Consider the following 72,089-nt stretch of genomic DNA (forward strand, 5'->3'; position numbering starts at 1 on the left):
AAAAAAGCTTTTGTGAAGAGTTTTTTTCAACTGATAGAAAACTTTTGCACCTCAAGGTTTAGGATGAGTCATCAAAAATATTGTAACTTATATGAAAGATTCGAAGGTAGGAATTTGTTTTTTTTTTTTTTTTTGGACAGTGGAACAAACGGAACACCAGCTCAAGTTTTTTCTGAGCTTATTTTTAGCTGTACAGTTTGTAGAACTAAAGTGTGAGCAATTCTAACTTTGCCCACCTACCATTTGGCTCTGGGTGCACAGAGTAGATTCATCAGTGCTTGTTAAGTAGGAAAATCTTTCTGTTACTAGAGCAGAGGGTGCTCAGGAAAACCACGGCTATGAGCTAAGAAGTTGAAAAGCTCAGTATAGCTGAGAGTTAACCGGCAGCTCTCTGTGGGTCCATCACCACCAGCAACACTTCTCACATCACCGCAGCCTAAAAAGGGCAATGAACAGTACAGTCACAACAGAGCAGTAACTGCAGGGATTTTTGCATAAAGACTGATTAAAATGCTTTGGAGGAATTTTTGCATCTGTTAAGTAATGAGCTTGTTCACTGATGTGTTGATGTGCAGCATTTACTGGATTTAGTGTTCGCAGACTTGGGGGCTGAAAAGTGAAGCCAATGCTGAAGGGCACAGCAGTTCAACACAGCAGTTCACAAAAAAATGTGTGACACTCAAAGAATTACTGCCAGTCATTTGGAGTTGTGCTTGAGATGACCTGATGAAAGCCAGTCCATTGTTTATGTCTTCACTGCGTCTACAAGGGAGACTCTCACTCTTCAGTGGCTAAATGTTGCAGTGGGTTCTCTTTCTGCCGCTAGCATCACACTTTGTGCTCAATTTGGAGCTGTGTAGAGTGGATTTATCAAAGCTTGTTAGCTTGAAACAGCTTTCTGGTTCAGAGAAGGATGTTGCAGAGGAGAGTGGGTCAGAAATATTACAACTATATAAAAGGCTAGAAAGCTTTGCAGACCAGGGAGTTAACTGACAGGTCTCTGTGGGTCGACCTGTGCAAGCAACATCTCTCACATATGTGCAGCTTTAAAAGTCAACCAACAGGAGAGGACAAAGCGGTAACTGTTTTCCTGCTTCACTGGGGTAATTGTAGTTTGTAATTTCCAACACCAAAGCTAGATTCTAATATTTTGTAATGTTTCTATTCTGTTATCATTGAGCATTTTTCCTTTCATTGTTACCTACAAATCTGAGAATACTGGAAAAAAAAAAAAAAAGCTAGTGTGCACATCACGCCTGAAGAGATCTTGGCAGAGCTGATTGAGGGACACATTTGCATTTAGCCGACCAAACCACTATTTTTATAGACCTCCTTTCGCAATTACATATTCTTTCTGATGGAATTAGCTCTTTATGTACTCCAATGCTTGTAGTCCATTAATTTAGTTTTATTGCTGCTAAATTGGATTCACTTACCCCCTCTGGCAAGGAAGCATAATGTGCATAAAAATAACTTATACCCCTAAACATTTGTTCCCACAATATTCAGCTCAAGCGCACTGCAGGTACGCCATAATAATGTCACTACCCTTCAAAATTCTTTCATCTTTCACATGTTTATTGTGATGCTAATTGAATTATTCAGATTTTTTTCACTGAGGTTCTTCAGTTAGGAGAACATATCTGCCAGGTTACTTTGAGTTTCTGAAGGTGTGATTTCTCTGAGGAGCTGGCATTGAGATGATATGATAATACAGTCACCTTCACCCACCACTGTCTTGACAATGCTCTTCCTCTCTCATCATTTAACATTATGTTTTAGTACCACCAGTGAGGCATACTGAGATTGGATAAGTGTTTTCAGTCTGCTGGAGAAAGAACTGTGACTCGGTTCACTTGGGGAATTGTGCCTGATTGCGGATTTTGGGTGAAATATGAAGTACATTTTCAAAGAGCTGTACAGATTGCTCTGTGGGGAGCTGAAGCTTTGACCAAGCTGAAGAAAAACAACACAATGTTGAATAACACAAGCAAACCAATGGATGCTGATAGCAGAAGTATTTTGATACTCAAATCAGAGAAAGGGTTTTTTTTTATCAGGATGGAAATCCTGCTACTTATTATGAATGGAACTTAAACTGATTCACTGTTTTACTTGCAAAAATATGTAGACACGGACAAGATTCAAGATTTTCAAGATTCAAGATCTTTATTTGTCACATGTGGTGCACCCACAGTGAAATGTAAATGCATACAGCAACCCTGTGCAAACTGTGCATGTAAGAGAAGAATGGAATAGATAAAAAAAAAAGTAAATAAATAAAATAAAGTGTATATAAGAAATACAATATGAAAATAACAATGAATATAGAATATGAGATACAAAATATAAAATGTACAATTTACAATTCATTTCATTTTGTAATGTCAGACATTATCTGACATAACAAAATTGCTGTAAATTAAATATTTAAAAAGATTGTTAAATTCCCTAAAATAATACTATGCTACATGTGAGGATATATAATACATGGAGATTTTTTCCTGGGATCAGTTTTGATAAAGGGCTTAATATGAATTAGTATTTTTGGTTGTCATTTTTTGCCTGTCTTGTTTTGAATGTTTTATATTTTGAAAAGTTTTACAATTTCTGTGTGTCACCAAAAGGGGACTACTGGCAATATCAGTCTTCTGTGGCGATATCAGTTTGTTTCACATCACTTTTCCCACATCACCTTGTTATATTAATATTGAAATTTTGAAAATAATATTTTCCCAAGTTTCATATTAGGAAAGCAAATTTTTTTCCGTCTTTCGGCTTTTCCCTGTACACAGTCACCATAGCCAGTCAGCTTCTTGCGAATTGCATGATTGATTTGGCTACAGTTTTTCTCAGGATTACCTTCCAGACACAATACTCCCATTATCTGGGCTTGAGACTGGCACAAGAGTACCACTTATGGGCACCTTGTGGCTGGGGTTCTTCCTCAGGAGTAGAAACATGGTTTCCCACATACCGGGTATACTCACCATTATATTAATGAGGCTTTATTAGGAGGGGGAAATACTATTGATGAAAGAATTACAAATGAGGCTATATGACAACATTGCTTGGATGTTTTTTTGTTTTGTTTTTTTTCTCTCCTATCTTCTATTCTCTTGGCTACTGGATTCTGCTTTGCAAATATCACATTGTTGTCAAAGTTTCCAACCCATTTGTTCAGTTTTTATGGAAATTAAGCAATGCAAGCCCAGTTAATAATGGTATTGGAATGCTGCCTTGAGGTTGCATAGAAGTCAAATTCACAAATACCAGACCTTTTTCAAGGTCTTATTTTCCGCTGGTTTATTTCCGGTATTCTTGTTCCAGTTTAAGTAAAATGAAACCTTCAAATCTCAGGCAATATGACTGACACAACGTCTGTCCAAAGGAAGAGTGGAAACAAGATGTTTCCACACCCTCTTCAACTTGTATTGGAATGACACTGTGTGATTGTGCTATGTGTAATGTTCAGAAAAAGATGAATAATACAAGGACAAAATAAAGAAAATGTTTATCATGCAGCTACATGAAAATAATAGAAAAGAAAACCATATAATGAAATAAAATTCCTCCCCACATGGATTTTTTTTTTCTTTTTTTTTTTTTTTTATACATCATCATCTTGTCTCTTGGAGCCATTTTCATTGAATTAATTGCAACTTTGAGCTCTAAAGACCGAAAACAGTGATACGTGGTGAATGCCTTCACCACACAGCTGAAAACATTAAATTCCACCACAGATCGACAGAGGGAGCATTAGTTTTGTTCTTTGGTCCCTGTGGAGACTTTTCACTTAACATATTTTTATGGATGGCATTCTTTATACACTTATCGTTTATGTGTCATCTTATAGGATTTTCAATTACAACATTTTATTAAAATAAATATTTTTGAAATCTTGTTGATTCAAATAAACTCAACATGTTGCTTTGACAAAAAGTGTATTTACATGTTAAAGGTACCCTAATCAATGTTTTTTCTGTTCATTTGTATTAAAAGAGATGATTACTCTACATTGGCTGGAAAGCTACATTCTCAATCATTTAGTTACATCAGTGAATGTCTGAACTAATCTGATCTTAATTATGTTAAAGGTCAATTTAACCCTTTTCAGTTTTTGTGTACTGGTTATCATTTCTATTTCTTCATGACATTTTGTGACTTTTCTTCATCTAGGGTCATGAACTGGTGTGTAAAATCTGGACACTGATGTGTAGTGGAATGTCTGTGCAGAGTTTGTATACAAGTTTGATGTGTAATGCGAACACTTTAATGCGGGTAAGTGCTGTAGCTGTTCAGATCCAAAATAAACATGTCTCTTTGATGTACTTTATTTTGATTGCCCAATTATTTGTATTTTGATTGCCACAGAATAACCATTCTGACCAAGAGACGTAGGTTTTTCTAGAGGAGGAAGTTTATCTCTGTTGTCCTTGTCACAGTTTTCATGTCATCTCTTTGACAAAAACACCAAAAAGGAGCTCCAGAAGGTTTACAGCTGAAGAAGCTTTATCACAGATTTTGAAGTGGGATAGTGCCGCAGACGAAGAGATTTCAGAGACTGAGGACAATGTTATTGATGATAACTGTCAATTTTCCTACGATGAGGAGCATTCACAGGACGAGTCTGCCTTTTTAGCTCCATCAGATGAAAACCAAGGAATGCAGCAAGCATCATCCATAGAGGGGACATGCATATCTAATAATGGTAATATAAAATGTTGAACATTGAAAATCTGAGAAAATGGGGCAAGTTAAATGAAAAAGAAAACAAAATTTGTTCATGAAGAGGGAAAAACTTTAACAAAATAGTTCTTAAATATAGAGTTGGCATTAAAATTAATTGTATGTCTCTTTTCCTCAATGTTTACATAATCTAAAATAGAGTTGTTATTAGTTTAACCTGTTTTTTTTTTTTTTTACATTTTTGAGTGGAACTAAACAGTACGAGTCAAAAAGACCCGCAACATAATCAATGTAATTTTTTTCTCCACATAACATGAGGGTTGAAGCTGTCTGTTTGAGAGGTCAGAGACAGTCTTTATCACCAAAGCATCAAAAAGTAAAAGAAACTCTTGTGTTTCAAATTATTTTTTCCCACGCCCTTGCAGGAATACTTACAGTATCTGTCCCAGTTTTCAAAGTCAGTTGTACAAAATTTGGCCACGTTACTTGTTTATCTAGCGTTCCTCTGTTTTGATGGATGGATTGTAATGGTTGTCTGAGCCTGAACACATTACATTTAGCCTATCTCCCCTTTTTTTCTTTCTTTTTTTCTGTGTGTGTGTGTGCGTGTGTTTATGTTTTTGTCTAGGGCCAAAATAAAAGTCTTGGCTCGCCCTGACTGCGATAAAGTCACAGAGTAAAACTGTGCGTAAAGGCATTACTTGTGATTTTTGTAATTCACAGCTAATATGAAACCAAATCACTATGCAGAGAATAATGAAGAAAGCAAAACACCAGAAATTCTGGTACATGATGGGCTTACACTCTGTTCTATTAAATGTTGGAAGGAGAAAATAACCTGCTCTTAGGATGTAAATAAAGTATTATGTTGAAAGGATTCACCTCAGATATGAGAAAAGAAATGAATAAATAATTGAAGCTTGTGAGATGTGATGTAACACCCCATCTCATAAGAAAGCAGTTTCCACACCATATTCATGTTTTAGTTAATAAGTTTTGGCTCAACTGTTTCTTTACAAAATGCAACTGTGGGCTGCTGCAACCTATTCCAGCATTCACAGAGGTGCATTGCGAAGCTTAAGTGCAAATTTCTAAACCAAAATTCTAAATTCAGTAATTCATCACTCAATAATGCTAAAAGGCTAAAGGAGATTACAAAATGTTAGAAAATAATTTAAAAGTAATCCTATCCAGTTATTTCTTTTGGTGTTACTCATGCAGATGTAATATCAGTTAATACAATCTTCGATAAACTGGCTGACAGATCTTTGAAATTCCATTTGTAATTTCAGCTATATCTGTCCTTTCATTCCAGTATTCAACTCATAGTGCAATTTGCATTTGCACTCTGAACCTGATTTTCCACACTGCCTGCTTTCACTGTACAAAATGGTTAAACATCAGAGAGGAGTAAGAGAATGGCTTCACATGATGCAGTTGGGGCTCCATACTGTGTTCATACCACCAGTCATCTGGCAGCAGCAGGGAGGGGGGTATTTCATGGCCTGGAGTAAGACATAAACCCTCTGAAATCCTCTGAAATTGCAACAGTCTACAAACCGGTGGGAGAAACACATAAGATAACTGACATTGATGCATCTGTTGAAATTCGAAAGAAAAACTAGAAAACTAAAGCCCAAATATTCTCCTATTTATCCAAAGAACCCTATTGGGCATCTTTAAAAAATGACCCAAACATAGACACATCAGACAAAAATTGTGGACATTAATTAGTTGTCATTATTTTGCTGTCGCCTCAAAGCAACTTCTGTCTTTTAGAACTTTTCCATGTTACATTCTTGTACAGAATATATCATTATTAATAATATATCTTTTTTTTTTTTTTTTTTACTATAGCAAACTTTTGTCTTACCAGACTTAACAGAGAGCTGTTAACCAACTTTAATCTGTGCAATACACTTCTAAAAAGCTGTTACAGGGTGTCATTCAGAGATTCAGAGTTGACCGGTTGCTTACTTACCACTGATTTTTATTTATTTATTTTTTTAAAGGAGAATATTTTATAGTTGTTTTTGCACCTACCATCTCTGCTTTTTTATTTTTCTATCTGGTGTAGTTGTGAAACTTACTAATATTGGTAAATTAGCTGGGATGCATCTTCAGAGATGCTGAAAAATTTTACAAAGCTGTTTATCTACTGATATTCAACCAGTTTAACCTAAGCGGAGGTTTACTCAAATCTTTTTTGAAGTCTGTTTCTCAAAGTCTAGGTGTTACTAATAACATGACTGGTGGTTCTGTTCTGCAAACCATAACAATATCGGCCATGATACTGAAATATTGAAAGTGAGGAGCAAAGCAGAATCCAGCTAAATCAATTTGATGCTAAAGGCCTCTCTTATCTTACTTCATCAAGTTATCACAGATGAAGACATCCTAAATACTAACATAATATATTAACTTTTATGTTTGTTACCTAGCAAAAGACCCTTTTTTTTAAATATCTCATCTTGCTCAGGTTTTTCTGTCTCTTTTTGGAGTTCTTGTTGAAACAAACAAAAAAATTAACTAAAATAACCAGGGGACATCTATAGAGAAACCCAAACATTTTCTTTTTGGGAAATCTATAAGAAAGCTCACTCAATAGATAAAAGACACTGTGAGTGAGCAAAGATTCAGTTGCTACTAACAAGCGTTTTGTCATCAAAGCGCATCACATTGTTCATGTCTGCCATGAGGCTGTCAGTCAAGGAGTTCTGCCTAAAAGAGCAGCAATATGGATTTAACAAGCAACAAGGAAAGGTGAAAATTGGGATAGATCATGTCAGAGTTAGGAGATTTTACAGAAGATTATTGCCTGTTAGGAAGCGTGTGTCTCCTACCTTAATTAGAATAGGAACAATAGTTTTACAGTAAGAACTAATCATCTCTAATGGCTTTTCTCCCTATATTAGGTCCCCATGTTCCCATAGTTACCCAACAGATAAGATAGGTTGAAAGCTTAAGAAATGTGGTTTTGTCTCGGTAATCAATTCATACTGTTTTCAGCAGCTACACACCTTCCCAATTTCACCTGCTGTAAAATGATTTGTTTTTAGTATTGTTCTGCCACGAAAAGCAGTCAATTGTATCTGAAAAACAACTTAGTATGGCAGTTTTGACTTGAAGGAATCAGTGCAGAATAAACAGTTCCAGAGCCTTGGAGCTGATGTCATCAAACGTGTTGTGTTGTTGGACCAACAGGTCATAGAGTACAATCATACTTATTGTACTGTCATACATGATGAACTACCACAAATCCTCAATTTGAGAAGCTTAAGCCGAAGAGGAAACATGCAAATTATTTGCTATTTTAATCATAAATGAGTCATTGCAGCTCTAGATAAAGCTGTGCTTACCCACCAACTCAGATCGAAATGCTTGAAGAAGGTTGATTCACAATGACAATATGAGTCACATACATGAAACATACACTGTCTATAGACCACACATAAAAATGTATTTTATTTACTGCATTAACAAATTGTATTATACATCATATAGACAGTGTTTTTTGTTTTTGTTTTTTTACTTTTGCTCCACAAACAACGGGATTATAAAAATAAAAGCACATGTAACATGTATTGTGGCAATGATGGGTTTTTTTTTTTCTGAGCAAATTTGGAATAATACAGCATCTATTTATTTTCTTTGTATTTCTTAGAAAATGTGTAGTAGATTCTGTTTTGTTCTGTTTTGCTTTTTAAAAAGGAGTGAGTTTGTTGTCAAATAGAAAGCTAATGGTGCCACCTTTCCCAGGAGTTTAAACCACCTGCAAAAGAGATGCGATCATAAAAAAAATAATAATAAAAATAAAAAAAATAAAAAATAAAAAAGTAAAGTAAAAAAAAAACATGCTGGTGTTGAAATGCATATACTTGTGAGATGATTAAATTGCTTGGGCAATACATTGTCAGCAACAGCTTTCATATATGTAAAAGAAGTGAAAGACTTAGTTTTGTGCAATCCACAAATGTCAGTACATTGGCGACATATCAGTAATAGTGGACTTTTTAAATTTATATTAAATTTATGTTAACATTATTATTTCCATCAGCCTTGAGAAAAGAAAGAAAGCTATGAGGCAAGAGGTGGCAAGAGGTGAAATCCTCCTTAAATCTACGATGTTGTACAAATTTATACGAAAAGCTGAGAAATGCACTCTTGAGATCCATTACGACAATGCAAAACGTCCCCCCAATGTCTCCTGCATGGTTCCAGAATTCTTCTTAACCATTTACAGGCTTGTGTGATAACTGCTCTGCCATCTGTGTGCCTGGCTGCTGGCCCACTTACTAGCTACATAATTTGGTTGTTTCGTATTCTATCGAGTTTGGCTGCTTGGCAGTGAAAGTCTGCAGTGCAGCCTGGATCCTGGCAACGTCCGTTGTGGACAGTTTGAGCCGGTGCCGCAGCAAACAGGAGAAAAGGTCCAGAGGCTGAGCTGCAGGGGGTGAAAGCCTGTTGACCCGATCCCGGATCTCCAGCAGCTGCAGCAGGGCTGAGTCCTGCGATCCCTGAGTATATGGGTAGTCCAGCTGTAAAATCAAGTCCTGGATCGCTTCCGGGTCAAAGTGCATACTGTAGCCATACACCTGGATGCTGTTGATCTTCATATAGCCCAGATTTCGTCCCGGTTCCAGGTACTCCAAAGGCTCATAGTATATAGTTCCATTTCCGTTTGATGCTGGCCCCCTGATTCGGCTCCGTAGATAAAAATGGACAGTCTCAAAAAATGTTTTCCACTTGTTGCCCAAAGTCAAAGTCCAATTGTAACAGTCATAGGGAAGATCTAATTTAGTCCTCTCCCAGTCTGGATAGTTGTTCTGGTCGATGGGCATGATCCAACTCTCTGAGTGGCTGCCCCCGAATGGATTGATGTATACAGACAACATGGGGTCCAGGGTGTTGTTCTTGGTAAGGCAGATCTGTAGAGATATCCCCAGGAGCATATGGACATGGTTTGACTTGTATTTATTACTTTTCAGTGTCAGCAGCATCCTTTTCCTCCATGATGGGTCAAACCAGTTATTCAGCCTGACGTCATTGCTGACGAAGATCCCGTGGATGCCGATCCGGTTGTCACATTTTTGCAGGAGGTAGCGCAGCTCCAGGTCCTGCAGGTCTGTCTCAAAGCCGATGTAATGGTCAGTGGAGTCAGGCACCTCATTGCGGCATATGCCCTGGCTCAGCATGTAGCCCTGATTGCAGGTGGCACACCTGGAGCGGTTCTCGTAGGAGCAGGAGGCGCAGGAAGTGCCTTCTCCCACTGTGCAGGGAATCACGCCTTGGCAGGGTGGGTGCTCGTAGGGGCAGGAGCAGCTGCGGGTTTCCTCCAAGTAGGAGCCAATGTGGCTGTTCTCGCTGCAGTACATGAGGGACAGGATGTAGTTCAGCCAGTAGCTGAAGGGCCTGCAACAGAGAGAGAGAGCAGTTTTAGGGTTTAAAGGTGCAAATATACAATTAAAGATCCCATTTCGTATAGTCTGATTTCAATATAATTTTTAATTATATTGATCTTGAGAAATGCATGACCTCTTGTCAGTCACTATGACTAAAATCAAGTTATCATGATTTGTATAACTTTATAATCATCACCGTGCCAAGCCAATGCCCCCTAGTTACATTTTTCACAATTTGTTATTTCTGAATGAATATGTTTAATCTTTTTTCATTCGTTTTCAACCGTTTATCCATTTCTAGGTGTAGGGGTTGCTGGAGCCAAACCCAGCTAACACTGGGTGAGGGCAGGGTCCATCACAGGGCCAACACATAGAGACAGACAGAGACAAACAACCACTCACACTCAGACCTACAGACAATTTAGAGTCACCAATTAACCCAAACATTATGTCTTTGGACGGTCTGCTTCACAGAGCTTAAAAGTGCCTTAACTGCTGTTTCAATTGGCCTTGTAAAGTTAGGGAAAAATTATACTGTCAAAGTTCAACAAAAAAAGGTTTGCTGCATCAGGGGTTTGATGGTTTCTCGCCTACCAAGCAACGCAATTTTAATTTGACTCTGATTATATCTCATCAACATTAAACGAATGTAAGAAGAACACAAACAAAACTACTAATTCAGAAAGCCATCATGCATGATGATCAATTTGCTACAAATTGTAGTATTTAGAGATAGACCTATTTAGCTCATAAAGGAAATAGTTATTTTGTAACACTGTTTAACATTATAAATTTAGATTTTTCTCCCATATATGGTTCAATCCATTCAATCCACAGTCACAGGACTATATAAGTAGCACTTCTAAAATTGCATGTGTTCGAGGCTACAAGTGCTAACTGTGCCAAAAATTCCTGAGATTTATTTTATGAAAAAAGGGAGCGGATGGACCTGATGAAAATAATATAATGTCATTAATCAGTCTCTCACTCTCTTTGTCTCACATCTGTCACATTTCTGAATTAATTTTTCTAGTTTTCATTTTTTTTTGTAGTTTTATTATTATACCATTTGCAATTGCAAATGGTATGATTCGGTGAAAAACAATGGCGCACATTTTATTCATTCACATTTAAAACACATTCTGGAAGGATAAAAAGAAAAGGATCATTTTTCCAGTTTGACTAAATAAGAGCTGGGCTGCCTAGCGTGCACAGCGTTGGGAGTTTCAACTTTAATGATACATATTGGATTAATGTGAGAAAAAATCAGGAAAGTTTCTTTCCACAATTTTACAAACAACCTTTTGAGCAAATCTGTGAGGCAAATATCAGCTTTCAAAATAAAAAGGTAAATATCGAATAAATACTTTCATTCACATTAGTTCGCCAAAAGAACAGAAGAACATTTCTCTCTCTCTCTCTTTCTGTTTTGGCCCTGCGCTTGACTTGACTTGAACTGTCCAGGGTGTATTCTGCCCTCATCCAATGAGCTGGGATTAGCTCCAGCACCCTCTGTGACGCAGAAACAGATAAGCGGTAAAAGATGAATGAATGCATGAATGATATTTGGTAAAGCATGTAACACTTCATGCTGAAGTGCATGCCTCTGTTCATAGGTTCACCCTAGAGTTAAAGCCAAGCCCCTCCTCCCCAACAATGACTATAATTCCGTATTCTCTCACTGAGTACAAATGTCCTGTAAATTAAAGTCTATAGAAAACTAAAAATAGCTATGTTTATCAGTTTCAGAATTTGTTTTAAACAAGTGCACAGAAGCAGTAATTTTAATTCAACACCACAGTGTTTGTGAAAGTCAGTGACATGCAGAGAAGAAAGAAAATAGAAAAGTACCAAGACATTATATGAAACCATCAGTTTTCAAATCTGGTGATGTTTTGTCAGACAACAGTTGGTATAATGTGTTAACAGTGCCCCAGTCATTCTGAAAGTCATCAGTGAGAGTGAGTTGTGCATATCTCACCTCCAGAGATGAGGCTGTGCACAGTGCGACAGAGGAAGCCATCCCGCTATCATAAAGTGCATTATGTCAGCAGGACATGTAAACTGTCACAGAGACGCAGTGTGCAGCATGCGCCAGAGAGGAGCCAGGCGTTCACTCTGCAATCTGTTCATTGTCTGTCAGCTCATTTCACACAGATCAATGCTGCACACTTTCCTTATTCCTCCTACTGCAGATTCAATTTTCACTTGTAAGCAAAACTTTTTTCTCCATGGAAGGCGCATGACCTTTTTTTCCCATAAAAATAAATATTTTTTTATTTTGTGAACCCAAAAAAAGGGAAAAAAAAATTACACACATTATTGCACACATTTCTTTTATCCTCATACGGAACTGCTACAAAAAAAAGAACCCTCACTGTTCTAATCTTAAAAGACTACTGGAGTTACAAAAGAAAATGGATTTGTGGTGTTAAGTTAAAAAGTGTAACATATTTTTTTCTTTGCCTTTCCTTCCTCTGATAAAGACTGATGATTTGTTTGGTCTAGACCTGCTCTATTTGTAAAGTGCCTTGATGTAAGTTTGTCATGATAGGCGTTATATAAATAAATCCAATTTGATTAAATTTGCTCCAATTGAACTCCAATTGAAAGAAAAAAAATCAGTACAGACAAAGCTGGTTCACTGGATGCACCAATAAGGCATCTTTACATACATTTTACAGCATATATTATATATTATATATTTATTTCCATATCTGTGTTAATTTGGCAACCGATTGTGATTTTTTTTTCCATCAATGTTTTGAATACATTTGTTTGATAATTCCATTTAGATTGTGTTCATTTGATTTTGTAAGTTGACATGTTGATGTCAATTGCATTCTTACATTCTGTCTCACCTTATTAAATATGGGGGAATGGGCAGTTGCTAAATACTATTTCGATTAACGCCATCTCATTCAGTACCAAGTTTTCCTAGGTCTCATTATTGACCTAATCTGTCAAAAAATTGCAGTCAGCACAATTCAAGACAACTCAAGTATTTTTGGGGTTGGGGTTTCTTGGCTGGGTCTTTATGAAGATTATAAATGATAAACAATGACTACAATCTGCATTTTAATACCTCACTTCTGAAAAACCATTTCAATCTCCCACATATCACAAAAAGTATATTGCTGGAACAAGTAAAGGATTGCATATTCTTTGATTGACACGTAGATGCTTCGGGCCAGCTGCTCTGCTGATGTTATTCGAACCAAGAGACCAGCGTTTGAGTAATATTGAGCCAATGTGGGAGAGTTTTGCAAAGCGGTCGGGACCGTGACTGGCTCCTTAAATCATGTTGCACGGGACAAATAACTGGCTGCCATGGCCTTGCAGCTGTTCTGTCTCATGTTATTGTGTTGACCTGGGAGCTCAACTGAAATGTTGGATTTTTAATTAGACTTTTACTAATTACACTTGTTCAGTCATTGTGTTTGGCTGGAAGAAAAATAAAAAGCTAATGGATTCGACTCCTGGTACGGGGCCTTTCTATGGAGAGTAGTCTGGTTTCTTCCCACTGTCTAAAGACAGGCATGTTTAGGTTAACTGGTGACTCTAAATAGTCCGTAGGTCCGAGTGTGAGTGAGTCTGTCTGTCTCTGTGTGTTGGCCCTGTGATGGACTGGCGACCTGTCCAAGGTGACCCTGCCCTCGCCCAGTGTGAGCTGGGATTGGCTCCAGCACCCCCGCAACCCAGAGAAAGATAAGCGGTTGAAGATGAATGAATGAATGAATGAACAGTAAGAGGAGGTGGTGGGTCTGGGGAAACGTAGCTGCATCTTAAAATCAGATTCAAGATTCTGATTTCTCACCTGCTGCTGCTAAAATAAACCTGGCTGTATATGACATACTGCATAGTCAAATTTCCCTTTCATAAACTTGAGTCTGCAGACTGTAGGAAAGCATTTTTGTGAAAGAAAGACAGAAATAGATTGAATGATCTCGTGAGAAGAGAAATTTCTGTACGATATTATTCACAGGTTTGGTTAACCCACGTTGAAAATATCCTAAACTTATCACACTCCTATAAAACGTCACAAACTTTAAATTCAAAGGCTTCAATTTCCTAGATGTAGAGGAGACCAGGGCCTATAAGTAGAGCCAGGTTATAAAGTGTGACACTATAGCTTACTACAGTAGGTCCTCAGCTAAATATCAAAGGTTTAATACAGTGTGTGTATTTCTATCTTGATGCCAGATGCCTATAATAACATGCTCTGCAAAGACAGAAAAGGCTGGAGAAAATAAATGAGCACTGTCAGTCATGGCTTGTATGAAAGGCTGAAGGCTGAAGGCTTTGTATTTCTTTTCTTTTTTCTTTTTGTCTACTTTCACACATTCTCAACAATGCACAGGCACACACACACAAACATCCACATCCATGTCTATAAAAGGTCAGCAGGAATACTTATCAGTTTCTCACCTCTCCCTCGGCATAACAATCTTGGGCTGAATTTGACACCTCTTGCTAAGGGTGAAAAGCTTGTTGACGATTCGGCGCGCTTTGCCTAGGAGCTGCTGGGCGTTGAGCTCTAGCTGCTTATAGCGCTGGTGAACGGCCGGTTCCATCATCCAGAAGTACTGGATAGTGGACATGTTCAGGGCGTAGAATGTGGGCAGCCTACGGACGAAGTTCTGAAACTCATCTGGAAAGTAGAAAAAAGATGGCTGATGAGAGAAGGCACGACCATTTTTCCTCCCTTCAACAAAAGGCCAACACGACAAATTAGAGAATCGCTTTGCAAGAGGGTACATGAGCTCAACAGCTATAGGGGCAAACCGGAAGTGATCTCGTTCAAGACACATATGCTAATGGAAAAAGGCAGAGTTAAATGCAGGGTTGGGGAAAGATTTTTTTTTTTTTCATTAATTAACAGCCAACAGCTCTCCAAGGGCTACAGTGCGTTGGCTTGTGTGGACATGATCACAAAGGATGATATTTGTCAGTCTCCCGGTGCTGCTGTCTGTTGCTCGCACAATGCGTAGTAAACAGAGTAGACAGCCAAAGCATTTAATAACAATATGGTCATTCTCATCGCAATCACCTTTCCTCAAGTTGAAATCAGTGCATGTGCAACACTTGCATGGCAAAATGGCCACATCAGTATGTGTAACTGGTTAGCGTTATGTGGATGCTATGGCATGTGAGCCTGGAGAAGTAGCTCAGAGGCCCCGGGTTCACACCCCAGCCACAAGGCAAACCAGAGGTAGGCTTGTACCACCCCATCCCTGGATAAATGGGGAGGGTTTTAGCCAAATCAATAATGCAAGTCACAGAGCTGACTTGCTGTGGCCCCCTCAAACATGGAAAAGCAGAGTGAGGAAAAAAGAAAAACTTCCCTTCCTAAAAAATATGTTTTGCTAAAAATCTTTCAAATTCAGTATTGTTATATCAAGGTTGAAGATGTTAAATAACCACACAATCACCACACAAAAAGCTTGATATTTACAGTAGTCATAAAACATCAAAAATCTGGTTGCTATGGAATCCAATTAGAAAACCAGTAATTGTCAGATATACTCTAAATTGGAATTTAGAGTTGTCAGATATCATTATTAAACACTGATCAAAAAATACTAACATCCATATCAGCAAACAAATCGTGATGATGTCTTTAAGGCTAAAGACATCATGCCAGATTTAATAAATAACGATCTGGTTTCATTCCCAATAGACTCATATCAGACAATATCAAATGCACACTTGATACCATTGATTATTCACAAAAAAATAGAAAAGATTTAGTTTTGCTGACGCTTGACGTGGAAAAAGGTTTTGATAAGGTCCTTTTGCCATTCAATTTTACAACAACTAAAGCATTTGGATTTCACCCTTCTTTTGTTTCATGGTTAAAAGTAATGTATAAAAATCCAGTTGCTCAAGTAGAGTTAACGGTACTCTGTCACGATGATTTCATATACACAAGGGGACCAGACAAGGGGACCCCTCGTCTGCATTTATTTTCACTTTATCTATGGAGCTGCTTGCTGAAGCAATAAGACAGTAAGATCAAATAAAGGGAGTAATCATAGGTCAAGAATGTAATAAATTGGCTCTACATGCAGATGATATTATCCTGTATCTCATGTCACCTGAATGCTCACTTCCAGAACTAATGAAAATAATAAAATAATAAAAGAACCTCTGACTTAAATGGAATCAAAGTGCAATAAAATATTTAGGGGTAATAATACATAGTGATATAAGTAAAATGTATGAGGTTAATTATCAGGAGTTAGAAAATAAAATCAAACAAGGTGGAAAACCATACCGGAGTCAATATTCAGTAGACACAGTCAAAATGATGGTACTACGTCAATTTATGTTTCTTTTCCAAGCCTTACCTATCTCAGTTACTTCACAAAGATTTAAAAAACTGAACAGAATGATAACAGATTTTATCTGGAACAATAAAAGGAAAAGTGTCAAACTGAAAACATTAAAATAATCTAAGGAACGTGGTGGATTAGCACTTCCAGACCTCCAAAATTACTTTTACGCCACTCAATCAGCAGTATAATGAAATGGACTTATGACAATACAAATGCTAAATGGCTTAAGATAGAAAAAGAACTAGCTCCACTTTTAATAAAGACCTTACCCTTTTTGTACAGAAAAATGTTTTGTACAGAAAAAGAGATGGCATGGGACCCTCTGTTTAGATCAAATAAAATGGATAACGTGTTAAAAGTTTGTGCATCAAAAGGACTGCAATTATACTCGCAAATATTAATTAATAATGACATCAATTCATTTGAAGCTATATCAAAAAAGTTTGATTTAGCTCAGTGAAACGTTTATACATATTTACAACTCAGGAATTACATTAACAACTTTCAGAAAAGAGAGGGCAACCAAGAGCAAATCAACTGACATGATTTGTGATAAAAAATATAATATAGATACAAAGAATATTCTTTCTAAAATATACAAAATAGTGGCAGATAGTGAGGAAACACAAGATTCAATCAGGACAAAACTGGAATTTAGAGTTGGGGGTACAAATGGAAGAAGATGGCTGTGAAAATTCATATAATGCAATTCATAAAACAACAAATTCTCGGTACTGGAGAGAATTATCATGGAAGATATACACACGTTTTTTTACTACACCAAAAATACAGTTTGCATTGTCCATCAGATAAGTTTCCTACTTTTGCCCATCACTAAAGTCATTCTGGAAAATATTTGTAGAAACAATTATTTTGATGTTCCAACTTAGAAAGACAATGGAACCACAATGTTTTATTTTAGGTCTTAGCTTATAACAGAAAAAAGATAAATATTTACATATTACAAATATAACGATATTTAAATATTTACAGGATACTTAGAATTGCATCTCTGCAACAGATACGGAGAAGCTAGTTAAAACCCACTCTACCTTTATTTGATAATTGGAAATCGATTATAAAGAATATCTTAGACATGGAAAAAATGTCATACAGAATCAGAAATCAAGAACTAGAATGGATGGAATAGGTGGATTGAACATATTGAGTAACATTTTAAGTAACATTGATGATCTCAGCCCTGAAGAATTTTTGAAGTTTAGAAGAGTCAATATCTTATTTGTAACTTTTTTTTTCTCTATTCTTATGAATGTATGTATTTATGCATGCATGTATGTAGGTATGTATGCATATGTCAAATCTATTTTTTTATGTTATTTTCCTTTTTTTTGTTTAATTTACTATAAAATATAAAAATATTGTGGGATTGACATATTCTAAATATGGCAAATATATACGTAGTGAAATCTAAGCCTGCAGTCCTGCAATAAAGTATAAAAAAAAAGAAAACCAGTCGTGTCAATGGCATCCCAGGTAATTTTTCAAAATGTACAACTTGTTTATGTACAACGATAAGCTTGATTAAAAAGCTTGCAGTAAAATATATTAGAGGGTATTTCAGGGTCTTTCCATGGCTTAATTTTCAAAACGAAAGACATTCCCTTGATGCATGCATTTATCACATAGTTAGTAGTTAAAAGGCTGATTGTTGTTCTGTTCATTGTCTTTGGGTATTACCAATAAATCCAATAGACCAAAAACCAGTAATGGACTAGTTTCAAGTCACAAGTCTTTGTTTGCTATGTATTTAATTTTTTGTTATGATTCTTTGATATTTGTTTACACTTTTTACTTAAAAATTATGTTGCTTGTGTGATTAGTTAGTTTTTAACCAGATCTACATAAATTTTTTTTTAAATTTTGCAGAAGGCTAACTTCCAAAAACGCCCATGTTCATAGTTAAAGAATCTTGTCTCCCAGTGCGACATGATGGCTATTTTTAACCAGTTTTGAACAGCAATGAAGTTCTGTAGAATCAAGCAATGAGGAATGCCAAACAATAGCCTGTATTTGCATTTAATGCATCTAGAAATTTTATGGTAAGTGTGAATGTGAATAATCAATAATTTTGCATGGATGCAAAGAGATTACTTCCCAATGTTTCTTTCCTCTTAAAAATGTGTTTACTTGTTACAATTCATGTTAAAAGATATGAATTAAACAATCTCAACATATGAAGGTAAGGATTTCTCCCATCCTCTGCCCTAACTGGCTGTAATACTGTATAAAAAGATATTAGCTTTCGTCTTCTCTGATAAATTTCGGCAAAAAAAAAAATAAATAAATAAATCATAATGACAAAAAAGCAAAAACAACACATGCATAATTTGTATCCAGCAAGCAAAACAGCAACTTAACCCTTCCCAGAATTGCCTGTGAAAGGTGGAAGCTGCAAGTTTCTGTTGAACCAGACCTCTTGTTTTTTTTCCCACCAAGACAATGATACCTCATCCCTTGACACCCAGTCTCTACCCACCATTATTATCTTGTCAGCCACTGAAGCTAGGATGGTAACAGTGCTTCCCTTTTTTTATTATTTTAAAAATTGAATGCACTGTCAGATTTGAAAAAGCATAGGCACAGGTACTGTTTGGGCATTACTATTATTATTAAAAATAAAATGAGCTTGGATCAATGGTAATTACATGAGTGTTGTGTGGCAATGTCTTCACAAAATGCTAAATTGTCAAGTTATGTTTAATAATTACTTTGTCTCAGTTGCTGGGTTTATTTTAATATTCCAATTCATGAACAATACTGAAATATATTTCGACTAAGACCTGATTTCCTGTAAATTATAACCACTTGTCAACGGCTCTTAATCTCATGCAGATTTTAAATATGCTATTCTATAAATGATAATTTCCTCAAAGAAAATTTTACATGTAAGTGACTCAAAGAATTTAAATACTCATTAGGCAAATAATCAATGGCTTCCCATATTTTCCATGTTTTATTTTTTGACAACCATAAAAATATGTGTTTACAAGCATTGCATTTTAGCTTTACATTTTGCTTTCTCTAAAGCTAGAGTAATAACATTTTGGTGGGCCAATCAGAAGGGAGGACCTGCGCATCAATGTAAGATTTCAGGTAAACAATCAGAGAAACCAAATCCTGAAAAGCTTTATAGTGGATCCAGATGGACACAGCTGTGGGCATTGACCGTATTACTGTAACATCACATGCTTACACATGTCCTGATGGTTCAAATTAAGGCTCAGTTTCTGAACAGGCTGTGAGGGTTTCTCTGTGGACTGAGAAGCTGCTGGATAATTAAAGCAGAAATCTAACAGTGAGGCCGGAGCAACTGTGGAAACTTCATTCAATGATCAGAGTCATGATTATTTATTGCTCTGCTGCTGGTAACGGCATGCCTGGGGATTTCTTAGCAGAAATTTTTCCTTATTCAGTACAAGACTGCAAGTGCTGATCTTCAGGGCACCTTGCTATTTAAGCTATTGCAGGTTATGTGGTAATCAAGTTGCGCTTTGTGGAAAGACATGTACAGAGTAATAACCATTCTGAGTCAGCAAGGTGCACAAAAAAACCTCCCAAAAAACAAAAACAGCTTAGGGCAGGGCTGGGAGTGTATGAAGGCAGTGAGAAGCCTTCAGAGCCTGTGGATGCATATCATTTCAGTAGTGATGAAGGGACTCAGACAGAGCTGTGTTGTGAGATACTGAAACACATTACATCCAAGACAATGGTCAAACAAAAGCCAAAGAATGCAGTGCTCACACTGTGTTTATCTTCACCCCTTGAACACAATTGTTCGACAATGGCTGATGTGCCCGATTGCACTGGCTGACATTAAATTAGGCCAGCTAATAAAAACAGCTACAACTGAGCTGTGAAGTATTAAATCACAGGTTACATCACAGGCCACTACCAGATTTGAGCAACTGTGATTTTTTATTACTTGGGCATGACAACTCTTCCTAAGGCAATGAAAACCCTTCTTTGGTCTGAATCACCACTAACCCTGTCAAATTAGAGTAAATGCTACTACTTTCACTCTGTGGACACTAAGATATGTGCACGTAATTTCTCAATATAAACTCAAATGGCTGGAGAAGGCAATTGTCTGACTGCCACAAACAAAGGTTGGTTACTCTGCCAATGCACATTATGAGATGACAGATTTTTTGACTGTTAAAAGGACTTTTTGAGATCCCATAATGGTACTGCTACTGTTCACCCTTATTAAGCCATTGGGTGATAGCATCAGCTACTGTACAGTCATGCCTTAAGTTTATGATACAAATTAATGTATTGTTTTCTATGTAATAGTTAATATTTTATGCCTATAGGTAATAGGGATGAGAATGTTGTTTTTATATCGTTTTTCAAGCTGAAACTTAAACTGTTCTTGCGTATACCAATGAATCTCCATTACAAAGACTGGATGTAATTGCCCCTCATTTTTACAGCCTTTCTGGCTTCTGTTTTCTTTGCTCATTGGCTCCTCTAAAAATTGGGTGTAATTTTCTTTCTGTGGAGTGCATATGAGTCACAGCCAATGCGAGAGCACAAAGCGGAAAAGACTGACCTGATTCCTGAAAGTCTTGGTTGGCCACTTTCCAGGAATCCAGGATTTGTAGTAAACTGGTTTCCATGGCCCTCAGATCCACCTCAGGGCAGTTGCACTGTGGATAGTCTAGGGCACACTGGCACCAGCAGTCATTGTCCCGGCACACAAACTGGCCCTCCTCATTACAGCCGATGTAGCTGAGAGCCGCCTGCACGAACCTGGTCCTTAGGTACTCTGGCAGTATGGCCTGAAGGCCTTAGGCAAGGACAAAAATGGACATATGGATGAATGAAGAGGGACATGTAGCAATTGCACAAAATGTATTTTTATGTGCTGTTTTGGATACCATCTGTAAATCAGCAAAGATAAGCAGTCATTTTATCTGTTCTTCTCTTCTTTTATTTTGTTTTTTGCCATGCTTGCCACATATGTTCGCAGTCAAATGCATAATGCTGAGATTCATTTAAAGTTTTATTTTAACAGCACAGCTCCGCTACTTTTGTTCTGAATCATTACTGTCTGGGAACCACTGCAGAACTCTGCAAGCATGCATGGGAAAGAGAAAAAAAAGAAAGCAAAAGAATGATTGAGGCTAAATTCTTTCTGACACTCTCATGCTACAGTTATAAGCTTGCCAGGGAACAGACACTGTGACAATTCCATCAGAAATTGGGGGAGTTCAATTATGGATGGCCAACCTTGCAAATGAATCTTGTTTTCAGGGCTTTGAACCAAAACGGAGCTGACAGAGTCGAGGTTGTCATAGTTACTGCAGCCGAGAGGGCCTGTCCTTGTTTCGGTCACCTAAAGGGAGGAAAACAGATGCACAATACAATCATTCAAACTGAGAAACAAAGACACTAATGTCATTAAATATTCTGAGAGAAGTAAAAGGCAAAAAAGGAGGGGAGAGCACATGACTGAATGTCACACTGAATAAGATTAACAACACCCACTCTCTTCGATATCCCCACTTTGGAAAAACTCAAAATATATTACACATTATTTAGATTCCTTCTTTGTGCAAATCATATTTTAGGATGACTTTGAGCTAGTGGCCTGGAAATTGAATTGTGATAAGCATCCCTGGAGTAAAGCGTGATGAGTAAGCTGAGGCGTCATCTGCCAAATTAATCTCTCCTTTGCGTTTACCCATTAAAATACCCACTGAAATATATAACATACTAAAATCCATTGTGATGCAGATGTAAGCATGTTCTAGTCAATTATATATTCACCTGAGGATGGATTTGATTTCCTGGTGCACGGGTTTACGTGGGGCATTTTATGCTGTTACAGGCTGAAATCTGATGATGCGAGTCAGCTATAAAATGTGGAGTATTTTTCGAATTGTATCTTCAAAGACTACTCCATTTATTCAATATTTCACCAGAATAAATTGTCCAACTCTCTATGGCTTTTTTTTAAGTCAGTTGTATAAAAATTTATTCAGGTTAACCAAATACATTTCAGGTAATTTCAGCTTTCGCACATGCCTGCAGCCAAGAGACAGCTTGATATAACAGAGGCATGACACAACCATTTTCAGTAATGGAGTCCCCTTTAACTAGTGCACATTGACATGCAGTAGATACTTCTCAACTTCAATACTGACAACTTTAAAAAAACAACCTCATGAAAACCTAAAAACATTTGGACAATATTAGAGAGGTTTTTCTAAATGTAGATGTTTCCATTACCTATCCTTATTGTGATATTAAGGTTTTGTGCTTTTTTTAGGGGTAGAGGAAACACACCGATAGATTGACAGACAAAGGAGGGTCCTTTGAACTCAACTCCCCCAGAATGCTCATCTTTTCACAACCTATGTGTGAAGACAATCACAAACTGTAATTCCAGCTGCTAGTGGTCACTGTATGACATGTGACTCAAACCTCTGTGCCCCCTCTCTCCCTCGCCTCCCTTGTGTCCTTTTGGGCCCCTCTCTCTTGGTTCCTGAATCCCCTCTGGACTTTACTTGTCTGAGTCCTCTCTTGGATTACTTCTCCTGACTCAGAGGTTGGCCTGACCTTCTTTGCAGTTCTCTCTTCCCGTGGTACCAACAGAAGGTCCTGCCAATGATTTCTAAGAGTGGACATGCTGAGCGCCAGCAGACTTTATCAAAGGTCTCCCTGCTGTTTCCTGCAAGCAACAAGCCTCAAGTTAGCCTCAACTGCTAACTGAACTGGAACACTAGCAACACAACCATCATAAAGGAACTAAGGAGGAATTCAACCACTCAAACCTCTGACTTTGGACTTTGGACTATGGACTTTGAAAAAACACAAGGTTGCTTGTCCAAGAACTGGATAATGTTCACTAAGCCAACCTAGCATAAAACAAGCACAGCTAAGAACAGGACTGTTTATCTTTGTACATGAAAATGAAGGTTTGGTTACTTTCTCTGTTGGGCTTTGTTGTATGTGTTTAGGTTGTTGGTTAACCAAACCAGGAGTTGATGTTGATTGTTGTAAATTTCACACATGCTTAAGCACATCACTCGCCCTGCATGCAACTAACCCTCACCATTTTTATCTTGGCCAACTATTTCAGCTGGCTTTAACAATGGACCACGAGACATGTAGCCTCAGCAGCCATTTTGTTTGCAGTTTCATTGTCTTCCATTTGTTCACACACACACACACACCCAGAAGTGAGCATATACATGTATATAGCAGATATTAGAATAGTACCAGCGTGTTTGTTTGCTGCTTATAATAAATGTTAAACACAAACTCTGATCTATGTGATTGCATTGCACAAGAAGGAATATTGCCAACCTTGGGTCTTGGGACCAACACAAGCCTACTACTGGTTTTACTTGTGGCTGGTGTGACCACTGTTTCTTTTACTAAATACTAAATTCATAAAAATATGCAATTTGCTTCTTATCTGGTTTGTGATTGAGGCCTAAATCACCCTTCACAAGTGATAATGGCACAGGGAAAAAGAATAGTACCAGCGTGTTTGTTTGCTGCTTATAATAAATGTTAAACACAAACTCTGATCTATGTGATTGCATTGCACAAGAAGGAATATTGCCAACCTTGGGTCTTGGGACCAACACAAGCCTACTACTGGTTTTACTTGTGGCTGGTGTGACCACTGTTTCTTTTACTAAATACTAAATTCATAAAAATATGCAATTTGCTTCTTATCTGGTTTGTGATTGAGGCCTAAATCACCCTTCACAAGTGATAATGGCACAGGGAAAAAACAAAAAAAATCTTGCTTACTTACGAGGAGTCCAGTAAGACAAAAACAGGTCAGCAAGGAAATCAGAAGATAGGCTCTGATACTCTTTTCAATGACTTTGCTGACTGTTTTCTGAGTAATCTAATACAATATAGCAGATTTCTGGTACATACACTCTGACAAAAACAAATCCTTCATACCTGGATAGTGGGTCAAGGTGGGATGGGTTTGGGGACGTGGCTGAGAGCAGTGACTGCTTTGATTTGTGACATCACAAAATTACATCAGTCCTCAAGGCTGGTTTAAAGGCTCAGTTTCTGAATACACCTTGACATAATATTAATATAGAAAGCAGCTTGCATTACGATCAAATGGAAATTTCATTCTATTAAATATGGAAACTTTAATACAGCAGCAGTTTAGCCAAATACAGCTTATGTAGTCTATTAAAATGCGGTGAAGTTGAGTTATGCTGGATAAAGAAGGCAGAATAGTTTTTTTTTTTCCTGTCCATTTGAAGGACTTGGGGGTTTAAAACTTTGCTGTGTCACCAAGAGGCATTCTGGGATGTACTTTAAATTAGTTTCTGGGCACGATGGTCATCCACACTCAGTTGATTTGCTCTCACACCACTACTTCCAGAGTTGGAGATTAAGTGCTCAGTAAACTGGTGTGGTGGCTTTTGTGCCCACTCAGATCTGAACGTGAGTGAACCGAATGTGATATGAGTTCATATAAGAGCAAGGAACACTATCAATGACGGCCCTTTTGCAGGTTTAATTAGACACGGTCAAATATATGACAGAAATGGACACAAACTCAATGAATATGGGCAAACATCTGCTATGAGTCCCGAAAGAAGTGTAGAAACAGGATAGATGGCAATGACATGCACAGAAGCAAAGTAAAATAAAATTACTCAACACAATCATGTCTGATTCTTGCCTCAAGCATGGAAAGTGAGCCGATTAAGCAGAAATTAGACTGTGTCAAAAAGAGAGATCAAAGTGATGTCAATCTTCACGTTTACAGGATGCCATACTGCATGACTACCATAAAAAAACACTTCAAATATTTTTCCTTTTTAACAAATGCTGAATCAGTTTAAGGAGTTGGGTAACAACTTGGAAGCAAGAAAAGTTAAGTTAAGTTAAGTAAGTTAAAGAGAATCCCTTCTGAAACTGACATGAGAAAAGCTCACAGCTTTTTTGGCATAAGTCTTAGAAGATGCAACTCCGCCTGAACCTCAAAGACATGACACCAGATTTGTGCTGACAAAACACAGACTCCCACGAAACACTGTAGAATTGCTACTTTGGTTCTCAATCTCAACTCAGTAATCCTTGACAAAAGCCTGATTTAGATCATGCATGCATATGTATAAAGATATATAAATTATATATCCAGGATTCCCGGGAAACAGAGTGCCAATGTGAAGGGAAATCCATCTCGTTCGCTGTCACTTGCAAATTATTGCCAAATACATGATATTGTCTTTTTCTAATAATTTTCAAAAGGGTCAGTAGTGGTAACCACATCATCCTGCTGGATTAATGGCAGTAATGGCAATATCCAGCCTGGAGGAAAAGGGGAAGACTTTTGCCATCGGCAGAAAAAATGTCTTTCCTTTTCAACATCTACTTTTGACAAGTACAAGGTCAATGAGGGAAGTAAGCTTTAATTTATATAGAACCTTTTGAATAGAAAGACATCATTTTAAATAGAACAGGAAGATAGAGCGAAAAAGAGAGTATACGAGAAGCTTCTATTCAGCTTTTTTTGTGACTTTGATTCATGCGTTAACACAATTAATTAAAATCTGAGAAGCCTCCACAGGGATCCGCAGATTAATTCCTAATACAGGCAGCTGACCACCTTAAAGGGGAAAACTGACCAAATGCAAATCTAAAGATGTATTTTTCAATGCATAGCAATGAGACCATCTGCAAAAAAGAATCCAGCGGAGCATAGCATGTGCACAGAGTCAGCCTTCCCTATTATATATTAACCATGAAGAAGAAGTAGGGGACAGATTTTGTTAAAAAGGGGAGAAAAACAAGTTATTCTAAAATTGTGACAAATGTGTGTAAATGACATGGAAAGCTTATGGGTGGGGGTTATTAATGTGCCGTAATTGAGTACAAGATAATTGTGCTGACTGTGTTAGAAAAACCAACAGCTGCATTTAATGGGACATTTAATTGCACTTAAAGGCTTTTCTAAAATAAGCAGTTTGTGATGCACATGTTGGGGATGACTTGTTCATCTCATCGAGATGAATTTGACTGCTCCCCCAGGTTTGCCTTATGTTGAGTTTCTTTTCTTTTTCTTTGCCTTCAGGATACAATAACCTAGTCTTTTTTGTCTTCACTGTGGACTGGTATGGCTGAAGGTCAATATCCCAATTATGATTGCTGTTTGTTGCATTGTTGTATGTTTCACATTTTATGACAATTAACAATACAGACAATATCATACTTAAAGGACCACCTGGGTGTTGGACACAGTGAACAGCTCTCCAGTATTGTAGAAGAGAAGCTCCTAACATCTTAAACATCTTGCATTAGTTTTGTATCTGATTTAAACAAAAAGCAGTGTCACACTATCGTTCAACATAGAGTTAATTGAAAGTAATTTTGTGATTTCTTGGTGCTTTTATGATCACAGCTGTGGAAAAATGACCAATTGCTTACATTTTCAGGTTTGTTTCTGCTAAGGACTGGTAAATCATCCATAGAAACCGAGCAGCAAAGTAAAACTATTTCAATGACATGCTGGAGAAGCGAGGTTTCTAAAGACCTCGAGCCAAAGCCATAGACTTTATTTAGGGTAACATCTTTGGTTAAGGTTCATTACAAACATGTTCTGACCTCATAGTGGGCTTCACCCAGAAGCCATTTTGGGGATGCCTGACTCCATCTACCTATGGGCTTAAACAAAAACGAATTATGGAGTCTTGTGGACTCTGGGGTAAATTAGCTTTCGGAGACCAGTTTTGGTATCAGGTTGTCACCATTATCATTTCTGCTGCAAGTTTAAACATGAGAGTCTGAGTCTGGCTTTTGGAAGCAGTTGTGGTTATTAGAGGAACAGCAGTTTTCAGCACCTCAATTTGAAGATTTTGTGCTTTATTTTCTTTTATATATATATAGTAGTATTATTATAGTATTATAGTAGTATATGGTATTGGCAGCATGGCAGCAAAGTGGCTGGCGCTGTTGCACAGTAAAGTCATGCGATCAATTCCCAGCCTGGGGCCTTTCGGTGTGGAGTTTACATGTTCTCCTTGTGCTTGTGTTTTCTCTGGGTAATCTGATTTCCTCACACAGTTAAATGATTGGTGACTCCAAATTGCCTGTAGGTATGAATGTGAGTGGTTGTTCATCTCTGTCTGTCTCTACATGTTGGACCTACAAATGACTGGTGAACCCTCCAGGGTGTACCCTGCCCTCGCCCAATATGAGCTGGGATTGGCTGCAGTAGCCCCTGTAGCCCGAAAACGGATAAGTGATAGAAGATGAATGAATGAATAAATGAATGCGGTGACCTGTGAATGCCACACGCCATACCTGATGTTCATGCATGTGCGTTAGCTCTTTATTTTCCTTTATTTTGTCACCAGTCTGTATACTCAAGCAACAAACAAATATTCCCAATTGAGAACTGAAGGCATGCTTTCTGGCTTTGTGTTACACTCTGTCAGAGAAAATGCAACCCAGCCTGCTGCCAGACATGTTGTTCAGGAAAAAACTGCTCCATGAAGAGTTGACATAGCATAGAGTTGACCAGCAGCCCCTGGTGCAAAATCGAGATTGCTTGGGACATATCTTTTCACTTTTTGGGGCAGGTGAGAGCCAAAGCTAGTATTTGTAACTTGCTTAAGCACTACACAGCTGCTGGGTTGGGGGTTTGGTTCAGTGTTCCAAACTGAGAGGTTGTGCATACACATCAATAGTAACACACACAAGTTCACTCTCAGTCTGGCTAAAGTTTCCCTAAAGTTCACGCTTACAATGAGAATATTACATATATTACAATATTAGTGATGCATGCATGATGACCACAAAGAAATGCTTCAGTGAAATAAAATATATCATCACAAGACACTGTACGTGTCCATTTTCAAAAAAAAACAGTATCTATATAAATATTTGCAGCTGATAAATTGAATAAAGACAACATTGTAAAAGGAAATTATACCTTAAATTATCAATTAAAATACCCAGGGGCAGCACGGCGGCATAGCGGTTAGTACTGTTGCACCACAATAAGTGCAGAGTTTGCATGTTCTCCCCATGCCTGTGTGGGTTTCCTCCCACCGTCCAAATATATGCATGTATAGGTTAACTGGCAATATTAAATCGGCCGTAGGTGTGAATGTGAATGCGAGTGGTTGTTTGTCTCTGTTTGTCTTTGTGTGTTGGCCCTGTGATGGACTGGCGACCTGTCCAGGGTGTACCCTGCCCCTCGCCTGATGTTAGCTGGGATTGGCTCCAGCAGCCCCGTGACCCAGAAATAGATAAAGCGGATGGAGATGAGTGAGTGAATTAAAATACCCATATTGTCTAAGACAGATTGTGTCTTGGATAGTTTACGGATAGCTTTTTTGTTACTGGTGTGTGGTGCCAGGGCAGCACAGCTTTTAGTATGTTACCATGGTCCATCTGTACAGATTGCTCCAAGGCACATGCATTATGTAAAAACTGCACAGCTTTAATATTATTATAAGACCAGTTAGGCTGATGAAGATTCATCACTGCTGCAAATCCCTCATATAAATAATTCCACCAAAACTGCATAAAATGTCACTTAGCAAGCTACTGTTCTCAAATGTTTGAGCAAGAATGGACTTTAAATGGCTGTATTTCCTGTCAGCTGGAATAGAAAAGTACTAGATACCGTTAATGTTTCATGAAAATCATTGCTCATTTCAAAATTGCCTTTTACTGCACCTTCAAGAACAGTCATTAGCTTAATCACTACGGCACAGTAAGATGTGCAAATCCACATTTGCATCTGAAATGTATTCCCGCCTGTTTACTCAGTCTTTGAGGATTTCAGTGCATCTTTTAAGATTGCTTTGTTGCACTGGCTTACACACTATCACCCAGCAAGGGATAAGCTCATAAACTATAAGCAAGAAAAAGCAGTAGAGGGAGAAAATAGCATCAGAATAAGATTATTGTATAACCTCATAGAGTAAAAATAAAGCCATTCAAAGCCACAGGGGAACATAGAGGAACCTTTGCTGGAAGAAGGTAGAATCTAATACTGTATGAATTGTTAAGTTAACTGAGTCCCTTTGGGGGAAAGTAAGTTATGCTATTTTTCAGAAAGTAACCAGAACTTGAAAAAGGACAGAGGGAGACAATTTCATCTCTTGTTCTGTCCAGGCTTCACTTCTTTTGCTAAGCTACAGATTAAAGAGGAATAGTCGAATAGCAAACTGAAGGCAGAAACTATCATACTTCCGTTTCTCCCATTCAACAATCTGGAGCCATGCCGACATATCTAACAAAACCTACAGGTTAGCTTATAATGAATTATTTATTCAGCCTCTTGACAGAAAAGCCAGATTCCTTCTTTTGTTTGTATGCTTTATTTAACCCTTTAAAAATTCAAATTCAAATTTTTTTGCTTAGTGTCCTGTGAGTAAGTGCTTTTGTCTTTTTTTCCAGAACACTTAGAACCTTCACACATTACAGTACATTAAAAGAGCATATTAACAATTAAAAAATAAGAGCTGATTGACTAGCTTCTGGTGACAGTACGGTTGGAATTACTATAATGACCCTATATTCTCAGCTTTCAGAAACCATGGCTATATCTCTGATATAGCAAACATTCACAAATGTGGTTGTGCTAACGTGCAGTGGGTGGTATGCTCCGTTTAAAAGGGTAAACTGCCCCCAACTAAACAAGTTATATTGTCTCCACGAGTTCCTTAGCAGCCATCGCCTGATTTTACTGAAGCTTCAGACTCCAGACACTTTTTTTTTTTTCTCTGACATATGAACCGTAGGACTGCATGACTGACTGGAAGAATCTTCATCCTCATGCAGCATGGGCTGCAAATAAAAAGAAAGGGCATGCTGCATTTCATACCTGCTTTGCACACAATGCCAGACTAAAAGGCCAGTAAAATAAGGCCCGTCCGTCCCCGTCTCATCACTGCTGTACAGTTGCATGACACCTCAACCTATGGCGCTAAAATTTTTTGACAAATGACGGAGACTCTCAAAGGAAATTACTGAAATGGAAGTGCTGATTCATCACTGTATGAACCAGCTGAGACGCGATGCCCCTCCCCCGACCTCATCCTGACACACTCATTTGTCCCATCATTGATTAATTTCCAGTGTTAAAGTGTGGCGTCCTACAGGCCTGGAGGCAAGACATTAAAACCAGGGTACTTGTGTTCTTTCTTAAAGGCAGCTCTCTTTTTGGCTTGGTCTTCATTGGGGTGACTTAAAAAAAAAAAAATGACTAAACTAAACATGTAAGGAATTAAAGGCTGCTGATGCTGTGAATATTTCACATCAGTCAGCTGAAAGTACCCCAGAGGTCTTTTCTCTATTCATCTCAATCAGAGGGGTTTTAAGGAGGACTATAGCAATCGGCTGTGGCTGCCAAATCAGCTCAATGTCCTATTGCCAATTCACTTTAGAGGATCTACAGTTTTATCTCGGATGGACTCTACAGTGGGGCATCAATAAGAACAAGTACATGAAAAATGGGCTGTGCCTCAGAAAGAAGCAATTTAGTTTGCATTCAAATCCAGCCACACATTCAGAATGAGGGAAAAAGAAATTGGTCTATCACCTTTTCCAATAGAGTTCTCGATTAGAGGCTCTTTGTTAATCATGTTCGTTGTCTAATTGGGATATGACCATACACTTAACTACTGCATAAATTGAGGATGACAAAACAACAAGAAAGCAGGCATCACAAATCATCTCAAAATGTATTTGGAAAGCTCCTTCAGGCAGCATTTCAATTCAGATTTGATTAACAATAAGAAGCTGAGAGTACCCACCAAATGTAATACACTTACTGCAATACTTTAGCAATACTTTAGCATTCGTAACCAAGATTTCAGCCAGCACCTGTATATGGCAAACTAACACTCACTCACCTGTCACTTCTACTATGCCGAACTTTCAGTCCTTTAGGACCCACCTGTTGAATAAATTTCAAAGAGGTGGGTCCTCAAATTGTTACAATGGGATAACACTTTCTGTTCTGCTGTTAAATCAGAAATTTTAACATGGAAGTCTGCAAGGAGCAAAACTCTTTTGATCATTACTGGCACAGCCTGAAAAGTTGCCATTTTCTTCGATCCAGCTTTTTTAGTGTGAGAATTTGTAAAATGTTCCAGCTCTTCTTTTTATTATTGTTTTTTAGCTTCTTGGTCAAAGGAATGAATATTTAAGTACATCACTCCAGATATTCAAATTTTTTCACAGTTTTGTGACATTTTCTTTGTTGGCAGATTGTGATTCCTTAAAGATTCCTTATACTGTGTCATCTTTTCTTTTCTCACTTGACTTCAGGTCATGCTGAATTACCTGATCCTTTTTAGTAAGCTCCACATTGTGGTTAATATTAGGGTAATAATTGTGTCCCTGTCCAATGGGAAGAGCGGTGTGAACAGGCCTTTGAAAGGAGGTGCGCCAAATACTGAAACCTTTTGTATGACTGCAGGGGGAAAGGATTTCAGGTATAGCTGTTCCCGGTCGAGGTTGGCTGTAGAGGATTCCCTGCTTGGTCAGTGTGGAGAATGCTCACAGCCATTGGAATGACAGAGAATGAAAGAAAGGCAGCAGCTTGCAGGACGGGGAAGCAGTAAAAAGAGCCTCTTGCTGGTTGTGGTCCTGCTCCACAACCAGCAAGGAGTTAATCTGGAAGCCAGGAAGAGGAGATTGGCAGTGACTTGGCCACCACTGCCAACCCACCAGGGTGTTGCGGTTAAGGGTCAAAACACCCAATGTACGGTGGGTATCGCCTGATGGCCCAAGATGAGTGAAACCAAAGAATTGTACCAACTAGACCAAGACCTCGACAAAGTGTTAGAAGCCACATTAGCAGGGAAATCTGAGCAGGAAGTCAATACTGTTGTGAGGTCCAAAGAAAGGGGGGGGTGAAGATTCCAATCTCCCACACCTCTCAAACCTCTAAGAGACTATTGCCTCCAACAGAGATTTCCCAGGTCTCTGTTAAGTGCCGTCCTGGACCCTTATCTGAACCTGGCATCTACAGACCCTGCTTTCCCAAGACAATAGATTGCAGTCAGCGCCACAAATCAGCATGAACCTGCGTCATCCCGCAGAGAGGTACCCCTTCTCTGACCCTCCACTCAGGCTGACTCGATAACCTTATCAGGCAGCGAACGCAAATTGCCGCTCTGGAATGCATCCATACTCATAAGGCCACCAGGGTTGATATAATAAGAAATAGGATACTCAATGTCTCAACTGATAAAGTAAGAGACTGCAAAGAACCGACAGTTCGAACCGTTTTTCTACAAGCTAATTTGGCAGAGATAGGACATACACCAAATAATGAACTACTCCAATCATGTGGCCACAGCACCACCTGATGGCGAGCCATCAGAATCAATGGCGTGTTGCCACCACACCATAACCTACCTACTTGAATTCCACTCATAAACGTCTGAGAAAGAGAAAAAGAAAGACACTTCATACACTGTCCATAGCCACGTCTCTGATTTGCCACAGCCAGTCAACATATGCATGAACATCATCTCTTCTTAGTTCATTTGTTTGTGTGCTCTGTGATGTCATGGTAGCCTAATAATAATAATTGTGTTTTACAATGAATCAGATAAAACCATGTCCACCAAAGTAACCACAACAAGTAGAGAAAACTGTACTTATCAAACGATACATTTATCCTTGTTTTACATATAACTAACCCTAACCCTAACCCCAAACTTGGGTGAATAAAAGGCGTAGTTAAAATCTAAATCAAACACCACCCCTGCTATGCCCTGAAGGGAGAAATTCAATTGTACCAAATGTCGCGCCGACAACCAGACCACACCCATGAGTCTACCCCAAAATAAAAGTAGTCAAAATTAATTTTTTTCAAGTAGTTTTGGTAGAAGTTCTGAAGAGGAGAGCTCCCCCAGAATAGAAAAGAAACTAAGAAGTCAGAATTTAGTCGCTAAGCTACAAGGGCTAAGTTACAAGTTGAAGCTGAAGCTGCTGGAGACCAGAACAAGTTTGGCTGCACGGCACTCAGCCTCCAGTGTCTCGAGTTGCCGTGGTAACCAGGGCTTCTTGTGCCGCCCGTGACTCCAGTCTGTTTTCATCAGGAAGGATAATTCAGATATTAAATTAATAACCAAGCCAATCCCACGAAAGACAACACTGTTGCTGAAGAGGGACGAGTCTGGCTTGGGAGGCCATGACGAAGGACCGCGATGCAGCCGCTCTCGTCGGACATCTGCTCTTTGCGTGGCCAGTTGAGTCGTCTACCAAGTAAGGTGGTGTTTATTTGCTTCCCCAGCGGGTTGTTCTGAGTGGTGCGAGGCATGGCTATTAGACAACATTGTATCAAATTGTAGCTTTAGAGCTCTCCTTCCTCAGACAGACTCCCCCTTCTATTTTGATAAACGATCTGCCATTCATTCGCCCAAATCCTCAAGAATAACCAGCCACTTAATTATCATGGTTATATCATGCAATTTCATTGACATATCCAAGCTCACCTGTTTCACCTTGCACCTGTATATAATGAGCATGTTTCCCCTTCTTTTTAATGAATAAAAAACCCCATAAATTAAGCCATTGTTACACTCCTTCCTTCAGTAATTGTTCTTCAGTCAATCCAAAGTAAAGAACATTCCTTCTAGATTGAGATTTGATAAGAGGCAACCCTATACACAGTCCAAGGCACAACAATAACCTACAAGCTGGCGAGAGTGTTTTGGAGTTGAGGAGAAGAAAGGCAACATCAACGTCTGCACATCAGCCAAGCAGAAGAGAAAGGGAAATCCATTGTTTGAGCGGAGAAATTAAAAAGCTCACCAAGAAATTCAAAAGAGGGAAGGCATCAATGATGTGGCAAGTCAAATGTGGGAATGCCTCTGCAGAAGCCAAAGAGCAGAAAGCACTCTGAAGAAGAGGAAGAATGGGGAGAACAAAAGATCACAGTTCACCAAAGACCCCTTCCAATTGGACCAGCCCTAGAGAAGATGTGGAGGAGTTCTTAAAGAAGACCCACAATGACACCTCCAGAAACCAGGGCCTGAATGCCAACCCAAGCATCAACAGCACAAAGATCCCGGAAAAAGAACTCAACATCAGTGAACTTTGCTGGAAGGAAGCCCAAGAGGTGGTGAAGAAGGCCAGAACAAGATCTGTCCACAGCCCAAGTGGCATACCGTACAAGGTATATAAGAAATGCCCAATACTCCTTTGATAGCTGTGGAAACTGTTCCCGACCATCTGGAGATAGGGTACCATTCCATTATGCTGGAGGAAGCCAGAGGGCCTGGAACCAGGGATTTCAGCCAGATGATCCGTGAGGGCAAAATAAGCAATGGAAACTTGACTGTTGTCTGGCTGGATTTGGCCATATGCAATGATCATATGATCAATCCCTCACGCCCTCATCCATGCAGCATTAGACCATTTCCACATCCCTCAGCACATCAAGGGAATGATCGCCAGCTACTTTGGCGGAAGCAGCTACAATTCAAGACAGCCCATTTTACATCAGGAAGGAAAGGGAAGGAAAGAAAGACAGCAGCGTGCAGGATGGAGAACGCAGCAGAAAGAGCCTCTTGCTGGTTGTGGAGCAGGAGAGAGGAGTTAATCTGGAAGCCAGGAGGAGGAGATGGGCAGTGACTTGGTCACCACTGCCGACCCACCACTGGGAGGGTGTTGCGGTGTCAAAACACCCAGTGAACGGTAGGTACCACCTGATGACAAACTCTCCAAGGCTACCTTAATTTAAGGTGAATGAAGGAGAAGCATATTCAGATGAATCTGTCAGATCAGAGGTTTTTGCTTCCAATACATCCATTCCTGTAACTAGCACAGGAAGCTGTCAGCATCTATGGGTCTATATATGGGTGTTTTTGCAAGTTGCTCATTTCAATGACATTCTCCAACATTAAAATGTTGTTTACCACAAACAAATATAAACACATTAAAACCATGTGAAGAGGCTGATACCTTTGACAGTAAAGAGAATTCAGCGAGCAGGAAACTCAGCCAATTCACTTTATTCAGCTGGATAACAACTGACAGAGTGATGAATGAACACTCCCTGAAGCTATTAAGCAATAAAAAGATGCAGGGTAATATTTACATCACAAGCATATTTTGATATGCATAGTGATGCTGTTCCACAGATATGCCCATGAATATAAACACGAAGGACCAGGGACAGAAAGAAAAATGCCTCTCACTTTATCTCGCCTCCTGGTCCAACTTCTTCTCACTGATAGAATAACAAAAAAGAATAATGATTTGCTTATACAGTATAATGTTATGATATTTTACTTCAGTTTTATCAATCGCTTCAAAGAGATGCACTGCTCCTGTTAAATGCTAACATTTCATAACATTGGACAAACGAAGCTAGAGTTTTCCAAGTTCACAGCAGTCAGAAACAGCAAATAGATTTTTTTTAACAGAAACACTCAAATAAATGCTGATACTTGCATACTCGGCAGCACAGTGGCATAATGGTTAGCGCGATTGCCCCACAACAAAAAGGTTGTGGGTTTGAATTTCTGTGCGGAGTTTTCCATGGTCTCCCTGTGTTTGCGTGGGTTTAAAACTGTTCAAAGACATGCATGTTTCAGTTAATTGGTGACTCTAAATTGCCTGTAGGTCTGAGCGCGAGTGTGAGTGGTTCTTTGTCTCTGCCTCTGTATGTTGGCCCTGTGATGGACTGGCGACCTGTCCATGGTGTTCCTGGTGTGTGCCGGGATTGGCTCCAGGAAGTAGAAGATGAATGAATGAGTGAATGCCATGTAAATCTACATCCACCCTAAAATACATGCTTGTAAATTGTTACACCATACAAAAAATCATCATAGATATTGTTAGTGTATTGCACAAATTTTACAATCTATCAACCATCTGACCTTACACCTTCATAGTTCCATATTTTGTGTATGTGTGATGATAATATATCTCCTTACAGATGACAGTCAATATATGAGATCTCTCTCGGTATGGGACCAATAAATCTGCATGGCACATTTTGCCTGAAAGTTTTTAGGCGTATTTATGCATTTAATTATAAGAGTTTGTCCATTATTCTCTGATTAATTCTGTAATTCTGCTCCCAAGTTCTCCAAAGTTCTCCAAAGTTCTGAAACTGTGTTGAGGAAACACAGACTGCCACTGGGTTTTTAGCTTTAGTGAGGTCTTTAAACGCATTCACCATGAAGTGTTCATTCATTGAAAAGGTTTATCAGTCCTTTGGGGGTTCTGGCCAGTAAATGAAGAACTGCAATTGCCTTATGTTCTTTTCAAATATCTTTTAACAACCTCCAGTTTAATGATACTCTGCATCTGAAAATGTGGCTACTAAGGACCTACTGATGCTACATAAACTGCGTACAGTAAGTGTTAGTAAGTGCTAAGTACTTGGCAATTACTGATCACTGTGCAATGTAATTTTTTCTTAAATTGATCTAATACTTATTCCCAGAGGGGAATCTCAAAAACACAAGAACATTAAAAGCTGTTATCCTGAGTAAGTGACTCAGTCTATTAAGCAATAAGTAACATTAAAAAATCACAACTTTAATGTTTCATGTACATATTCTTACAAAAAAAAAAAAATGACAGAACCAAACCAGAGCATGCAGATGTTAAATCACTCCATGCTAAGTCATATTTCATCATCAAGTTTCCATTATATTTTGTTATGATATTGTTTTTTTTCTTATGCACATCTGTACCCATTTGTAGCTATTTGTATCACATTGTTCATAGTTTGCTCACTTCATTATTGTTGTCTGTGTCATCAGAATGTCTTTATACTGTTTTTTTGCCAATTGTATGGTGTCATTGCTTGTCTGTTTTGTTTTTTTCTTTTAGACTATAAATCTAAATCTATGAATTTCAGTATAATATTTTAATTTCAGAGGTGCTCTAGCTTGGGGTTTTATGATACTTAAGATAAGTGACCATTTTAATCACACTGTAGATGTAAAAGAGACGAGTTGAATATCAGCAATAACTATAAAACCTTTGTGCAACACATCAGTTTCATGCTTTTTATTTGGATTAGGTTGAATGGCATAGTTTCTATTAAATGAATACAGAAACTAAACAAAAGACAATAGACTTGATACAATGTCATGTAGGCCGGTCACTCAACAGGGACTATTATAATGTTTGCAAGGTAAATTAAGTAGTTGAAAGAGTGTGTACAGATTTAAAAAGTGGTTTAATCCCAGGGGCATGAGAAAAAAAACAAAAACAGAACTGCCCCCTAGTAAAAAATACTGTCGCTCAACTAACCAGGGTTTCATTAATTCTTTTGTGAAGCAGCTAATTCAGACCTTTTCAAAATCAAATAATTTTGTTTATCAAATGAAAAATTATCTAATTTGAACAATATCTTCATAGAAATATTTTAATCAATGTTGCTGCAATTCAGGAAAAAAAAAAAAACCTAAATATATCCAACACTTTTTAAATCTTTGGCCAGTGAGATATTTTTTAATTACTCTTGTGTTCCATAGAAACCCAGTGAACAGCAGGTGTTTACCTTGATGGCAGTGGAGGCGATCTGTATGTGATGCAGCTTGTGCAGAGTGCTTTCCCTGTCGATGAAATAGGAGGCAGCCAGCTGATGCAGAGCTTCCAGAGTCACAGCTGTGCCATTGGATTCACTCACTTCAGTCGTCCGACTCAACTTCCGTTTGTCCACAAAGATCATTAATGACTCTTCCCCTATGAACACAGACACATGCACAAGCTTCATTTGTGACTCACCCCTCTAAAAACACACCCATGCACACATGCAACATTCTCAGTGACACAGTGGTAAATGTTAACCAGTCAACAACTGCCAGCGCTCAGTCTACAATCACACAGACAAGGCAGCAGTATGTCTGAGGATGAAAATGTGCTGAGTAGCTCAATAGTCTCCACATATTTTATCCTGTTTGCCAATTCACTGGCAATTAATCAGCAATTCTGCACAGAGTTTCTCTTTCAACACTGAGCATTGGTTCCTGAGGTTGGAAGGGGGTTTTATAGCAAGGTCAGGATCGGCACTCTCTCTCTCCAAACCAGGGTTGTTTTTGGCAGCCATTTTAGATTTTGTCTTAGTTTTAGTCTTATGAACAAAAATGCTTATTAGTTTTAGTCAGATTTTAGTCATTTCTAGAGTAAAGTTTATGCACAAGCAACAAAAGATTAAAATAGCCATCCATTGACCTTTTTTTATTTTTTCTTTGCCAAACAATTCCAACCATAGATTCTCCATGTTAAATCAGAGAATATGAGAATACACAACCACAAACCACCACAAACATACATTCACAGCAATATTTTGACAAATCTTTAGTGGTTTCAACACAATGCACAGAGCTTTAAATCTGCAGTGATAACTGAAAGCAAGTATTTACTTAAGATTCTTTTGTGGCTTTTATTTGGTAGCTGATGGTCAAAATGAACAGACAAATGACACAGTTTCAGTCAGATGTTCTGTGATCTGTGATGTGCTGTTTGGGCCGTCTGGATGCCCAAAACTTCAAAGGTTAATGCAACTTTTTTTTTTTTTTTTTATGTTGTAAAGGTTGGTCAGTAAAAGCAAAGAGAACCACAACTTGTCTCATTTACCTCCCAGAGTAGCGGAGAGCAGGAAGTGGGTTCCGTATTTTCTGATGATATTGTCAGTGATGGCACCGAGACTGGGCCTCCTGCCCAACTGCCTAATGGTCTGGAGAAACTCTGGGTCCAGTGGCAGGGAAATGCCATTGTTCTCTTCTCTCTCAAGGGCCAAGCTGTTCACCTTCCAGCGGCCAAACTCCCTGCAAAGTCACACAAACACATGCTCATTGGAAGAAAAGGACACATACCACACAGATGCCACATGCAGGCACAAAGAGGACAGCGTTTCCAACAAAAGTCACATTATTTTTTCGTCCACCGCTGTCAAAAGTGACACAATGTGATGGCTGTTTTCAATACTTCCATTAATAAATAAATAACCCAAAACCCACCTAGTTGATCTGATTTATTGCCTGGACACAGCTTGCTCCTAAGAAGGAGGCTCATCTTCAAAACTGTGCCTTACCAGGTGTTAAATACGATGTCTGTACGACCTCTGCGTAGGGTTTATATGGACAGAAAATACAACCGCTTCGTACATAGACTCACTACTATAAAAAAATAAACATCTTCTGCACCGTTGAGTTATCGAAAAAAACAAACAATCAAACAAACACAGCTTTGTAACAAAAGCACAAACATGCAGGTGTCCAAATGTCTTTTTATTTTTTTGGTAGGGGGTGCATGACGCAAATCCACTTAATATTCTGTATCAAAATTTCATGCAGAGAAATATTTGGTGCTGTTTGTTTTTGGCACCTAGCTGCTAAATAAGTAGAGAGATAAATGAAAAATAAAAACAACCATGACTCAGATGGTCTCACAAAACCTGAGACACACTGATGAGAAGCTGACTTAGTTTTGACTTCATTACGGCTCTTTATAAAGAATAAACAAAGGGATTATGTAACACTGTTGATTGAACAACCCCTCGCTATTTTTGATTGTCTCATTTTAATCATGCAATGATGCAGTCTAAGAGATTGTATAACAAGACAGACTGAAATTAAGTTGTCATGAATTTAGAGGAAAAAAGCAGTCTGAGGCCAAAAAGCACTGGCCATTACTCATTGTGTCCCCAGTAAGAGTCGAATGTGGGACCTTTTGTCCCGTGTTACACTCCGTCTCTGTCACCTCATTTCCTGTGATCCCTCTGCTTTCAACTCTGTAATAGAGGTACAAAATGCTGCCAAAAGACTTCCTGAAAATAATAAGGCCAGGATGGTGTCTCTGCTCTATAATTATCAAAATAGGAATAAGAACTTTATGTCACTCCACTATTTCTACCACCATCCCATCCAAACCAATTTATTAGATTATGGACAGACATGTAAAACCTTATGTCAAACAACATTGAGTTATATAATACCCATACCTACCTATAGCAACTGAAGATCCAACATCTTTATCTCCAGATTGGTCTCCACCTTCTACCAAGACTGTTTAACACTAAACTGCTAACCAGCTTGTCATAAATATTGCATACAGCACTTTTAGCTGTCCAGCTTTATGGAAAATGGCGGGAAAGGTAGGATTAGGCCAAAGCAAAAAAATTCATTTCATTTTTTACCCATGAGAGACCTAAAGCAAACACATTACCAATGGCTTTGTTTAAATTACACTGAAAACATTTAGTAAAATCTATAAATATAATCATCAGCATCTGATCCATGCAGATTCTTTTCAACTAATTTGATCTTGTCTAAGAGACAGAGTGTCATCACAGCTTTCAACATCCCTGTGATGCACACTATCATGGCACTGACAACTGCATTCCTGAAATGTCAGATTATGTAGCTCCTGGGAAGAAAGTCCTTTAAAATTTTCTCTCTGAAAAAGAAACATTTTTTAAAAATGTGAAATAGACATTTCACGTTCTCTGCCCCCTACCCCTCAATCCCATCAGCCTACAGGCTTTTAGCATCCATCCACCCATCCATTTTCATCCGCTTATCATCGTGGGGTTTTAACATCCCCTCATGCAAAAGACTGATACACATAAATTCAACGCACCCTGCAAATGTCTAAACAAAGCTGCCCTTGCTGTAACAACATTGCTACACAAAATATCACAGAGTCCCTCTTGTTGCCAGCCTGCTGCCAATCAATTTCCCACCAATAACAATTACCCCTGAGAAAAGTACGAAGCAGAAAGCCACTCATTAAGGCCTGTTTCATGTTAGGTCTCTATTAGAGCGGCCATTAGTGTTAGTGTTACTCCTCTGGGGCAAGCAGAAGAGAGGGAGAGCTTAACTGTAGTGGACATGGCATTTCTATATGTGACTTGCTGATAGGCAGTTATCAGTGATGTCATAGCTGATCAACTCAACCTCGCCTTTTGCTTCACCTCATACATACACACACAAGATGATCTTGTTTTTCATGGAGGACTGCACATTTATTTCACCTTTAACACTCCTGAGTGACTGAAATTGCACACACATGCACAAGCTGGCGTGTTCATTTAATCTGCAGCTCTGTGCAACAGGGGGTGTTGCAACGCATTTACCTGTCAGCATGCCTCCCTCTGAGGCATCAGTAGAAGCGTCTCAGATCCATCACAGCTTACGTGCAGCTTGAAAGTACTGCTTGGTGCCCGAGAAAATAAATCGGGCATCCGTTAACTAATCAACCTAACGAATAGCCTGCTGATGCAGTTGAAAGGCCATAGGGCATAGCAAAATGCAAATTAGTCAGTCTGTTCACTGTGTCACTGAGCATGATAAAGGAATGCCTGAGGTCTCCTGAGACAATTACAGGGGAAATTACATTCTGAAGAACATTCAGTGTTTTCAGATAATGTGATTTGATTATTTCAAGATACTCTTAAAAGAATGGAAACCACAAAGGGGGCACTTCATGTCTTTCAAGCTTCGAATGACATGACTTGCAACATGCATTGACCTCTTCATGAGTTTGAAATTGCTGGCATATCCGTTTTACAAAACCTAATTTATGGTTAAAATCACTTGTCTGGTATAATCCATGCTGCTGGGGTTTCACACTAAAGGTGATTTATTATTTTTTTTTCATCATACAAACATCTCAATGTCACATTGCAGAAAGCAAAGAATTCTTCCAGTAGTCTTTCCAGGTGTTGTCAATATTTGTATTTGTAAAATGTTTCCAACAGCGAACAAAGTATCACTAAAGAGAGTTTTCTCCCATTTTTCTTCTTGCTCTTTTACTCAGATGCATAATGACTTGAGAGCAGTTAGGTCCAGATCCTGTTTTTGTAACCAAACTGTTGATTCACTCCGGTTTACACATTGAATACATAATGTTTACATGCTAAAGAAAGTGAGGAATGCATGAATAAATATATATTTCTTTAATTATTCTTAAGTGAGGTATATTTATTATTATTTATGTTATTATTATTATTATATTATTATATTTATTTTTAAGCTGCATCATTAATATAAAGGAATCCATCAATGTAATTGGTTGGCTCAGGAAAGTCTAAGTCCACATTTGACTTTGTCCGATATTGTTGTCTCTATATGCTTTTTATAATTTTAATTTACATTTTGCCAGTTCATTTTGATAGGGAACCTTATCATTGATTAGATCATGCTCAGTCTCTGTTTCCACAAAGAAAATGCCATATTTCCGTTTTCTATAAAGCAGATGCAAGGAACAGATATTGGCACATATTGGAAAACTCATTCAGCAACTTAAATGAGATATGAAATATTTTGTGCGATATGCTCCAATGTGAGCGTATTGCACATCAGTCACATATAAATAATATCTTCAGGGTATGGTTTTGACTGATTGGGGAAAGAAAGCTAATAAAGTCAGTGAGGCCTGAATTAGAACACATTGTTGTATTTTGTAGCTGTTACCCCAGATACCAAAATAACTGCTGTGGAAAACAATTGGTTGATGTAGACTCAAAGTTATTTCAAGGACCTCCCCAAAGAGAGTTGTGCAGAATGGGAGAAAAGTCCTTCATGCTCCATTCAGTAAGGTACACAAAATTACAATGTATTTGGAGGACCTAATAAACAAATCAACACCAATTGGTTTGTTGTTTTCAGTGGTCCACATATATATATATATATATATATATAAACTGTCAAACAATACATTTTTAATCAGATAAATTTAATGGTCCTGTGGATTCTTTTTTTTATTTTTTTTTTTGAGGGGGGGACATATAAATACTTTATACATATTAATACTTTTTAAACGAAAGAGCAGATGTGGTGTGATGTGGTGTCCAGATTGCTATATATATATATATATTAGACACCCCTCTATTTCTTTCTTTCTTTTTTTTTTGCAAACAAACAGATATCCACAATGAAGTGTCCCTCTTATTCATATTTTAGCCAGCTCCTGAGACAGCCTCATTTGTTTACTTGTTTATCAGAGAGGAGAGCTGTCAGGCTGCTTCTTATGTACAATGTTACCTGGAGTGGTGAGATATTAGGGAGCCAGCAGTGTGAGCTTTTCATGGGCTCCTCAATGAGCTGACCACTCGTGATCGCCCATCACTTCTGACCACCTCTCCAGGGGACAGTCCTGCATACTAATGCTTGGCTTTGCTCTTTACTGCCAGCCACCATCTTGGATAGTGGCTTACGGCAACTCTGCTTGGACAAACTTCATTGGCACACTGCCTGATATGCGTAGCGAGAGACATTTTTTTTCCAGATTATCAGATGCATTATTGTGTTAAAATACCAAATTAATCATGCAAATAAATTAACCTAGAACAATGCATTATATTTGACAGCACTATACATGCCCAAACAAATCTCTGAAAGGCCTGATTCAGAATGCTGCTGCACGAATATTAAAAGGAACTAGGAAAAGGGATCACAGATCTGTCTTAGCTGCTCTTCATTGGCTCAGAATAGAATTTAAAATTCTTCTGTTAACGTATAAAATTTTTAAAAGCCAAGCTCCATCATATCTGAGAGAGCTCATAGTTCCTTATTGTCCTAGTAGGCCACTCTGCTCTGTAGATGGAGGTTTATTACCCCTCTCTCTCTCCCCCTTGCATGCACTGACATACTACTAACCATGTTTCTCTGAAGTCCCTGTTTCTCCCAGATCTAACCATGTCTAAGTATTTAAGTATTTACGAACCATGTTTTCCGGAAGTCTCTGTCTCTCCTTGATTTGATTTGGCATACATATATACATATGGTATCTATATACATACATATAGATTTTTATTTATTTATTTAATTTTTTTTTTAGCTTTAAGTTTGGCCAGTCTGACCAGTGTGGGAGGAAGATGAAAGAAAGGGGACAAAACATATGTGTTTCTTTCTCCTACTCATCCAGTCACTGTGGAGACAAATAATGAAAGAAAGTGAGATCTACACAGCGAAAGAGTTTGTAATGATGGGGTTAATAGCGTGTGGTTGTGAACGCTTCATGGCATTGCCACCAACAGATTTACAACATCAAACAAACATCACACCATTAATTTGTGAATATCCCATTAAACCTACTGAGAGTTCATATAAACAAGGAAACACACTGTTTCCTGTTCATTTTTTTTACATAGCCCGTCACACATAGGATCTAGCTGACTGACTGATAAAGAGGTCAAACTGCCAAAACCATTAACCAAAGTAATCATGCAATTGCTCAATGCATGTACAAAGACCCCTTGAGAGACATCAGAGGTGCCTAGTATTCATTTATAATAGATGAAAGACGTGTCAATTTAGTGTCGTTTATGCAAACAATATTTTAAGATAGTGTATCTATATATCTATATATATGTGTGTGTACTGTTATCAATTGGCCTATCTCTGACTCAATGTGGTAGGTTTAGGTCATGGGTTGGGTCAAATAGCTTTATCTGGCCTTATTCCCGTAGAGCTGCTTGCTTGTTTCCCTCGCAAGCTCTGGCAACACTGGTCTGAACATAATACAGAGATTCTTGAAGGTTTGACGGCTTAAATCTTTTCACCTTTTCTTGTTTTAGCATCATAGACAAGCTATACATTTACATGGGTTAAAATGTTAACAAATTAAATAAAGACACCTGAAGAGAAATATCTGAAGACAACTGAAGTGAGCTGCCATTACTCATTACTGAAGAGTCTCTACAGTTGCCAGGCAAACTCACACCAGTAAAAGTGCTTCAGAAACTCCCAGCTCCCAGCCAAGAATTAGTCTGTCAAATAGCCCTCTCATGAAAAATCTATTTGTTGAAAACTTTAAATAGAGATAGAATTTAAATGGAAATCAAACAAATGGAAATATAAAGTCATCATCACTGTGCCAAAATGGAGTTGCTCCCAGGTTTTTTTTTTTCAAACTTTTTCTTACTTGCATTCTTTATTAAAGTGATGCACCAGATGGTTTGTTACTAAGAACCATCTGCAGGGGGGCTTTGTTGGAACATGTTTGGAGAAAGGGAAGCCGCTTAAAAAACAAAAAAACAACACTTGGCAGATGATTGGATGAACTATCAAATGATGTAGCAGGACAGCACTGAATAGGAGCTACATCACAACAAGTTGCAGCTGTGAAGCTTTAAAAGCCACTTAGCATATCAGAAGGAGATTCTTGCTGACTTTGGCTGAGGTCAGTCATAATTCTTCACCCATAAAACAGTTTGGGGTCTCGGAAAATAGATTTTTAATTCTAAATTGAATCTTTATGTTAGGAAACAATATTAGTTTGGAGACTGGAGCAAAATAATTCTAAGTTGTATCAATCCTCTGGTTTTGCCAATAAAGTGAATAAACATATTCCCTAAATATCCAAGCATTTCGTTGATGGCTGCAGGACACAAGCGACCACTTTAGGCACCAAGTCAATGACAATGACCTGCCTCCATAGGTTTTTTTATCATGTTGTCATGGAAGACTGCATTAGCTCCTCAACAAAACCAGTCAAGATCAAGATGCAGTTTAGATCAATGCCGATTAATCGTCATTATAGTAATAAAATAGCTAGTAAGCATTTTTTTTTAAATAAATGCTTTGGTAAAATCAACAATTTTACAATTATGGCATAATTGATTACATACAATAATTTCCAACCAGAAGCACTACATCACAAATCTTTGTCGTGCGTAAGTGAATTACTGAGTCATTGCCAAAAATACGTTAAAGGACCTTTGACCACTAAACATAAATCAGTGTCAAATCAGGTCATCCCAATGTCATTGTTTGTATTGTACAATGTGTAATTTGAAGAATTGATGAAGATATCATTTGCGAGAATGAGATGGAGATGGCATTGGTTGTTGTCATCTTTTATGATTATCAGTGTTAAAAGCTAGTTGTTGTTTACTTTTTCTTGGAGAAAAAGAAAAACAACAAGCATTTTTTACCATTTAACATTATTTTGTGAAAGTGAAATACTGTACAGTCTGAAAAAAACTAAAGAAAAAAAATGCAAACAAATCTGCCAAAACATTGTAGGAGAGTAACCTTTGTTTAAAAAGAAAAGAAAAAAGAAAAAAAGGAATTGCCTTATTTATTCATGGATTCCATGAATATCACTACACCTCTGAACAGAGAGCGAGGGCATATCAGGAAGAGAAAGCCTGATTTGCAGGAGGGTTTGCTGACATCAAGACTGCTGATCCCTTTTGTACTGCAATTTGTCATAACAATGTTGACAAGAGGCTTCTCTCCACACAAAATGAGGAATGCTTGGAATCACATTTTGTACATAATTGGGCTTTCAGATGCCGTCTATACACCACATGGACACAAATGTAAACCAAAAAACACAGATGCAAGCTAGAAGACAGGCAGGCCAGTGGCTATGCTAAGCCCTCCTCTTTATGACACAGGTCTTGTGTTTAAAAAACACCTACATGTGGTGACATATGCAGCAATACCTAATTGTATCGCCACATGTGCAAATTTGCACACTGCATATTCATATCATCACAATTTTATCATAAACATTATTTAGCAAATAGTAAATCACTTACATTGAAAGTTGTACTGATATCAGCTCCAAACCGTTGTAACTCAATATGTGCATGGTGACATCAGTTCAAAGACGACAGACTTTACTCAACAAGACTAAACATGTAAGCTTTGTATTGCTATGTGGAAAACAAAAGAAGAAAAGGGAGCAACGAGTTGCAATTTGACGCATTGTTATGTTGATATATGTAAAAAGAAAATGTGATGAGGAGTGGAGTGCAATGATGAGCTTTGCCAGCGGAGGAGAATGGACTTGGGTCACAACAATTTGAAGTGAAATGAAGAGGAGAGTTTAACAGCAACAATGCTTCATTATTCACCTTATTTTCAAACACAGAAGTAAATAGTGACGAACTTCTGCATTTTTGTGCAGCACTTCCGGTCAGCCGCTTTCCCTTACAGTGCAAGCTAATGTTGATCAATAGTGTCATGGATACACGAAAAAGAAACCTTACAAAAACAAGATGGGAGGCTGGTAACACATCCTCAGATGCTTATTGACTGACTGTACCACTTCCAGTCAAAGCAAAGCCGACCTCCACACTGCTGGAGTCCTTACTACATTGGCCGGCACGATCGAAACGGCCGGTTGTTCCTGCAGTCATGCATAAAATAAAAATTCAATTGACACTTGAAAATTAGAAGACATTTTATTTAACACCAAGTTGTATGTGAAATTATATACACTGAAAATCTTTTGGTACCATTCAGTTATTGAAATATAATCACAAAAATAGAAGAATTAATGAAAAATAGAGGTGGCAAACACGAACTGTTAAGAATAAAGCGAGCTCATTCAAGAAACACCCTCTTTCTCATAAATTGTAATTGTGTACTTAATGTAAACATACACATTATGTATGAATGCATGTCCTGCGTACAAATGATAGCACAATCAAGGCACAGTGGTCGGTAACTAGATTAAAAAAAAAAAACAAAAACAAGTGGACATGACGTTTTTGCCTAAATGTACATTGCCATTTTTACTCAGCATCCTCATGGATGAACCACAGGCAAAGGGATTTATCGTCTTTCAGCGGGGGATGCAGATCATATTGCGCCTTACATCCACATTCAGTGGCTTCCCCTCTAGGTAAACTTTGGATTTATACCAGTTATTATTGTAGCCCCTAATCGCACAAGAGACCCCAGTCTTCCTTGAAGCCATTACTTAACCAAAAACTAAACAAAACAAAACACAAATATCTCTGTAGCTGCAGTAGACACAAGTTAGCTAATAGCTACACAGTGGTGAAGAGTGCTGGACCGGAAGTGTCACACAAAAACCCGGAAGCTGGCTGTGTTCTGTCTTGCCTCCGTGTTTCTGTGAAAAATAAGGTGAATAACACACTGGTCAAAGTGATAGCAATGAAACTGAAGTTGACCCAAATTATTCTTTTAAAGGCTGCACTCAACGTACACCCTGATGTGGCAAGTGGGATACAAAAGAGCTGTGTCCCAATTCTGGGCTACATACTATAGGGGCCTGTGTTTGTATTTTGGATTTCCCTATATTTTTTTTTTTTTGCCAAAAGACATGATCTTATATTGAATGTTCCTTCAAGTGCAGCAGAGAATGATGAAAATAATATGACAACAAAACACAGACAGCCCAGGAAATTACACATTTAAAGCTATAAATCTTTTAAGTTCTGCTTGTAAACTCTAATTGCTTAAGTTTGCATTATGGCAATGCACACAGACACAGCGGCTCTGTGCTTTTCATTCCGGTGTTTTGTGTTTTGTCTAGTATTGCATCTTTTTGTCCTACCAAAATCCACATTCGGTCAGGCCAGCCGGCATGATCTTCTGAGGACCTGAAATGGCTGTGAGAGGAATATTACGACCGACTTTCTCTGCTTCGATGAGATCCTGGCAGACATAGCCAGGAGCCCCAGCTCTCCGTGGATCACCATACCCGAGGGCAGGCAATGGAGACAGTGTAGAGAGAGGAGAAAAAACTGAGGCATCAGCAATCCGCTGACCAAAAATCCTGATGCTGTACATATTGTGGTAGGCGACTTAAGCCATATAGACTGGAGGAGCAAACAGACTGAATAAAGTCTATGCAAATATCAAGCAGAGATAAAGGGCCAAACCACTACCACACCTAGGCCAGTCTGATCACCTGTCATTGTTATTAATTACGGCATACACCCCTCTAAGGATAATGAAGGAATGAAGTCAGTGAACCAAATCATTTGAGTCCGCACTGCTTCCAATGAGTCCACTGACCTGGGTCAGTGAAATGATTCAGATGAATCAACTGATTTAGGACTGTTTCAAGTCAGTGAACCGGCTCACCCAAATTATCTGATTTTCTACTTTTTTCGATGAATCCGCTGACTTGTCTTGTGTACTTACAGATGTTTGTGTCAGTCCCAAGCCCAGATAAATGGGGAGGGTTGTGACAGGAAGGGTTAAATAAATGTGCCCAAATCAACCATGCAAGTCACAGAGCTGACTTGCTGTGGTGAGGCCAAATAGGGAAACAGCTCAAAATGAAAGTACAAATAGATAAAATAAATAAATAAATAAACGAGTAAAAGTAAAGTAAATAAACAAATAAAAATTATAGAAAAGAAGAAGAGTTGCAACTGAGCAACATGGGGCTGTAGACAGTTTTTTGAGATTTTGATCATGACTGATGAGATGTGCAATCTATGGACTTGAGTACCTCAATTTTAAACTAAGTTTATTGTATTCCCACACAGTGATGCTCTGATTTTAGGTTAGACTTCCATGACTGTCAAGCTTCCCTTTTTGTTTTTATTTCTTCCCCGGTCTTCACAGGTTTTTCTAATTCCCCCTTTTCATGCCTTTGTTGCTATTGGTGTAAATGTCTAATGCACTAGCTAAATGTGTGTCACTTGTATTATTAATCAAACATTGAATGTTATGTTGCAGGATGATGTGAGCTCATTTGAGATTGGTTTGATCCACCATGAAACTACTATCATGGTGGATCAAACCATGAAAAACTTTGTGGTACTGGTATACATGGCTACGATTTTATCACCAAGGCCTACAAAACCAACATCATGATTTACATCTGAAAGACAACAGTCATTATTCACATTCACTTTAGTCAAAAATAAATATAATCAAAGGCCATTAAAGCCTCTTAAGTATTGAAGAAGTATCGAAGAATCATGTTACCAGCATTGTTGCAGACAAACTTCCCTCAGTTCAATGAAGTACTTTTAATTCCTGAAGATCTTAGCCATAAATTGCACTGTTGTAACATTCACTGCACTGTTAAAAACCTGCTAAAAGCTATCCCTTGTTTACATCTGTTTACCAGCCTGCAGTCCTTCTCCATTCAGCCTTTACATGCACATTGCTGTGCTTCTTTGTATGTTGCTCCCAGAGACTAACAGTTACTGTTCAGTATCCTTTCATACTGCTTAAAAAAAAAAAAGAAAAAAAAGAAAAAACAAACAAAGAGAAAAAGTTGCCCACGTGTAAAGAAGAAGAAAGGCTCCTCTGCCAGGCACAGCACAGAGAGGCCAAGAATATTTGCTTCTTCTGATCTCACTCAATTTTCATCAGGGCAAACTTTGAGCTTTCAAGAATTTTATATTTTCCATTCAACATTAAATCATTATTCCAAGTACACCTACAGTATTATCTTTGGTGCGGTAAATGAAAGGTATTGTGTCTCATTGAGCTGCATGATGATAGACTCCTTGATGCTCCCCTATTTTATCTTCCCTTTTCTTCTCTTCATTGCTTCATGCAGCTGTATACCCATTTATTCCAGCCCATTTTATCTCTTTTGAATGCGACTCCCCATCTAAAGCATCCAAAACACAATGGCACAGTCATAAACATGAGACAGATAAAGCACAATGCGTATGCTCTCTCAAAATCTGAATAACATGATTACACACTGCAGTACAGGTATTGTAATATCATGCCTCCGCACCCTATACTCTCCACAAACATGTTTGTGTGTAATTGAAACACTAATCGCTCTACAATTATGAGAAATGATTCCTCGCATTAAATTAAGACAATGGAATAGCCTGCAGGCTGACAGGAGAAAATAGGAAAAAACAGCAGATGAAGCATGTTGTAAAAGTTATGGCTCATGAAGAAGAAAGGAGGAATTGACGTTTTGACTAATATGCTACTGTCTGTGGATAAGGGTGGACCGCACAAATGAGAAGAACGTGGCACTGCAGCCTGTCCCCCAAATCTTCTCACTGGGAGGAGGGAAAGATTGACTGAATAAGTGAAACAGCGTTTGACGGTTTAGCCCTTGTTTTCAACGCTTTTGAATATATTCATTCATTGCCCCATTATTACATTTCATCAGACTCTGAGACTCAGACCCAGACCATCATTTTATGATGTTAAAAAGCCCATGTCATTAATTTATTAAATTATTGATTTTCCCCCAATACTTCACATTGCAACACTGCAACAGAAAGCTCTTTGTCCCCAAGTTCTTTAATCTGGTATTTAATAAGATACACACATGATGGAAAGCAAAGAACTGACTCCAAAACACAGAGAGAACTTTGTTTATTTGTTAATTTGTTTATTTTACAACAGAGTCTTAGAGATCCAGAATGGGGAGCCTGGATATGGAAATCCAGAGCAGCAACAAGGAGGGCAGGAATGGAGCTGACCGAGGAAGAGGAGCAGATGAATAGAACTGGGGGATAACAAACAAACAGAAAAACTACAAAAAAAACAAAAAACAAAAACAAACAAACAAAAAAAAAAAAAACAACGACAGAGGGATACAATCCTAAACACACGAGTTGAACAAACTGTAGAGAACAGAACAAAACTTCTAATCCAGGTTACTTGGATTAGAACACTGGATGATCAGATTGGGTTTACTGATAGCCAGACCAGGTTTAATATTGGAGAGGGTGTAATCGGTGTGGCCAACAACAAATATAGAAGAGGAAAGGATGGGGTGAGGGGTAGGTCGGGAGCCTCCTGGCAATGCACTTATAGGAATGGTCCCTATAGAAGTCCTCAATCAAAGGGAGGTCCAGGATTAAGGACCGTGGTACCCAGGAGTGTTCCTCAGGGCCATACCCCTCCCAATTCACCAGAGACTGTAGAACCTTCCTCCAAAGCTGAACATCCACCAGGCAGCAGACAGTGAAGGCAGGGTGGTCATCAACAAGCTGGGCGGGTGGAGGGCATTGGAAAGGTGGGCACAGAGGCTTGAGTTGAATGACATAAAACGTGGGATGCATCCTCAAATTTTCCGGTAGAGCTAACAGCAGAATGATTAATCCATAATAGGAAACGGACCAATGCAACAGGGTGAGAGTTTTCACGATTCAGTGAGAAGAGAAATGTGAGTGGACAACCACTTGGGATGAGCGAGTACACCACTATCCGTAACCGAATCCAAATCTGTTCAACCATCTACATTATCTGTATCCATATTTGTACTTGTAGGGGGCGGAACATAAACCAGAAGTGGGTGTGGTTTATACAAAGTTGTATTATTAAGCCTGAAATTGATATGGGCTGGTTTCTATATTTATTGTAAGCCTCAATATGTTTTTATTCACAGCTTAATGTGCATTGCACCAAGGTAAGATTGAGCCGACAGGAAAAAAACCTGACCCGGTGAAGAAACAGTGAGAATGAGAAACGCGATGCAGGCTGCATGCAACCCTGTCCCGTCACACACCGCTTCTGTTACCAATCATAACTCCAAAAAGTGGGGCAGATTTGAAACATTAGGGTTATAAAAAGCTATGTTAAAATGATGACGTAGTAGTGTGGATGTAGCCTGAGTTTTGATCGCTATTAGGTTAAATGATGATCTTACCAAGGGACAAGTAGTTGTAAATATCGATGTAGGTCACCACCATTCAGTGGGATAATTTCTCCATGAAAATGAAGGCAAACAGAAGGGACAGTGAGAAAGACCCACCGTTTTCATTGCACCGTTTTTTTTTCTCTGGTACAGCTAGTACCGGAGCTAGTGTTAAAATAATGATCTGACATTAAGAAATAATGTGTTAAGCAAACTAGTGAACAGTGTTTTTTAAATTGTGCCGCAGATTGTTTTCCCCGGGCGTGGCTTTCAGAGTATGATGCGTTGCGCTCTGTCTCTATCACAGGGCGCCCTGAGGAGGATTTTCCTTCAGCCTGAGCACAGATATTGACTCGTATCATTCGTATGGTACTCATTTCAACCGAGTATCCAGCTCAACCCTAATAACCACACTGACTGGCCTGGTTGGTAGGGAGGGCCTGGTTCCTGTGACATTTGGCAGATCGTCAGGTAGCCTCCTGTGCACATTCCAGAGCCATGTGGGTGTCATGCCAGACCTTCCTGAAGCGTTGAATGTGGTCCTGGATGGACGATACTATCTGTACTACGGTCCTGTCTCCTTGCAGAAGGTCTTCCAAACCCTGAACACTAGCTGAGGACCCCAACCGGATACCCAATGAGGTCCAAAGGAATTCCACGTGATCAACTAAGAGTTCAGCAGTTTAGAAAGTGCCAAGAAATGGACAGATTAAGAAAAATTATCAAAACTGGTGAAAATCAGTGTTACCTCTGGAGACAGGGAGTCCAGCAGTCAATGGCAATGTGGGCCCACTAGAATGGGTGTTCAGGAAAGCTGTTTTTTCAGCTTTAAAAAAGCTCTGTGTGCCTCAGGAGACCAGCACAACATCACATTAATAAAAGTGAGTCCAGTGAATGCTGAGGCAACGTTCTTGTAGATAATGGCAAATCCTAGGAACCACTGCACTGGAGCTCCTTACGAGACTTCGGCTACTCCTCCACCACTCTGGTCTTTTCTGGGTCTGGTTTGATGCACCCATTCTGAATGATACATCCTAGGAGAGACACAATATCCACATGAAGCTGCCTTCACAATCTGTTCTCTAGCAACCTGGCAAGAACTTGGTGAACATAAGCAATGTGTTCCTCCATAGACCATGAGTAGATGTTATGTAAGTTAATAAAGTCTCAAAGACCATCACTGATCAAGGTCTGGAAAACAGCAGGAGCACTATAGAAGGACTATACTGTATATTCAAAATTGCCTAGTTGCATGTTAAATGCAGTTTTCCATTTGTTGTCGTCCCTAATCCGAACCAAGTGGTTGGCATTGCAGAGGTCTATTTGAAGAAGACCTTGGAGACCTCTAGAGAGCCCAGGGTGAAATATATCAGTGGTAGTATGTACTTATTGTTAAAAGTAATCTTGTTTAATCCACATAAATCAATGGAGGGGTGTAGGGTACCACCATTTCTTTTCCACAAAAAAAAAAAAAAAAAACAGCACCAAGGAGAGAGGTAGAAGGCCGAATTGTCCCAGCAGCTACAGACTCTGTAATATATTTTCCATAGCCTCCGTGTTGGGGTGTGACAGATTGTACAATCTACTTGAGAGGAGAGGTGCTCCAGGTGAGAGAGAGAGAGAAAAGAGAGAGAGAAAAGCACGATCCTTGCTGAAAACCTCCTGGAGTTCATTGCTTTCAGGGGGAGACTTTGGACAAATCCATGGGGGTCATCTGATTTCTGGATGGGGTTGCTTCAACTTCAGCAGGCAGGGAAGTCTTGATAAAGACAGAATGACGGAGAGAGCTTCAACCAAGGATTTTACCAGCAGACCAACCAGTGTGAGGATTAGGCTTCTTAAACCAGGACTGGCCAACTACTATAGGGGTAGTAAGGGAGGATCATAAGTGTAAGGTGAGTTTCTCATGGTTACCCAAAACTGTTAACGTCACCAGGGAGGTCAAAGGCTTCCCATCGAAGGCAAGGGCAGGAAAGGGGCTCTCCAATGGTTCAACGTTCAGTTCCGACCCAGTTCAGAGTCTGACATATTATTCTGTGCTCCCGAATCTATGAGGACTAATGGAGAACACTCTCCCACACAGATGGAAACCTGGACAGCGCAGATGCCACAGATGTGTTCCACCTGCGTAAGCTGAGCATAATTCAGCTGCATGGGCTGATCTGCCAGACATGATGGGGATAAGTCCATGCCCCCTGACTGTGCCGCAACATCCGTTGGGGAGTGTCGGAACGATCTGGGGGGAGGAGAGGAGACTAGGGGTAACAAGCAGACCTTTGGAGCCACTTCTCACAGAGATGGTTGTCCAACCGGATGGCAAAGGAGATCAGAGATGGCAAGTTTTTGGGTTCATTAAGGTACATTGAGTCCCTTAATGGATACTCCCTGTAAGGTAGTAACATTCCACCTTGATTCTGCAGCCAGTGCCCAGAAATCAACCAAATAATCGGCAACCGAACGATTTCCTTGCTGAAGACAGAGGAGCCAACTAGAGGCATTTCCATGGTGATTGGGGTGTTCAAATACAGCTTTTATGTGAGTTTCAAAGTCATGAAAAGTCCATCAGCTAATATCAGAATTAGAGCTTCTGCCCAGGCCAATGCTCTGCTCCTCATAAGGCCAAGTACACAATAAAATTTTGCTGGGTCAGAGGAAAAGGAAAGGAGCCACCGTCAAAAGATTAATCCAGATTAAAATAAGATTCTCTTTTCTTTTCAAATCCTCATAAAAGGGCTTGGGATCACTTGTGTGATTGCCCCTGGGTGGGAGAGCATCGTATGTTGGCATTGCCTTGTTCTGGTGCGCTGCCACTTTGAGAACGGAAAAAGTGAGATAATCGATCTGGGGTGAGAGAGTGGTTACGTGGGCCATGAGGCTCTTGTTGCTTTCGGCCAGGCCCTTTAACAGCTGATTATGAGAGCCAATCCAACCCCCTTGGTGCGATAAGGTCTGATGGACCCAGTCCGCGGGATCCATGTCAATGGCCAGTTCCTACTGTTAGGCAGTAGCAAAGAACTGCATCCACAATGTAGACAGAAGGGAAAAAAGATTACTTTATTCACAACAGAGTCTTAGAGATCCAGAATGGGGAGCCTGAATGCGGAAATTCAGAACTGAAACCAGGAGTGCAGGAATGAAGCTGGCTGAGGCAGAGGAGCAGATGAATGAATGAATAGAAATGGGGAAAGAAACAGACAAAGGGATAGGATTCTAAACACACGAGTTGAGCGAACTGCAGAGAACAAAACTGCTAATCCACGATCGCAACCGAGACGTGACATTCCCCTAAAGAACAAACTGAAGAAGTGGTGAAGAGCTGAAAGTTTAAATACTAGAGAAGGTAGAAGTGGCAATCAGGTGGATCAGCGGCAGGTAGGTAGCGGAAAGGGGGTAACACTGATAATCATAGAACAGAAAGGGATGAGAAAAAAAAAAAGGAAAGCACAGGGAACAAAGCCGCAGACCTAACAGAAAGGCTGTAAATCTAAAACACATTATTATTTCCACCCTGAAAGAGACATAAGTAAAAATGTCAATGTCAATGCAAATAGCAAATAGCAAAGAACTCCTCTGGTTCTCCCAAATCCTTGGGTCCTCCTCATCCCCTCCTGACCCTCTCTCCCCTGCCCCCTGACAGGAAAGGCCAACTGATCCCTGGAGAATATTTATGAGTGAGGGACAGCAATTGGTTTGAGATTATTCGACATGGGAAGAAGGGAGTTATTGTGAAGGTGGGGGAGAAAATGTGGAATAGACACGCAGATGAGACACAGAGAGAGAGAAAATGTTTTTTAATTAACCTTCTTTAAACCTGCTGGCTAATTAAAAATAATAACTAACTTATTGCTATTCCTCTCTCTCTATCAGTGTGTATGTGTGTGTGGACTCATGCAGGACTGAATCTGCATGACTGTTAAAGACTGATGCCCAGGCTGCCCAGGACACATAAACTTCTCAGGTCTACAAGAGGCCACTTTGGGCTTTGGATTATGAGACATTGCAGTGAGGACTCAAGAGGCAATAATAAGATCCTTACAGACCCATAAAGGAGCTTAATGTGTCAGTGAAAAGCAGAATGGTGTTGTTGATCATTACAAATGACTCAAAGAGGACTATGCCTGGACTTTTCAAGCTTTCAAAAAGAGTCTGTTTCGAAACAAACACACACATAAAAAAATGCTAGCCCATCACAGTTTGAAGCCAACTGTGATGTCTTGAGTTCTCAGCAAACTAGCGTCCTTGACTGCTCAACGACGTGCACCGGGTACATGATATTTAAAGCCCAAAAAAGGCTTGTTTTTTTTACAAGCCGAGGAAGCAAATGACAACATAGAAAGATTATTCCCATTTTTTCAGCATGCTGATATTCAAACTCTTCTCTTGAGTTTCTATTGGATTTCTTTCTTAATTGGTCAGCATATTCTCACTGTTCAGTGGAGACTAAAAAGGCCACTGTACCTCAAGGGGGAAGGAGGGTTATAGACATGTCAAGTTAGCATTTATGCCTGTTTGCTGATAGAGGTCAATGGAAGTCATACTGTGGGTTATTGAATATTAAAAAAGGCTTTTGGGCTATGATTGTGGAAATGAAAGTGTTCAGGCAATGTCAGTGTGTGCTTTTGTAATGTGAAATGTTGTGCATGCAAATATTTGTCTGATTTGCATGTGCATGGTGAGTCGCAGAAGCTGTGGGAAGAAAAAAAAAATGAAGAAAGAAATGATATATAGAGACATCCAAAGAGACTGAAGGAGTGGCAGACAGAGGGAAAGTGGGTGTGAGGACGCAATGGATGCAGCAAGGCCAACAGCGCTACATTCTCTATCTTTGCCTGGCATTGTCACCCCAGTCAGCTGCTAAATGCCACTGTCACTCACACCCTCTGTTCTGTTGGCATCAGCTCCGCTTTCCACTGCACGCCTGTGGACGCTCAGACAGCATAGTTCCCATCGCAGTATCAAAACACTTACCTGGCACACACAACCACAAATGAAAACATACAATGTACAGACATGCCAATATCCTGTTAGAAGCATGTTTGATTTTGTCAGATATGAAGTAGAATCATCATCAACTTTGTCAACTTCAGAGCATCTTTTACTCACTGTGGAAAATGCATTTTGAAGAGGTTTTTATATATCAAAAACTGAACTTCGTATGGCAATTTCTATAACAAAAATATGCATGTGAGATTATATATTGTTCACACGAGTACACAGATTCTTACACTGCCAGCAATGGCTGAATGGTTATAAATGAAGTGAATCACCATTTACAGTAAAAGCATTTTGTCCAATAGTTGAAATTATTCTTGTGTAATAATAATAATAATAACAACACTTGCGAAAGTACCATTGCAAACATACACCCACGCAGAAAATTCTGCTGGCCACAGTTGAAGGATAAGAGCTGCCAGTTTACATGAAAATGCAACATGACTTCAAAACAGCAGATGTGCGTGTTAGACTGGCAACAGCACACACAGGGGTTTGCGTCTTGAAATGCTGCTTTAATGCTTTGAAACCACTCCCTTGTTTCTAAAAACAAGAAATGGTGTGGCAGAAAGCTTTCAAACAATACCCTTTTGTTTGTAAGCGCACACCCACTGTACTTCACACCACAGACTCTGAAGCCATCCTGTCTACCGACTGTCACACATCAACTGGCTCAGTCAGATATACGTAACACCCCATTGCTTTGCTCAAACACTCCTGTGGTCTCTTCACATTGACTCATCAATGATATGCAGCGTTCTGTGGGCTTGTATCATACTCAAAGCATATGTCTCTTCTGCCCAACGAAAGGAATGTGCATGCGGTCGCACCCCAAAGGAGCTTGCATCTGCACAGGACACATGCATAGCTTCCATCTGTATGCAAAACTTCAACTAAGTAATCGTCTCAGCACTCATCCTACAGTTTGCCACCTAGTGAATCTGCATATTTTACAGTCTACAAAAGGGCATTGTGTGATGCCAGGCCTATGCTTTTCTAAACATCCTGCAAAAAAGGCAGCTTTCCTCGTGAAGCAAGGTCATATGAATCTGAAACCTGGATGAGATCAGGCTTAGATTTATTGCATTTCTCTCTATTTTGGATTATGATTTCACAAACAACCTTCCTCGCAGACACCTGAGCATTGCAAGACCTTGCAGTCCCACCAGTTCACCATCTCTCACCTGTATATCTTGTACTTAGTTGTGAATCGCTGCTGGTAGCGCTCTGTGAAATCAACATACTCCTGTGAGCGCTGGAAAGGGCCCTTGTCTGACAGGAGCCAGCTTAGAGACCCAGCAGAGCCACTGAAGCCGGCCCCAGTGCGGTCAGCCGCCACGGCCCCTACTGACACCCAGCTCTGGAGCAGGCTTACTGTTAACCACTTCCATAGAAACATGAGGGCCGTCAGTCTAATGGAGATGCACGGGCCACTCATGCTGCTTCCCCCGGCCCCGGTGACTCCTCATTCTCCCTGCACTCTGGATGAGTCCTGTGGAAGAGGATGGAAGAGAGGAAGAGCGAGAAGAGTTGAGGGACTGGAGAGCAATAAGGTTATAATTTTGGTTTGGTAATTTTTGGTGCTTGAGTGGGATGAAGAATCACTGTAGGGGGCTGCATGTCTAGCATTACTGGGCCAGGATGGAATCTTATAGGACACTATATTTAGAGGAAATAATATTTAAAATGAATCTGTTCAGCATACAAAATAAATTATAATTTATAATAATTATAAAATTTTGATGTAATCACAGCCTTTACTTACTGTTAAAATCATCAATTTCTGTTCTAGTTTGAATGATGCCCTTTACCTTATTCTGTAAGTACCGTGATCCGCGGCTCTTCGGAATTAATGTCCGCAAAATCCCCTGATAGAAGCGTGAAGTTGGGTTTGGCTCGCACCACAAACGGGACTGCATTTGAGAATGACTTTTCTCGTGAAGGACTTTTCGCCACAAATGCTACCAGACGGACAATCGGGGAGGCAGGGCGGCTTGAGCGAGAAAGAAGATGACATCCAACCTCCTTAGGGTAACCAACCCCCTCTTCTCTTCTTCTTTTCTTTTTTTTTTTTCAGTGTGGCATATTTCCATCGGCGAGCCGGCGACGATTGCGCATTCGGCACTGTAAGTCCATTGCGATTCAAGGGAACGAGTTGCAGCTGAAGCGACTCTCACACACGGAGATCTCAAGGATTCAGCCCAGTCCAGCGTGGTCTAATTGTTTTTTGCTTTGGACCAATTGACAAAATCTCTCCCCCCGCCCCTCCACCGAGACTAGAGAGCCGCAGCCTTCTAGGTCATCTTTACTGGAGAGACGCGCTCGGGGGCGCATGCAGGACGCACCAGAGATCTGCTGCTGCTGCTGCTGCTGCTGATGATGATGATGGTGCCTGGAATCCCAGCGCACTGAATGTGTGAATGGCATTCGCGGAGCGGCTCTCGCTCTCTCTCCCTCCCTTCCGAATCACTCCTCATACCGTTGCAATTTAATGTAGTCCAGGGGTGGGATGGCTGAGTGAGACAATGGTCAGATGCCTAGTTTTCGAAAACCAATAGAAGTCATCTGCGGTTAAGATTAACACATTAAAAGGCGAAGTGGTAGTGTGTTTGTGTGTGTGTGTGGCCGGGGGGTGATATAGGCCTATATAAAAAAATAGCAAATTTCAAATTAAATTAATCTACTTGCATTCACATTTACAATTGCTTCGATCTGAACAGGGTATCATTCTCATGTGTTTTGATAACATTAAATAAACTAGCATCAAGTAAATTGATATTTGGGAAAAGTTGACTTGTTAAGAAAAATGTTTGTAATAACACATATTCTGGCATTTTACAATTCACTTCAAACTTGTGATTAAAAAAATATATTATCTAAGTGTTAATAAATCCTGGTAAAGTTTGAACTGTGTGAACTTTGTGATGGAGCTGCTGCTGCTGTTGATGATCATGAGAGAGAAAATGGTGTATCCAGCCCTCCTGCAGTTATTGTCGTTATCTTCTTTGCCCTCATCCTTACTCGCTCTCTCTCGTGCTCTTCTTCGCCTTCCTATTCATCACTTTCATCATCAGGAAACTTAATTAGATCTGCCCTATCCCTGCTCGATCCGAGTGCGTGTGCATCGGACATTGAGCGTGGATCGGAGAAGCAGAGTGGGATAAGGGAGGGAGGGATATGTGTTGCCTTTCAGCTTTTCTGGAGACGTTCAAAGGAAGGGTTTTATACGGGGATTAGATTAGAGAAATGAACACCATTGAGTCGGGAGATTCACTAGCTCCCAAGATTAACTCATAGAGAAGCTGGAATCCCATGGCAAAGCGACTTGCAGAATCTGGAGTGAAATAATATGTCGATTTGTCACGGTTTCATCATCATGTCTTGAGATTGGATGTCTTGTCTTCTGACCCTGTCCCACTTGTGAAGGTCAACGACTTAATAGCAACTGAAAATCTTTAGGCTGTGGTGTTTTTTTTTTTCATGTTTTTGTTATGTTTTCTGTGTTGTTTCAATTTTTACCTGTTTTTAAGCTGCATTGTAGTTGGCCATTTAAATTTTGTCTGCAAACATTTATTTTTTTTTTTTTAACTTTTAAATGAAAGATAATTTTCACTGGAGATAGTCACAGCTAATTATTTCCTTTGATCCACATGGTATTTTCAGCAGGTTTTAGAACATTTTTTTTTTTATTTTATTTTTTCTTTTGGGGGGGGGGGGGGGCTTTTAGGTTTTAGGGCCCCAAAACTCATATGAGCAGAGTGGAAGCAGGTCCCTGTTGCTTATTTTTACTGTTTAGAGTAGTGTCATGTGAAAAGCAGCTCATTTATTTCTTTCTCTGAGAAACAGGCAAAGCAACAGAACCGGTTGCCCAATTTATGGGACCCAAGGACAACCATGTGAAACTACTGTAGATGTTAAGGAAGTACGTGAAGGGGGAGGCGGGTTTAGAATCAAAGAGGATGTTGCAGTAAAGGGCTCATTATCTCTCTGCAGAGGTGCAGGAAATGTGTATGTCACGGTGGCTGAATTGTGACCTATAATAGTAAGCCATCCACACACTCTTTGATGCCACATTCACCAAATATTTCTCAAGCTGAATCTTTGAAGAAGTTGGTGGAGTCCAAAGCAGAGCTTAAAGGGGAATGGAAACTCAATTTCTGCTTACCAGAGGACCAGAAACACATTTCTGAATGAATATTGATGGTTTGTGTTTGCTGGAAGTGTAATTACAAAATGGCCCCAACTAATATATCAGTGTTATGGTTACAGCGTGTTAAACTGCCACTAAAAAATAAATTCAGTAGTTTAGTTTAAATCCCAAACAATTGTTTGTGTCTGAGGTCACAGTGGATTTTCCTCTGCATTAAATCAGACAAGACTTTAACAGAACACCCTTTGCTTCTTGAGTTACTGGAGGCACTCAGGATACAAACTCCAGTCTCTGGTGTGAGAGTCACAAGCTTTGTACAAAAGCCACCTCTTTGCAAGTCTGCTGCTTTTGATATAGTGCATCATTCATCTGAGAAAATGCTATGAACACAATCCAGCCAGCAATTGTGTTACCACAACAGTTTTATTGGGTAGAATGTTTAGTAACACATTAACAGAATGGCTGGTTGCACAAAAAGAGTTATTATGAATATTTTTACATGGAAAACCACAGAGTTAATGAAAAAGAATAAATGCTCACAACTTGGTATATTTTCTTATCTCTATTACCTATCACAGGCCAACGGGCAAAAAAACAATAGTCAAAGGCTCTAACCCAGATGGAACACAGATAAACAAATCATATTCATATTCACACGTCGGTGAGCCAGCCCCATTCCTTTCATTGTACTTAAACTCTTTAAAATAAACAGATGAGACCAGCATGCAGCTCTAGGAAGGTGTGGACTCAAACTTGCACTCTTGTTACTGGCAAGAAACACTGCACCGCCATGCTGTCCAATAATCATTACGCTTGGCAAAACAATAACAAACAAACAGCTGCTACACAGTGCTTGGGCTAAGGTCTCGTCCCTGTGTGAGAATGTGTAACCTTACCGAGTGGTGGAGAAAACCCAGGCAGTCGTATTTACGCAGTGCTTAGACAGATAGTCATTAGGGGAGGTAAACATTCACTTAAGCCTGAGCGTGCTCATTGATGCCACTCAAAGGTCTTTGTGAGGAGTGATCAGGGAACAGAGTGAGGCTGAGGTTTTAATTAGCCTGAAAACCTGACAGCCCTTGTCAGTCGTTTGTCACAGCAGTGTTGGCTTTGTTTTCTTTTTCTTCATGTGCTATGTGGAAAGGGAGGCGTTATGTGTTTTCCTGACACATCCAGATGCTAGATGAAACACATGCCTCACTGTACGCTTTGCAAACTTTTTTAAGCTCAAAAAGATGTCTTCATAGTTACCTCTGCCTATGAGCTTTGATGGAGAAGACACTGAATTTACTTTGTTTGGATAACCACCACTAAGTGGTGCAGGGTGCCAGTTAACTGCCTCTGCAAGTCTATGAATTATAAATTGCTACCAGTCAATTGTGAAAAAAGAGAATCATCCTCACTTAGTACTGGCTGCAGTATGTACCCCAGCAGGGTTGGAAGCACATATAATGTGATCATTTCAAAAGCCAATAGCCTGACAAAGCTATAATCAGTATCTACATAACTTATTGCTCATTTGGGTCACCAAACAGCCATTAATCAACTGTAGCGCCTACTGCACTTGAATTTAAATTTGCTCTCACTGAAAAATTGGGGCACCATCATTTGAAAGGAAATGGACAAACCAAATTAATCATTTGTACGGTCAGAGGCAATAAATTTTCCACAGAGATCTTTGTTTTGCTTTTGGAGGAACACATAAAATCATGTCTTGGCGATGAGATTTATATTTATTGCTAAACATCTATAAGCAACTGTATTAATGAGTCCACACATCAAGGAATGCATCGCAAACAGGTCAGAATCAAAGTGATGAATTTAGTTGAACCATGAATTAGAAAATGAACTGATGACTTTGTTGGTGATAATGAAACCAGGCTTGTGGTTTAGAGTTATGGGAGAACATTTGAACTCGAGGGGACAATCTGCTCCTCCAGGGTTATAAAAATAAGAATTTGAAGCACTATCCAACATCAGCTCTCATCACAGACAGAAGAAGTAAAGTTTTACTTTTGCTCAGCCCCTTTAAGTTGGAACCGAAGTTTCAGTATTTAAGTCGTCACTAGCTCTCCAAGCGATGCAATATGATGCTTCCCAGACGGTGCCAAGCAATGAAGATCACATAATGGGGCTGCTCATTTGATCTGGCAGTCTCACCTCAGTGTGGACCTCAGGGAGCAGATTTTTTATGGATGAATTTAAGTCTTGCAAGCAGGAAGAAGCTGGCAGCCTCTAGTGGTATCTTGATCCATTGTCATTAGGGTCAGTAGATCTACAGTAATTTCCTTCATCATCTCATCTCATCTTGAAAGTAATTTCTTTGGCCAGACAGCAAAACTTCCGAAATATTACTGGAGCAAGACTTAGTGATGTGCAAAAAATAAAATTTTAAAATAAGGTTCATTCAGTAAAATATATATGGCTTAACAAAGAAAAGGAAAAAAAGTTCAGAGGATATAAATCTAAAAGAGAGATGTAGGTTTTGGAGAGGGTACTTAGAATGAAAAAGACCCAAAAAGTATAGGAACAACGAAAAAGAAAGAGTAAAGAAAAGAGGAAGATAGTGCCAAAAGTGCTGACAAACAGATTTTTTTTTTCCATTCAAATTATACAAATTATAATTATATATAGCACATTTTTGTTTCAGGGCCTGGACGAAGGGTTTTTTTTTTGTTTTTTGTACCCCAGCCAAATGTCTGAGATTTCAGACTTAAAAATTACTTGCACAATGGTCAGTGAAGAGTGATCCATAATATGAATTCTGTGTTTTATTTTTTGTGTGTTTTACATGAAAAACATTTTAAATTAAAATACAGACACTTTTAGGAAAAGCCAACTGCCAGCAGGATTGTATTTTATTATTCAACAAAGTTATTCCACATAGAAATTTCAAAACAGTCAAAATGACCGTCTTGTACATTCTAATGTTAATAAAGTTAAGGTAAGTATGTGCTTTGAACAACAGCTAGTGTCCAATTGTTCAAAATAGCATATGGACCCAGTCAATTCTCAAGATGATTTCAACTATTACCTTTATAACCGTATTACTACATAAGGACTTGGGTTAAATGACATCCAATTTTCTTACCTGTTTAATAAAAACTACGGTTTACTACAATAAACTGTATTTCAAATATACACTTAGACTCACGTTTACAGAGCCGTAACCATCCATGTGTCACTAGGTGTGGCCACACAGCAAACAGTGCATACAATTTAATTTCATACCTTAACTATTCACATCAGACAGAAGGAAATAAGATGGATGTTCTTCAAATCATTTGCAGACTAACTTGATCTTAGTTTCTGAATAGATGACCAGCTAATTCATATTAATTGAATTATGTGCTTTATGTCACATCAGGAATAAATCTACAATATATGGCAGGAATGTAGGAAGACTCTTACAATGATTTCACTGAATATAGCATCTCTCAGTTCGATGAGAGGAGCATTGCTCTCTGATCTGTCGTGAGCGTTTTCACCCCAGCTGATCATTTTTAACCACATCCAGAAGTGGTGTCACACCTTTCTGTATATATATGTATGATGCTGTCAAAGTATTGACCTCTTAGAGTTGGAAGAAGGGTGTTTCGTTTTGGTGAAATATTAATTTTGACATTTTTATTGTGAAAGGTGAGAAGGCTATTTGGCAGATACTAATTTTAGTGGAATCTGGAGCATGGGGTTATCTTTGAGACACAATTTAAGAAAATGCTGAACCCCTTGTCTCACCTTTTGGCAGTATCATCAACATCTTTTCCAGTAATCAAGGAACCTTATTCTACTTAAGTAGAAGCTTAACTATAAGGTTTTCCTGCAGGTGTCTGTTTGAGAAACATGGTTGCATTGTGCACAGATGGATCAAAGCTGTTTCAGAGATAAACAGAAGATGCTGGCAAAGGCTTCAGTGATTTCCTTTTTTTCCTTACTGTATTTGTTTGCTTCTGTTCTTGCTTCTTCTTGCTTGCTTGCTTCTCATAAATTCAATTTTTTTGTCTGTATTTGTTCTCATAGTTTAACACCATAAGGTGTGTCAACTTATGAGATTGGTTCAGTTATAATCTTACTGCTAGATATTTTCTTATTTTAGTGATTTAGTTTATTATGGGTTGGATAAATAAATGTTGTAATAGGTGTAATGTTTTTTTTTTTTATGTTTTTTCACATATGATAGGTGAATGTGGAAAGATTGGCAATTCAACATATATGTATACTGACTTCCCATATATTTGAAAGACATATATTTACAGGTTTATTTACAATTGTTCATGTTTATTAGCAAACTTATTTAAAATGGTGTATATAAACAAGGACAGAAACAATAAACAAACAAACTAAAGATGCAGCAGTACAATCTACTTATCTGCTAGATTGGCACAGTAGCCCACTTTTTTAGCTTAGCAACCAGTTTCATTTTTGCCCAGCTGGGCTGAATGTGGGCAAGGGTCTCATAAAAAAATAGAAAGAATGCTTATCTGACTAAACAGATCGCTTAGCTGGCACAACCCATTGTATAAACCTTGTTATTTTTTTTCCCATACTGCAACTGAGTTATTGCCCATTGATACTGTTCTGCATCTTTGGTGGGGTGTTGCCAAGGAATATTCATTCCACCAAAGACAAAAAAAAGCCATTCATCAGATAAAGAGAGTTTTAAAGAGAGAGAATTTTACCAGCATAAAACCCTATGTCAGTAGGACATTGTCTCAGTTTACAGAGACCATAGGTCAAGGTTAGAAAGTACCCAGTTTCTGCCTGTGGCCTCCGGCTGCTGATAAATGACCTCAGCCAACAGCCTCCAGTCTTGTGCAGTGCCCAGACGAAAATACCCTTAGAGCTCTTCTCTCCCATCACTTCCAAGCAGCACACATTGTATATAAGCCTGCTATGACTGCTATTGATCAGCCATTGCAAGTATAACTGTCATCAGTGACTTGGCAATATCAGTCTATTTTAAAAATGCATTCTTATAAGAAGTGCACACAACGCATGACACAAATCTATCCCATTCATTTTCTATTGGGGAAATAGAATTTCTGCTTTCTGAAACAATTTTTTTCATGATGAAATTCAGAATTCTGAAGTGAGGTACACCAAAGCTATTATGAACCAAGGGCCTGACCTGCCTTAAGTTGGGTTTCAAGATGGTTTTCCTGAGTCCTGCAAAAGCGATGTGAGCAGCACTTACATAGATGTCCATTGTGTTCTAATGAGTGATAACAAATGCAAAATAAAAATGTAGACAATGTAATATTTGCATCTTAAATTAACACTGACTGTCTGTATGTGTGTCAGTCAATCAGCGTGTTGTTGTCATGGCTATTGAAAGTCCCTCAGTCATACAGTAAGTAATGACACTGCCTGGTCTTTCTGAAAATGCTATAGCTATAGTTGGCATTTATAGTTTTTATTTTTTTATGGATCTGCATGAGGCATACTATTTTTGCCTCATAAATATACACTGTGCTGAAATTATTTTCCTTCATCCTATGTGCATGTTAAATGCTTTTATGTTTATGCTGCAAAAGATTAGCAGTCTTGGTATTTGTGTGAATGGGGTAACCTGGGATAGTCAAACTCGCTGCCTGAATTATTCTTTCAGTCCTTCTCCGTAAGCCTGGAATGGATTTCTGTGGATTTTATACAGACATTGGCACCCAAAAGATGGAACCAAATTACTTTTGTGAGCTCCTTATTGGTCACCCAGCAAACCTGTTGGTCCAGTCGTTTTCTTTTAACTGCATGTGGCATGTGGAAAAGGAGACTTTGTTTTTGTGTTGCAAGACAACACCACCTGCGGAGTTGCGCCCCAGAAAATAGTCAACAAATTTGAATGATGTTGAACGTCGCACAAGGTTCAAAATTACCACAGGGCAAAAGACAGTTTATAGAAAATATACAGACAAACATAACACTTTATTTTAACAATAATTGATACTGAATATGCAAGTTGGTTTTAGCTGTTCTACATCATAAATACAAGTAGGCCAAAGGGAGAATGGATGGGTGAGTGGACTGAGCTGAGGCTTATCACGGCGGCCGAAAACCAAAATCATGGGAGGAGAAGAAACTAAACAAAACACCCGTGACACTGCACACAAACACATCTGAGGATCTGTTAGCAAAACCCACCGCAGGGATTGGGTTGCTGCCTTGGGGTTAGGGTTAGCCTGTCCACACAGAGAGGGCCTCACAGTTAAATAGCTGCCTTAAAACACTAATACATACCCAATCAAACACACATACTCACATCAAAGCAACAATAAAGTAAATAAACAAAAGAAACCATAAATACCACTAAACATAGTTTAAACTGATAATTTGCACAGAATAAATCAAATGAACAAGAACTGGGTTAGCAAATGAATTAAATGCTGGTGACAATGTAAAAGAACACATGCCAGCTCAAGGCAGAGCTATGGTCACAGGGAGCCAAACAGGCCAAACAGCACCATAATGGAAAGCAGTCGCAAGTAGAAGGTGGATTATTACAATCAATTGGCAGTGAGGAATGGATTACCAAGAAAAGAGGCAGAGAACACCGACATACCAAATGGAGACACAACCATACTTAGAAGAACTCCTAGTGGGACTAACCCAGCCCCACGCCACCAAAAGTCTTCCACAATGTGTGCTGTGAGGAAGAAGCATGCGCCTCACTGGCAGACACGGCAACTGGCCACAATGCTCATCTTTTTACACCTATATGAGAAGAAATCCACAAAATGTAATTCCAGCTGCTATTAGTCACTGTATGGCATATGGCCAGGGTCTCAAAAAATATTTGTTTGTTCTTCCTCTATCCCTCTTCTCCCAAGGCTCTCACACTTTTGGCTTGGGCTTGGATCCTCATAGGCCTCCCTTGGAGTAGTTCCCCTGAGGTCAGCCCCGACCTCCTATACAACTAAGATTTCTAAGAATGGACAAGCTGAATGCCAGCAGACTTGATGTCAGGGGTCCCTGCTGTTTCTGGCAAACAACAAGCCTAAAATTAGCCTCAACTGCTAATTTAACTGCAACACCAGCAATGCAACCAACTCTGGTTCCTGGACACTGGACTTTTAATAGTTCGTTATTAAATGGAAATTTTCACCAGCACAACTAAGTGATTAGCCATCTTAATCTTGATTCTAAAACATGAAGTAGCTTTGCCTCATTTGGCAGTGACCAAGTTGAATGCCAAAGCATCATCTTATGTGACGGGGCTTTATTATTTTGGATTTATATACATGACGCAACTACATTTGGACAGTTTTGAATTATGTGCTAAGAAAAAATGGCACAAAGACAACAGTAGAACTTCTCCATTTGTTGTAGGTCCACAAGAGCACTGTGAGTGAGGAAAATTTGGGAGATTACGAGGTAAATATTTTACTTTTGAACAGTTGGATTGTGCAGCAAGACGATGTTTGCAGTAATTTTATATTCACCGTTTGCTCATGCTTGCTCTCAAATGACCTCTTTATGAGCTTATCACTGTTTTGGGGAAGAAGCTGCACCACCCAACTAGTTATGTTATAATGACATGCAAACTTTTTTTGTAAATACAATTAGATTTACATTTTTTGGATAATTTAACTGTACTTGATAGCTTTGAAATCCCCCTTCTCTTCTCTTCTCTCTTATTCCCCACTATAGTAACTGTAACAACAAAGTATTTTCAAAATGCCTGAGACCATAACATATTGAATGTATTCTTCAATTTTTAGTAGTGGACTATATTTGAGATAATGTGGTGGCTAAGGCTGGAAATATTCGAAACAAGGATGCCATGGATTTTTGTTTTTGTTTGCTTGTTTGTTTTTTCCACCCACAGCTCTTCATTTTAAACCTGTGAAAACACATTGCATTATGTATGTATGTTCTGCTATCACTCACTATACATTAAGTGAGTGTATGAAGTACAAAAATGCAAATTCCTTGCAGTGGTATTTGAATTAATTTTGATCTTGCTTCTCATTTGGAGTGGCATTATATCATCATTTTTATCAGAGACTCTCAATGTCCCCTCAATACTGAAATTACAGTGAAACATTGGAATGACTGCAGATAGACAAATGGTTAGAGCTAATGCAGCAGGGAGTCAGAATGAACTGCTTAAATATAGTATAGTCATTGGGTACGTAGTTGTTTGTCTGTAAGGCTGTGTATGACTTGCGTGTGAATGTGTCCGTGTGCTGTGTGTTTGGCTGTGAGGCATGGCCAGATGTTGTTTGGGACCTGCTCTCCGGAGAATAAAGGGCCTGGTTCTCAAAGCTTCATCAACACTGGGACTTTAGAGAGAAAACCAAATCACATGTGATCAGAAACACTTACAGAATAAACCAAATGTTTTGAACTGAGTATGTTTCAGGACAATTACCATTGGGCGAACAGTCACAGTTTAGGCTTGACAAATGAAAAGAGAATCAGAAGTGGTTAAGTTGGGGAAACTCAATAGCCCAGGGGTTTGTGCAAACAAACTGTGTGGACTCAAATGCTTGGAGCAGGGGATTTCACATCAAGTAAAGGAAGAAAAAGGCCACAAAAATTATACAAAAAAACAAAACAAAACAATGTGATACAGTGATTGTGTTTTTCATTCATTTAATTTTATTAAGTCATTCATTCATCTTCAACCGCTTATCTGTTGCTGAGTCACAGGGATGCTGGAGCCAGCAGTCTAGGCCTACAGCAGCACAACTAAAAGAAAAGGAGTAACTAAACCTTAAAATTTTAACCGTCGGCTTTATCATAAAGGAAAGTTTAAGCCTGATCTTGTTCTAGTTTTCTTCTATCATCGCTGAATAGTAGGCACTTCTGGCAACGTGACGTAATAGGTTTTTAAGCTTTCTTTCCAGGCTAAGTAGAATCCATCTGCATTACTGGACCTCCACTTCCTTTCAAATTTCGTTTTGTTGTTTGTTGTTTTTGACGTTTGGTTAAAGGCATGAATTTGAGGGCCCTTCCAAGGTGCCAGCCTCCTCTGTGTCATTTCTTGATGAGCCACTCAATATAAACTACTCAACTCATCCAGTCTGATTTTGATGATGAGGGTAACTTTCTTTTTTCCTTTCTTGTATGATCTATTACGACCGCCAAGTAGCGACCCAAAAAGCTGATGTCACCTTTTGGTTTCTTGGTTAAAGTCTTAAGTTTATGAATTGGTTGTTACAACCTTGCTTTTTTTAAACCAGAAGGAAGTATAATTGAACAAGGTCCAAGCTTGAGTATTCATTACTCAATGGTAAAGTATTCTGATTGTCAGGTTGGTTGCCATGTCTGCCAGTCCCAGTGAAGCCACAGCCTAATGTATACCCTGCTTTATCATCTGTTTTCTTGTAAATGGGACCATGATTAAAGAAATAAACGTTGTTGTATTGAACAAAACTTGAAGCTACAGATGGAGGCCATACACTCAATAGCAAAGTTTTTAATGAGGTAATTTTTCCATAGTACAATCTTTTATGCAAATTCCTTCTGCTACAAATAATTACAAATAATAATTAATTAGATGGACATTTGAGATTTTAAATATTTGCTTTACTTTTCAGACCTGGAATGGATGTCCAGTCTATGACGAATACCCCAATGCCAGGTTTGAAGATGTTGAATTTTTGCATAAATCATTCTTTGACATAGCCCTGTGCTGGACTGGCGACCTGTACAAGGTGTACCCCACCCCTCGCCCAATGTGAGCTGGAATTAGCTTCAGCAGCCCTTTGACCCAGAAATGGAAAAGCGGTAGAAGATGGATGGATTCTCTGAAATCTTTCATTGAAAAATTACAAAGTTGGTGGAGATGAATTGATATCAGTTTAAATGAAATCTGGAATTTGAAAAATGTCATGCATTTATGGCATAATGTGACAACTGTCTTGGCATCTTTACACTGTTCGGATTTAATGCTGTCAAAGCTACCTTCATTAACAGGTCAATCTTTAGAAAGACATTTTAATTTCAATTAATAAAGAAGAATTTTATCTGGTTGAATGAAAACAGAAACAAAAAAATGTAGGGGGAAAATATATCCATAGGTATTTTTCCAGAAATCTCTTGAAGGTTGATTAATGTAAGGAACTTTGAAAGCATACAGAGTGTTAGGCATTTCCCTTCACAGTCGCTTAGGCTATGAGAGAAGATATGCCTCTGTCAGCATTAACGTTGCCATCTTTTACACTGCATAAACACTTTTGAAGAAGATGTGATTGAATCCATGTTCCATTACTG

The 72,089-nt window shown here is 39.0% G+C and overlaps 1 protein-coding gene across 1 annotated transcript; it reads right to left on the reverse strand.

The window, feature by feature from the left end:
- Window positions 1–8,683: 8,683 nt before the first annotated feature.
- LOC115042324 (BMP/retinoic acid-inducible neural-specific protein 3-like) lies at window positions 8,684–59,907 on the reverse strand. The gene is made up of 8 exons (XM_029500468.1): window positions 59,536–59,907; window positions 58,909–59,216; window positions 39,023–39,213; window positions 37,944–38,128; window positions 21,683–21,788; window positions 21,003–21,239; window positions 14,520–14,742; window positions 8,684–10,101 (listed from the first exon to the last, which is right to left on the reverse strand). The coding sequence occupies exons 2-8, from the start codon at window positions 59,160–59,162 to the stop codon at window positions 8,985–8,987; spliced, it is 2,313 nt and encodes a 770-aa protein (XP_029356328.1). The 5' UTR covers window positions 59,163–59,216; window positions 59,536–59,907; the 3' UTR covers window positions 8,684–8,984.
- Window positions 59,908–72,089: the final 12,182 nt, after the last annotated feature.

This window comes from Echeneis naucrates, chromosome 4 (assembly GCF_900963305.1).
Source record: "Echeneis naucrates chromosome 4, fEcheNa1.1, whole genome shotgun sequence".
Lineage (NCBI taxonomy): Eukaryota > Metazoa > Chordata > Actinopteri > Carangiformes > Echeneidae > Echeneis > Echeneis naucrates.

Excerpts from the sequence above, each read along its gene's own strand:
- LOC115042324 (XM_029500468.1), bottom strand. The coding sequence starts at position 59,162 with ATGAGTGGCCCGTGCATCTCCATTAGACTGACGGCCCTCATGTTTCTA. Across the intron at positions 14,743-21,002 it reads CCAAGACTTTCAGGAATCAG|ATGAGTTTCAGAACTTCGTC; the intron begins GTCAGTCTTTTC and ends TCTACTTTCCAG. Across the intron at positions 10,102-14,519 it reads ATTGTTATGCCGAGGGAGAG|GCCCTTCAGCTACTGGCTGA; the intron begins GTGAGAAACTGA and ends TCTCTGTTGCAG.